This window comes from Microdochium trichocladiopsis, assembly GCF_020744255.1.
Source record: "Microdochium trichocladiopsis strain MPI-CAGE-CH-0230 chromosome Unknown B0I36scaffold_7, whole genome shotgun sequence".
NCBI lineage: Eukaryota > Fungi > Ascomycota > Sordariomycetes > Xylariales > Microdochiaceae > Microdochium > Microdochium trichocladiopsis.
This window is the reverse complement of record NW_025763550.1, coordinates 1,760,211-1,822,517: the sequence shown is the minus strand read 5'-3', so window position 1 is coordinate 1,822,517 and position 62,307 is coordinate 1,760,211. Positions and strand designations below refer to the sequence as shown.

At 56.5% G+C, this 62,307-nt stretch overlaps 19 protein-coding genes across 19 annotated transcripts; 10 read left to right on the top strand and 9 right to left on the bottom strand.

Annotated features, from left to right (window-relative positions):
• Window positions 1–1,927: 1,927 nt before the first annotated feature.
• On the bottom strand, window positions 1,928–3,876 carry B0I36DRAFT_247305 (uncharacterized protein; the record flags this gene model as incomplete). The annotated part of the gene is made up of 4 exons (XM_046150300.1): window positions 1,928–2,062; window positions 2,131–2,311; window positions 2,371–3,435; window positions 3,677–3,876. The coding sequence occupies 4 exons, from the start codon at window positions 3,874–3,876 to the stop codon at window positions 1,928–1,930; spliced, it is 1,581 nt and encodes a 526-aa protein (XP_046010538.1).
• Window positions 3,877–13,082: 9,206 nt separating this feature from the next.
• Window positions 13,083–13,428, top strand: B0I36DRAFT_327777 (uncharacterized protein). The gene has a single exon (XM_046154515.1). It carries the CDS (start codon window positions 13,149–13,151, stop codon window positions 13,413–13,415), a length of 267 nt encoding a protein of 88 aa, XP_046010537.1. The 5' UTR covers window positions 13,083–13,148; the 3' UTR covers window positions 13,416–13,428.
• A 1,643-nt stretch (window positions 13,429–15,071) lies between these two features.
• On the bottom strand, window positions 15,072–16,574 carry B0I36DRAFT_246651 (uncharacterized protein; the record flags this gene model as incomplete). The annotated part of the gene is made up of 1 exon (XM_046150243.1): window positions 15,072–16,574. One exon carries the CDS (start codon window positions 16,572–16,574, stop codon window positions 15,072–15,074), a length of 1,503 nt encoding a protein of 500 aa, XP_046010536.1.
• Window positions 16,575–18,192: 1,618 nt separating this feature from the next.
• On the top strand, window positions 18,193–20,847 carry B0I36DRAFT_292418 (tRNA-dihydrouridine(47) synthase [NAD(P)(+)]). The gene is made up of 3 exons (XM_046151772.1): window positions 18,193–18,498; window positions 18,565–20,442; window positions 20,522–20,847. The coding sequence occupies exons 1-3, from the start codon at window positions 18,290–18,292 to the stop codon at window positions 20,610–20,612; spliced, it is 2,178 nt and encodes a 725-aa protein (XP_046010535.1). The 5' UTR covers window positions 18,193–18,289; the 3' UTR covers window positions 20,613–20,847.
• A 195-nt stretch (window positions 20,848–21,042) lies between these two features.
• Window positions 21,043–22,926, top strand: B0I36DRAFT_327772 (B-cell receptor-associated protein 31-like-domain-containing protein). The gene is made up of 4 exons (XM_046154514.1): window positions 21,043–21,396; window positions 21,560–21,645; window positions 21,780–21,932; window positions 22,057–22,926. The coding sequence occupies exons 1-4, from the start codon at window positions 21,376–21,378 to the stop codon at window positions 22,430–22,432; spliced, it is 636 nt and encodes a 211-aa protein (XP_046010534.1). The 5' UTR covers window positions 21,043–21,375; the 3' UTR covers window positions 22,433–22,926.
• B0I36DRAFT_327769 (uncharacterized protein) lies at window positions 22,889–24,921 on the bottom strand. The gene is made up of 3 exons (XM_046154513.1): window positions 24,680–24,921; window positions 24,200–24,617; window positions 22,889–24,143 (listed from the first exon to the last, which is right to left on the bottom strand). The coding sequence occupies exons 1-3, from the start codon at window positions 24,726–24,728 to the stop codon at window positions 23,114–23,116; spliced, it is 1,497 nt and encodes a 498-aa protein (XP_046010533.1). The 5' UTR covers window positions 24,729–24,921; the 3' UTR covers window positions 22,889–23,113.
• Window positions 24,922–30,147: 5,226 nt separating this feature from the next.
• On the bottom strand, window positions 30,148–30,667 carry B0I36DRAFT_364896 (DNA-directed RNA polymerases n subunit superfamily; the record flags this gene model as incomplete). The annotated part of the gene is made up of 3 exons (XM_046159056.1): window positions 30,148–30,199; window positions 30,362–30,448; window positions 30,573–30,667. 3 exons carry the CDS (start codon window positions 30,665–30,667, stop codon window positions 30,148–30,150), a joined length of 234 nt encoding a protein of 77 aa, XP_046010532.1.
• A 644-nt stretch (window positions 30,668–31,311) lies between these two features.
• On the top strand, window positions 31,312–34,296 carry B0I36DRAFT_375454 (uncharacterized protein; the record flags this gene model as incomplete). The annotated part of the gene is made up of 3 exons (XM_046160369.1): window positions 31,312–31,610; window positions 31,680–32,479; window positions 32,546–34,296. The coding sequence occupies 3 exons, from the start codon at window positions 31,312–31,314 to the stop codon at window positions 34,294–34,296; spliced, it is 2,850 nt and encodes a 949-aa protein (XP_046010531.1).
• Window positions 34,297–34,779: 483 nt separating this feature from the next.
• Window positions 34,780–36,567, top strand: B0I36DRAFT_327760 (uncharacterized protein). Its single transcript, XM_046154512.1, has 3 exons — window positions 34,780–34,913; window positions 34,973–35,352; window positions 35,499–36,567. The coding sequence occupies exons 2-3, from the start codon at window positions 35,153–35,155 to the stop codon at window positions 36,511–36,513; spliced, it is 1,215 nt and encodes a 404-aa protein (XP_046010530.1). The 5' UTR covers window positions 34,780–34,913; window positions 34,973–35,152; the 3' UTR covers window positions 36,514–36,567.
• On the bottom strand, window positions 36,568–37,522 carry B0I36DRAFT_327757 (At2g23090 like protein). The gene is made up of 4 exons (XM_046154511.1): window positions 37,350–37,522; window positions 37,159–37,233; window positions 36,991–37,061; window positions 36,568–36,843 (listed from the first exon to the last, which is right to left on the bottom strand). The coding sequence occupies exons 1-4, from the start codon at window positions 37,356–37,358 to the stop codon at window positions 36,771–36,773; spliced, it is 228 nt and encodes a 75-aa protein (XP_046010529.1). The 5' UTR covers window positions 37,359–37,522; the 3' UTR covers window positions 36,568–36,770.
• A 237-nt stretch (window positions 37,523–37,759) lies between these two features.
• On the top strand, window positions 37,760–38,920 carry B0I36DRAFT_142486 (uncharacterized protein). The gene is made up of 3 exons (XM_046148394.1): window positions 37,760–38,003; window positions 38,063–38,195; window positions 38,299–38,920. The coding sequence occupies exons 1-3, from the start codon at window positions 37,898–37,900 to the stop codon at window positions 38,864–38,866; spliced, it is 807 nt and encodes a 268-aa protein (XP_046010528.1). The 5' UTR covers window positions 37,760–37,897; the 3' UTR covers window positions 38,867–38,920.
• A 54-nt stretch (window positions 38,921–38,974) lies between these two features.
• B0I36DRAFT_364891 (putative methyltransferase-domain-containing protein) lies at window positions 38,975–40,099 on the bottom strand (the record flags this gene model as incomplete). The annotated part of the gene is made up of 2 exons (XM_046159055.1): window positions 38,975–39,280; window positions 39,350–40,099. 2 exons carry the CDS (start codon window positions 40,097–40,099, stop codon window positions 38,975–38,977), a joined length of 1,056 nt encoding a protein of 351 aa, XP_046010527.1.
• Window positions 40,100–41,192: 1,093 nt separating this feature from the next.
• Window positions 41,193–41,712, bottom strand: B0I36DRAFT_142478 (uncharacterized protein). The gene has a single exon (XM_046148393.1). The coding sequence runs from the start codon at window positions 41,638–41,640 to the stop codon at window positions 41,335–41,337; it is 306 nt and encodes a 101-aa protein (XP_046010526.1). The 5' UTR covers window positions 41,641–41,712; the 3' UTR covers window positions 41,193–41,334.
• Window positions 41,713–45,228: 3,516 nt separating this feature from the next.
• Window positions 45,229–48,327, bottom strand: B0I36DRAFT_327746 (uncharacterized protein). Its single transcript, XM_046154510.1, has 3 exons — window positions 47,662–48,327; window positions 47,270–47,511; window positions 45,229–47,216 (listed from the first exon to the last, which is right to left on the bottom strand). The coding sequence occupies exons 1-3, from the start codon at window positions 47,833–47,835 to the stop codon at window positions 45,521–45,523; spliced, it is 2,112 nt and encodes a 703-aa protein (XP_046010525.1). The 5' UTR covers window positions 47,836–48,327; the 3' UTR covers window positions 45,229–45,520.
• Window positions 48,328–48,710: 383 nt separating this feature from the next.
• On the top strand, window positions 48,711–49,310 carry B0I36DRAFT_413219 (uncharacterized protein; the record flags this gene model as incomplete). The annotated part of the gene is made up of 1 exon (XM_046161992.1): window positions 48,711–49,310. A coding segment is annotated over one exon (456 nt), but the record flags the coding sequence as incomplete, so codon positions are not given.
• A 347-nt stretch (window positions 49,311–49,657) lies between these two features.
• Window positions 49,658–50,841, top strand: B0I36DRAFT_142459 (uncharacterized protein). The gene has a single exon (XM_046148392.1). The coding sequence runs from the start codon at window positions 49,838–49,840 to the stop codon at window positions 50,624–50,626; it is 789 nt and encodes a 262-aa protein (XP_046010523.1). The 5' UTR covers window positions 49,658–49,837; the 3' UTR covers window positions 50,627–50,841.
• Window positions 50,842–54,187: 3,346 nt separating this feature from the next.
• On the top strand, window positions 54,188–55,256 carry B0I36DRAFT_327741 (uncharacterized protein). The gene has a single exon (XM_046154509.1). It carries the CDS (start codon window positions 54,285–54,287, stop codon window positions 54,771–54,773), a length of 489 nt encoding a protein of 162 aa, XP_046010522.1. The 5' UTR covers window positions 54,188–54,284; the 3' UTR covers window positions 54,774–55,256.
• Window positions 55,257–56,601: 1,345 nt separating this feature from the next.
• On the bottom strand, window positions 56,602–58,123 carry B0I36DRAFT_327735 (dynein light chain). The gene is made up of 6 exons (XM_046154508.1): window positions 57,657–58,123; window positions 57,542–57,564; window positions 57,454–57,487; window positions 57,329–57,390; window positions 57,197–57,266; window positions 56,602–57,110 (listed from the first exon to the last, which is right to left on the bottom strand). Exons 1-6 carry the CDS (start codon window positions 57,709–57,711, stop codon window positions 57,046–57,048), a joined length of 309 nt encoding a protein of 102 aa, XP_046010521.1. The 5' UTR covers window positions 57,712–58,123; the 3' UTR covers window positions 56,602–57,045.
• A 267-nt stretch (window positions 58,124–58,390) lies between these two features.
• On the top strand, window positions 58,391–61,567 carry B0I36DRAFT_327733 (uncharacterized protein). Its single transcript, XM_046154507.1, has 3 exons — window positions 58,391–58,816; window positions 58,879–59,727; window positions 59,965–61,567. Exons 1-3 carry the CDS (start codon window positions 58,586–58,588, stop codon window positions 61,492–61,494), a joined length of 2,610 nt encoding a protein of 869 aa, XP_046010520.1. The 5' UTR covers window positions 58,391–58,585; the 3' UTR covers window positions 61,495–61,567.
• Window positions 61,568–62,307: the final 740 nt, after the last annotated feature.

Genomic DNA, 62,307 nt, shown 5'->3' with positions numbered 1-62,307 from the left:
CGCCGACAATTGATGATGCGCTGCCCACAAAACTCTGACGACATTCAACCCCCCCCCCCCTCATTCGCTCCTTCCTTCGTTCCAGCAGACCTCGAGGTACTCACTCGGTATGTAGAGGTACTTTGACATTCTAACGCGAGCCTGCACCGCATAGTACTGCACTACCACACCACATCCGACACTTTGCATTACAGGACGTCCATGGGTGGTGGCCCATCATCATTGTGACACGACAGCCTCTGCCTGGTTGCTGCTGCTGAGCTAATCTGCAATCCACGTCAGCAGACAAACACGATTACAAGAACCAAGAAACACAAGCCAGACGGCAACCCTGCGAAGCCGCAAATCCCGGGACCAAGAGACCCAGGCCAACTCCAATCCACCAGCCAAACACACAACACGCAAGGAAACCTCATCCCGAACACCAAAAAAATCACAAGACGAGACAAGAAACCGCCCATGCCGAGCTATGTCCGGCCCACCAAGCCCCATACGTGTGTGCGTGCGTGCGTGTGTGTGCTGTGTAAGACACCCCCCCGACCAGGCAAAGCGCGAGTGCCGGGCCAGGCCGCGCGAAATGCGGACATGCGACAATTGCGAATTACCCAGCCAGCTACAGGCCTCCCCCCCAAAATAATTCACTGTGCAGCATTTCCCACCCCGGTTCCGCCCGCCCGCCGCCCGCTCGCCCGCCAGGAGCATGCCCCAGGTGTGTCAATCTCCCTGTCTGTGAATATGGTAATCACCATACCATTCAAAGTAACGTAAAGTATGATATGGCCTTCCGGTCCCTCCCGCCACCGCCCCAGCCGCTTGGGTCACGCCCTTGCATGCCCGTTACCTGTTGCGTGTTGCGTGTTGCGCCGCCGCATGACTGCTGTTTTCTTCCTGGTTTCGGCGTCTGCTTTGGACGAGAAAACAAGACGACCCCCAGGGGTCCCCCGCTCCTCCCAAAAATATCAAAGCAGATCCCGAGAATGACAAAGACGAGGGAGAGAGATCTCCGGAGATAGAGGGGGGCACGTGCTCACTTTTTCCCCCAGCAGAGCATTCACTCTCTCTCTCTCTCTCTTCGCTCGGCCATGTAGAACGCGCTTCGGAGCAAAGCAAAGAAGAAGAAAGGAAAGGAAGAGCTTGGTCATAATTATGTTCCTCAAGCCCCCTTCCTACGGTTGGTTGGTACCTGCAGCCATTCAAGGTTGTCTTGAGGGGGCGTGCCTGTCTGGCAGCTGTACTACTATGGTAGAGGCAAAAGGGCAGGGAGTAGTTGCCTTACGTCAGTCTGAGCCGTCCAGGCCCACACCACCACCACCACCACCCGTGCAAAGCACCAACCATTGCCAAAACTTGGGACAGCAGTGCAACCACTGGTTCGTCGCAACTTCACGCGACAACTCGCTGGTGAACATTTGTCTTTTTTGAATCAACTGTACCTAAGGCCTCCCTCTGCTCTTTTGCTTTTCTTTCTGTCTCCTGCTTTCCCCCACTTCGTACCAGGCAAAGTCCGACATCCCCAGCAAAAATTCCTACATGCGCCAGTTGTATGGGCCCCTTCCTCCTCTATAGCAGAAGGGTATAAAGCAAGGCGATTCCTCCCGCCGCCTCATTATGCAATGCTCTCAAGAATAAAGACAAGACCAGACAACCAGCAACGCCGTCCTGAATGCAAGAATCCATATAATAAAAAAACCAAGCAAAGCTTTTGTTCGGGGATAGAGGGTTGAGTGTGGGTGCGTGGGTGGGTCTCCACAGGATCGGGTTGTGACTGTGGGGGAAAAGCCAGGCCTTTGTGTGAGATGATGATTTGTGTGTCGGAGAGTGACAAGGGGGTATCCAGTCTATGTGCAGTTGTCTATATCGTCGTCGAATAACCAGCAAGTGTATCAGCCGGCCGTAGGCATCGGGAGGCTTGCGCCTGTCACCCATCCTACATCTGCATCTCTTCGCCAATGCCCGGCAGCCCGGCACTGGGGCTGCTGAACGGCATTTGCCCTCCAGCCAGATTTTGCCGGATCGCGGCTGCCTGCGCAGCAATCTCGCAAGGGGTCGAATGTTGTTTGTGCTGCATGACCGTGTCAGCGGAGTGGCCATGCCAGCACAGACTGCCGCATCTGGGAGGAACGAACTTACGTATTTGAGACCGTTCAGGTTCTTGTACCGCTTGTTGCAGTACTCGCACTTATGAGGCTTCTCCTTCTCCATACCTGTCTCGCCAGGATAAGGTGCAGACGTCTCCGGGTTCACTATGGAGAAGGTGCCGTCACCGTTTTCGTGTAATTGTTGGTTCTGGTGGCCGTGTTGCTTGTGGTATCTGCTAAATGTTAGCAAGGCCATCTCACAAGCTGCAGGCTATGTATGGGCAAGACTCACTTCAGACCGTTCTGGTTCTTGTAGGCCTTTTCGCACCCAATCACGGGGCACTTGAAAGGCTTGTCCTCCTCGGGAGGAATCATGACGCCGTTGGGATTATGCAGGGCCTGGTAGATGGCAGTCAGGCGCGTTGCCTCGCTCATATTCGCAAACTGGTTCTGGTCGAGACCAAATTGGGCCATTTGCGTCGCGAGCGCTGCCCGTTGGCTCGCGGAATTGGCATTCGAGCTGTACAGGCTCTTGGCGGGGTCGTTGATGAAGTACTCGAGGCTCGTAGCGTCGAGATTCGAAAAGTCGCCGAGGTTCAGGCTTGCGTCCAGTCCAGCAAAGTCGTCCTCGCCGTTGGCGGGCTGGCCAAGGCCTTGCGTAGATAGAGTCGGGGTGTTGACAGAAGAGACCGTGGGGTTGTTCTGGAAGTTGAACCCACCGGCGCCAGGCGTGGACGGTTGTGAGGTGCGAAGACCCTGACCGAGAGCACCGCTGTTGAGCTGGAGCTGTGGCCGTGTTTGTTGCCCACCAAACATCTGCCGTGTCTGCTGCAGATTCCGCGAAGGGTCGTCCATCTCCATCATGCCGACAGTCTCGTCGAGCTCCATCTCGCCCACGGTCTCCATCTCGTCGTTGGTCTGCATATTCGTCAGGCCAGAGGCTTTCTGGCCATTACCCAGTGACTGCCCGCCAAGCTGCATGCCACCAAAGCCGCCAAGCCCGTTCGAGCCATTGCTGTTCATGCCGCGGTTTTGCTGGCCGAAACCGAGCTGGCTCGGGCTTTGGAAGCCTTGGTGGCTGGGCGTGCCACTTCCGAACCCTCCAGGAGTCAGCTGTTGCTTGCTGACGGAGAGGCGCTGGCCCATGGGCATGGCGGGCTTGTTATTGGGCTGTGCGTTGCTGCCAGTGTGCACAGTCTCGTAGTGACGCAGAAGATCGTGAAAGCTGTCGAGTCTCTGGTTGCAGCACAAGAAATCTCGAAGGTACTCGGCCTCCATCTTGGGGATGTACGAGTTGGAGTGGAAGGACGAGGACGGCTGCGCGCCCTGCCATGGTGATGTACCTGTCAACATGATCCTGGAAGCCAAGTGTTAGTCCTGGGAGGCTGACCTCATCACGAAGCTGATCACACGAGCGACTGCGACCTGACGGAAACAGCTGGTGGGTGTCGCCAGCGGCTACAGGCGCGGGGTGGCCGAACGGATGTGTAACACTTGCGCGACAGGCTTTCGCTCCTGCGGCTCGCGTCACAGGACAGGCGTGTGGGAGATGACTCTATGCAGCAAATGGAAGGAAAACAGGAAATGGTGGCACATACTCGTCGCGGACAAAGCTCCCGATGGAGACGCCTCCCCAGCTCATGCCGTTCATCATGCTGCCGGCCAAGCTCTCGCGCCGCCCGCGGCCATCGGCGCCACGGTTGGGATTTGTCATGGAGATGGGCTTTGGCCCTGCGCTGACAAAGGAGTCCTGGCGACTGCGGCTCAAGGCCGAGTCAAAGGTTGGGCCGGTCGTCATGTCGAAATCACCGTCCAGGTCGAGGCTGATGTCGACGTTGAGGCCAGTGTCGAGGGGATCGTGTACGGGGCGCTGGAATGGTTGGGGCTGCGACGGGTGTGACGACGACGACGACGACGACGAGGAGGGGATGTCGATGGCGGGCACAGAGGCAGTGGGTGAGGCTGATGAGGAAGAAGAGGAGGGGCGGTGCGCGGCGGCGGTAGCGGCGGTGGTGGCAGCCGCAGCAGGCGTGGGTGGTGACGGTACCTGAATGCGGAGAGGTGTGGTGGGTGAGGTCCTTGATGAGGATGACGGGGAGCTGGCGTTGTAGTCGGCAGGCAGCGGCTTGCCTGCACTGGAGGCAAAGTGGTAGCTGGGGCCGGCGATGTCGGCCTGTGAGTTCTCGGGGGTCGCGGGCTGTGGCGAAGGCGAGGGCGACGAGAGGGAATGTGAAGAAGTTGGCGTGGTCTGGTCGGAGGGGGAGGTACTGCAGGTGGTGGTGGGAGGCGCCGCCGCCCAGGAAGAAGAATTATTATGGGCGACAGTGCTTGGGGGGGCCTTAGCCGATGGGTGTGCAGCGGTACTGGTACATGTGCCGCTGGGCGGTGTCGTCGAGCCAAACCAGCGCCCTAGACCCTTCATGACTTCAAGCCGGGTGGGATGGATGCGCCTTGGGTGGAGACCTGGCGGCCGTGGGGCGGGCGGCGCGGGCGGTACTGGGACTTTTCCGCAGGACGGACGGGCAGAATGGATGGATGGCCTTCGTCCCCGTCGAAAGATGGGAGCAGGAGCAAGGCAGCAGATTGCGATCCAGGCAGGAGCTGGACTGGCTGTGTCTGCACTCGGGGGGTTGTTGCCAAGGCAGAGACAGGCAAGTACACAGAGAGGCGCCGTTCGCAGACAGCCGCTTTCGCCGTGAGCAAGGCTGGCTTCCGAGGGGGGCGGGTGTAAGCTGAGCGCGGCGGAGCAGATGTTCGTTGCACGTGTCTAGCTCGGCAGGACCCTGGAAAGCGAAGGGCTTCCCGAGAACGATGGAGATGAATGAAGTCGCGGAGATGGAGGACACTGAGCACGGGCAGAGTATTGGGGGGGAGACCTCGAGGGTGAAATGAAACAAGAGCAATGCTTAATGTTTAATACCATCTGCCGCGCGCGCACGCACGCACGTCGCCCTCCGGCATCTGCTTGGCCAGCCATGGCAGGCGTGTGGACGCCATGCGTCGTGGTGGTTCCGTCGTCGTGGTGGATGGGTCCCAACGCCGTCACTCAAGCCAAGGGGGCCCTAGCTAGCCTGCAGCCAATACAGAAAATGGACTGGCAGGGGTACGCAACAAGTCTAAGTCCCTGGCGGGCACGACCTTGATCATGCTCGTCCACCAAAGACGGATTCCCGCCGTGGTTTGTCCTGATCAACAGAGGAAGGATACATGGACCTGACCTGTGCCCTACATCTCCTTTCCCCGACAGCTACGGGCGCCTGCCCTTCACCCCGGACTCTGACGAGAGAATTTCTCAATCTACATTGCCGAGACTGCTGCAGAGGAGTTGTGCAGACCAGTCTCACCAACAGAGGCATGGGAATGCGGCAGGTCTCGGTGGGTGGTTGTGATTGGCATGACCTAGCTCCGCTCGACCTGGAGGAGGGATGACGCGCCTGGAGATATGACACGGGTATCCACGCACACTCGACAGCGGACGAGTCGCAGTTGCAGCAGATCTCTGGCCTCGGACTGATCGATCTCGTAGAGTAAATAAGCTCTGGTATGTGGACAGCCGCATGAGGGCGTGAGGTCGACAAAGGTGCGCAGGCATCGCGCTCAAGATAGCATGACAGTGATATCATGCCGATCATACCTGACACAACTGGCCATCACCTTGCCTAGCACAAGCGTGGGTGGTTGGCAGCTCAAAAGGTCGGGTACACTCTGCGACGTAGCAGAATTTCCGTACTAGAACGATGGCACTGGCAAGCACGAGATCAATCGTGACAACATTATCCAGGTACGAGGCCACGAAAGCCAGGAGCTTCGAGATGCCCATCTCGCCTGGACGCCTGCGGCGCAGTCGCTCCTCTTGGAGAGTCTGACAAGTCACGGCACGAGTCCAAGCGCTCTTGCCATCTTGATCATGGCTCCCCAGCCGACCTGAATCGGTGCTATCGCTCAAACAGGGCACAGAAAGGGAACGGCGTACTGGCAGGACGGGTCAAGACGATCTGGGATTGCGAGGTGCCGCGGGCTGAGCTGCCGACCTGGCGCCGGCGTCCAAACCCCGTTACCCAGGACTCCGCCGTTGCGTCACCTGGATCGCCGGGGACAGACTCATGGACATGGCAGAGGCCAGGTAGAGAGAGCATGGGTCGCATGGATCTGCGTGGATGCTGATCTAGCTGGCTGTGGCTGGCTGTCCAAGTCGGCAGCTCTCCAGCTTGGCTCAATTACGGTGCCTGCTGGACACGGCGGCTCATGACATTCAGCAATTGGTCTGCTCGTCCCTTTGCGAACATTGGGGTCTGCCGTGTTGGTGAGCGCGGCCCTGCAATTGACTTGCAAAATGACAACCTGGCGGCAGAATAACAAAGAAAAAAGTCGACCGCCCAAACTTTTTTGGCAATCGATTGGGGATGGCCCCTGTCTCACGGCCGCGAGAGCTCTCGATGTTGGGGGGGTTGTGGTGTGTTACACCGCGGCTGGACGAGCTGCAAACGGCGATGCGGAACGCGGCAGATTCGATGCGGTGAGCGCTCCAGCCAAAGGGAGTGCACGCCCACTTCACAAAGAGGTGTGTGGAGGGAAGGCACATGGCAATGATGGGCAACAGCCCGGCGAGTCAAGTTGGCGCCTCGGCGCCCCTCCCCAGCAGTACCACGAGAGCGCAGATGGGACTGGCAATCCGAGCTTACGGCCTCTGGGAGCAATCCTCTCGAACCCTGTGAGAGGATCGGACCCCGGCTCCGTCCCGCCTGTCAAAGAGCACGCACGCCCAATGCACCGCGATTGCTACCATAGTAGCCGACACTCGCCGACACACAGGTGTAATAGCTCACGCCTCCACCGCTAGCAAGGACGCCAAGTGCGACATCACATCATAGTGCCATCAAGCTTAGAGCATCGCCGTCGCCCAGCAGCCAGCAGTCGGGGCCAGACACGAACAGCTGCCCCAGCTCTGTCGCCCGATCGAAACTGCGCCAACCCTCGATTCGAAACATGGCTTGAAAGAGGGGGGTCCCCGGCACGTACGGGATTCTGCCCCAAATGTGACGTCTAGCCGATGGACTCTGTACAATCTCCCACACGAAGCACGAGCCGAGCTGGGAGGCCGAGAATCTGCTACAAAGCCCACGTCGCTTGCTCGTGTGAAGACTCCCAACAGAGAAGTGGCCCACGCCAATCACGAGAGGACCTTCCTCAACGAGAGATCTGTGCCGCAATCTCCAACATCTACTTTCTCAGACAATGGCCTTTTGATTTTCCTCCTCATCAAAGAGTACGCATGTTCTGAATGAAGTTAAAAGGATTCCTGCCTGATCAACAATGCTGATCCTACGGACCGAAAGCTCCTTTGCAACGCGGTGCTGCGATCCGGCCTGGGTTAGTCTCAACCAATGCAGAAAAGTACAACACAGTCACTAATTCCAACGACAAATGCTGCCGGCAAGTATCGGTATAGTTTGAAGGCGAATCAATGCACATAGGTTCAGTCCGGCATTGTGGTGCATCGATGCTGCCTAGTGGGAAGTACATGACTCACATGAAGTCCAGTGTGAGTACGGGAATCCTCCCTCACTGGTGGTTGATCATGCCCGGAGCCGCCGCCCGCAGAACGGAGTCAGCAAGCATCCACCACTACAAGTCTGGGAGGCATCCACAAGCCCAATCAACGATCATGATATGAGCCTGGCTTACACTTTGCCAGGGCCCTATAGCCGCAGGCTCTGTGATATACGCAGAGCCGTCAGGTATGATTGTAGCGGGGTTGAAAGAGCATTTGGACGAGCCCTGACCTCGACCTTTCCCAAGTCATCGTGTCCATTGCTGGTGTCAAGCTAGGAACGACATTTGCGCCACCTTTTACTGGTATGTGGAACCAGTGGCCCCGCTCAGGCCGTGATACTTGACTCGGTATCCCCCACTAGCTGGTGGGTTCCTGGGCAAATCGGCGAGACATGTTCCTGCTTGAAGGTGTGCGTGGAGAACATGCTGGTTGGGACCCTTGCGCACTTGACTAACGTCAACAAGTTAGCTCTCCTGCTCAGGTATCGCAACAGATGCCTCGCAACAGATGTCCTGCGCACTCCCCTTTCCTCCGCGGTCTTGTCCTTCATAGAAAATGAGATGCACGGTCTTGCATCAGAGTGCTTGAGACAAGCAGATAAAACCTCGAGTACGGGTTTCTCGTGGGGAGGGGCGCAAGAGCCAGGGAAGCACGTCGGAACCAGCGGGGTGTCACTGCCCTCCCCTCCACAGTACAGATCATTTTGAAGGCACGCGCGGCAGTTGCATGCCTGGCCCACTCGCCATGTGGTTCAGTCAAAATAATGCCGTGAGTGGGTTGGCAAGGACAAGAGTCGGACCTCAAACGATCCTTGAAGCAAGTCATTATTATGTCTTCGATCGTTGAGGGAAATCCATGGCTGCACTCATGCGCTTGAAACCCCCCCCCCCCCGGGCTGCATGTTTGACAGCACACCATATCGACTTACACGACACGGGTTTGCTGTACTTGGCTGGCTGGGCTCATCTGCCAGCCAGGAGGTCGTCAAAGACACATGCGCGCTTCGTCATCCTTCCTTGCCACCCCACATGTCATTGAGATCCTTCGTATTTGTGAAGCATCACCAACATAAACCCCAAAAACGTATCAGCAGCATCGTTACCTGGATGCTTTATGGCGGCGGGCACGCAGCAAACACGAGTCCCATCAGAGCCTCCCGACATGATACTCTATCCCAAAAGCTGCCGGCCTTTTCCAGGGGAGTGCACTCTCCATTTTCATGGGCCCAAATCCTGTCCAGCACATGCAAAGCACGGATGTCGAGCGATGCATAAACGGTCCGCCTAGCCTCGCGAGCTCGTTCGAATACCGAGCCTACCTGCTCAACCGACCCACTGCTCTCCGGCTCTTTACGTAAGGATTGGACCCTGAATCCGCAAGCTATACTACGCATCTCCACCTATGAGGTAACAATTTGGCCTGGTATGGCCTGGCCATGGCCAGCCTCCCGGTCAGGCTGCGATCGATCACGGCACCATGGTGAAGAAGAGCCACATTTTCAGTCTCGCCTGGCCCACTCATGCTTGCACCCGACCGAAGTTGACGCTGAGCAATCGACCCAGTCGGCAGGCAATGAGATGATGGAGTCTTCCAAACTTCGATGCCTGCTTGTTTTTGAGAGACGAGGGTACGGAACTAAAGGTCTGACGCACGGGCCCCCTTCCACACACATTCTGCGGGTCAAATGCCGCGCGCCATGGCTCAGACTGCTTGGCGCTTTGCATTGTGTGCAGATGTTGCTCGGTCCCTCGTCGGCCTGTAGCTGTCTGTGAGAGCCTGGAACGATCCTCGTCTACAAAGTCGAAGCGCCTGCCACGAGACGCTAGTCCCTGAATATGGATTCCGCATTTGGGCATTCTAATCAGAACTATTGGTGCTACCAACAGCCCAGTCTAGGTTCAAAAGGATAGCCCATGAGTCGAGCTGTTCTGAAACAGCCAGTTTCTCGGGTCGATTCTCATACCAGAGCGAATCGGTGGTGCTCCGAAAGCTCCTGTGGTATGAAGCAGTTACGAGCCCCTGTCAGTCTCGACCAGGGGCCGAGTTGTCACTTTGCTCCATTTCCCCGAACGTGGGACTGTTCGGCCTGGCTTTCCGCAAGCCTCGCACGGGGCATTCCGCGCTTCAGAGGTTCTACTGTTATAGTGCTATTGGCCTGATGTGCTGACCGCCTCACGCGCAATGCCTCGAGTATATTTTAGCAGCGCCTCACCGAGCTACTGATTCGGATTGGTACGCCACTGGTAGGCAGCATGAGGATACGCACGGATCGTCCGCCAGGCTAATCCGCCAGGGAAAGCTGTAACCTCCGATGCCGGCAAGGCAGAGCCCTGAAATGTCCTTTGTGCTACAACGATACATGCCGAGACACCGCCTGTGGCATCGACTCCTGATCTCATCCTTCGAGGACTACCGAACCAAGAGAAGTGGTCTGCAGCCAATGGAAGTTAGAACCTTACCGGACTTCGCTCCGTGGGGGATGTGTGCAGAGGTGGCGAAGACGGAAGCGAACCACAGCCGGGCGGAAGTGCGGCGCTTTGGATCTGACAAGATATTGCCAATACTTTGCAATACTGGAAAGTGGCGCATTTCTGTTGATGGATATTCCGATCCACCTACCACAATCTCGCTCCGGGGATGCCGCCAACGGCTTCTCTGTGACACGCTCCTCTCTACAAGTGCCGCACGTGGCTCGGGCATTTCTTCAAGGGTTTCTCGGCGGTTCCAGGTTGGCGAAGCTGCACGTGCAGTGGCAAGCAGCAGGTCCCCACATTCCACGAGGTGGATCTCGCTAGAAGCCGGCTTATTCCTTCTAGAAGCAGCCGATGCCGGCGCTAACCAAACTACTGCACAGACTGGCATGGCGTGCTCTGGCCCTATCTGCTATGGTGGTAGCGTACATACTTGGGCAGTCGGCAGTGCAAGGTCAGTGTCGAGTCGGGACGCGGACTTGGGATCTGCACGTGACTAATGAGGATGCTGGCGCAACAGGCGAGCGAGCTCCCAGGCTGATCCTAGGAATCCGCAGTCCGACTTTACGGACGTTGCCCGCGCCAATGCAACATGAGCAAGCCTGTCTGTTTGGTTTTTGCGTCAAGGTGTCGTGGTCTATCCCTGGGCTGCGGAAGGCCCCGTCGTGCTCAGTCGTGGTGGTTCCTCGGCCCTGCGAGATTGCACCACCTTGTCCATCGCAGGGAGGCTTGTCCACCGGCAGGACTTGCCTGTATCAGGATACTGATTCATCACGAAGATCCCAGCCACTGCATATTGCCAGCCTGTAGCACCACGGCCGCTGCCAGCCATCCTCACGCCCAGCCTAGTCTGCGCTTCGGACGCATATCGGAAGCGTACTGAGCGCCAATGACTCGCGGCCCCCTCCAGACGTGACGAGCCCATCCATCGCCCAAGGGAAAGTCTGCAAGTTGGAAGGCACGACGGAGCCCCATCACCTGCAGTTTTCCCCATTGTGATTCCAGGCAATCACGCACCGACCACAGTGCCACCTGCTTTCCGGGGTGGGATGCTGGGGATGCGGACTTGTCACGCGCCGCGAACAGGACTATTACTGATCCCTCGCGAGCATGACCTGCCGATCGCGTTTCTCCTTCCCTACTGTCCCCGCTTCGTCTGTCGAGAGCCCTGTGAAGCCAGCCCTGCTATGGGCCGGGGCCTCCCCACAGTCGCTATCAACGTGCTGTAGCTTCAACACACAGCAAGCCTCAATCTCGTCCGCAAATGGGGAATCGGTTCCGACCCACGTCTGAGAGATTCAGGAATCCCAAAGGGGCCTCCCCAGTCAAAGTTCAATAGCTCACACTCACTGCTACCATTCATGAGCTGAACAAAGTTAATGCTCTAATCCGCTGCAGGATCTGTGGGTTCATCCTGTCCATGCCCGCATAACGACAAAGCGCCAGGCGTGCTACCAATATGCGGTTTCCAAGGCTGGTGGGGCGGGTATGGCGTGCCTTTGAGACGACCACTGCCTTTCCCAGTGCCGGAGAGTTAGAGTTGGCAGCCGGCGTGGCTTTTCGTTGGCGGGGGAGACTGTGTACGTTTCTCACTTTCTGAACTCTCAACACTTAGACTTTGGAACGGCATGGGCAGTCGAGCCCCGCGGCTGGTCAGAATTGGCCAACGCTGCTGGAGCAAGACCAGCCACGAGCTGACTGGTCGTTCCCATCGGAATCACATCCGGCCAGTTGGGAGCAAACAATAACCAAAGCCACCTTACTAGAGCTGAACACTGGGTTGGGTAACGGGAGCCACCAGCAGATCCACTACGTCAGATCAGACGATCTACAGCAAGGAAGGTGGAGGATACTGCCATCTGTGGCATCTGCAGCGCATCTGAACTGCCTTCTCGACCATGATACCGGGTACCTGACCGATGAGCAGAGGTGGCAGAGACCAACACAAGTGTACAAGCTCCAAGGCCTCAACCGTTCTGAATGCCTATAACGTTTAGACAGCGTCGCCTGGAGCTCCGGGATATGTGGTTGATCACCCTAACGCGTCTCCCTAGCCAACACATCGGAGGCTATATGAACGACATGGCTCGAATTGAGTTTGGGTTTACTGCCCCCTATGGGCTTGTTCCCCAGCTGTCAGTGCTTCGTTCATATGAGCACACCTGGTCTCTCTGGCTCGGCTGAACCCCTTGCTCGGTAACCCAGCCTGCCTGTCTAGATGCCTGGACTGCCGATGGTCATTGCCTCGATTGCCACGAACATCGTCTTCAGCCGCCACCTCGCTCTTGATAGGATCGACTGGCCAATGCCGCGAGCATCAAGCTGACAGACCCCGCAAGTATGCACAGCATCGGGCATTTCCCCTTCCGGGCCCATGGAACAGATGTGCAAGCCTCAAAGGACGGGCGTCCTGGGTCTAGATCCCAGTGGAGCATTCTCAAGCCAGGACCTCATACATTATCGTATCTGTTGTCCCGCCGTTGTCAACTACGTCATCTATCTGGGGTGGCTATGATCCCACTTGGTTGGGGGCGGCGGCATCAGTGGCGTCGTGGCGTCGTCAGGTGGGCGTTGTTGTTCCCCGCAACGATGATAATCGCCCACGAGCATTAGCGTACCTGCAGCGCAGGTGAGCGCGCATCGAGCAGCTTCAGGGCACACCCAAGGCACACTCACCTTGCCTCTTTCTCTCGCTTAATCTCGCCGCTCCATTCCCTATCCGCTTGTTGTCGACATGCTTTGTGTGTGTGTGTGTGTGTGTGTGTGTGTGTGTGTGTGTTTCGAAGCCCAGCAAAGCTTGGATCGAACTACCGTAGCACCTGGTCTTGCATGGGGGCCAGTTGAAGCCACATCTACTAAACACGAATCAGCTGCAATTCCGCGAGCAACAGCTGCCAGGGATGCAGGGTTGTCTGCTAGTCATGCATCCCGATCTGCAAGTCTGTCTATCTGTCCGTCTACATTGTCTGCCTGCGTAACAATCCAGTGTCTTGACTATCTGCTGTTGTCGATCCCCGTGGCCACCGTTTATTCGTGGGGGCTTGAATGTCAGAGAGACAATCGTATACCAACCCCGGAGGGTGCAGTGCAGGGCTGCTGCTGCTTGCTGCTGCTACACTGATCTGCGAGATATCCACTTTCCCTTTAGGACGCGGGATGACGTCGGAGGTACACACGCGCGCCCGATATCTGGACGTCCTTTTCGAGATCCGGGACGCTATAGACAATGTGGAGGCTTGCTGTGCATCCATTGTGGTGGTGTTCGATGCTGATCCAATCGCAGGTGGGCTTGGGCTACAGACAAGACTATAGTGGTTGAAAAAACATTGGGATTCAGTTGTGGAAACAAGGTATGCCCTTTCCGCTAGCCAGCTGCGAGATAACGGTACCTGCGTGCATATGTAGTCATGACGGGATATCATGCCTCAGAGTTGGCCTTCCCCGTCAACAATGAACCTCTTGGTCCACCACCACCACCAACACTACCGCCACCACCACTAACAACGTGCGTGGCGCATTGTGTGTCTGCTGCTATTGCTACTACTACTGCTGCTTGATGTAGTCATGAATAAGGGGTTGGCATGCCCGTGAACACTGCGTCGTGGACTAGAAAGGACGGGGCCAGAGATCAAAGCAGAGCAGAATAGAGCAGAGCAGAGCAGAGCTGGACTGTTGCTGGCCCCCGCGACTGACTCGCCCCCACGATATGATAAGAATAGTCGTCGGTCTTTGTGCGAGATTCCTGCGAATTTGCCTGCCGACCGGTCCTCAGTATGATTTGGAGGAAGATAATAAAGATATACGCCCAGCTTTTCAGAGAGTATATATATATATATAAATATATATCCCGGTAAGCTACCGAAGAGGAACAGGTAAGGGCCAGGCAGGGTGGGGCACTTGCGCGGTGATTCTCCAAGACGAGGCAATCCGTTTCACACAAAACGAGGCATATCGAGGGCTAGGAAGAGCCGAGGACAAACGGCCATATCAAAAGGATTGAAATGAGAGAGCGGAGAAGGAAGGGGGGGCAGCAGAGAAGAAGAGAGGGACAGAGAGCACTGCAGAGCACTGTAACACATTGCCATTTGTTTTATTTCTGAAGCAAGCACAAAAAAAGGACGAGGAAACGACCCCAAAGAGCTTGTCTAACCTACAATAGAGTTGCAGTCTTCCCTTTCCTCCACACACCCGGGAAAGTGCCGCTGATGGGGATGCCTCAAGTGTGCTTTTGCATGGTGGGAAGTTTCTGTACCGCGACATCAAAAACATGGTCCCTTGCCGGCGTCTTCAGCATGATTGTTTTCCTGTCGACTAGCCCAACAGGCATCAGCATCTCTGCGTCGTCTCTGTGACCAGTCCATATACGTCAACTTTTCTAGGTCGGCATGCGACTATGGGTGAAAGAGCTTCGTCCACAGGGTGTTGTTGAATAAATGCCAAATGTAATTTACGCTCTAGCTCGCTCATGCAGTTCTGCAACGCTTTCTGCTGCCTCTATATATGGTTCCTGCTACCGACACTGCGCAGGAGATCCCCTTCCCCTAGCATTCAAAATATATACATAGACTCTACTGCATGTCCAGCACGGAACGTACGAAAATCAGTCCGCTTCGGTGAGACAACACTGCACAGTCGCATACCACGCAAACTGACAGGCGGCTGTCCGTCAGGCACTCCTTGGCGCGGTCGAGTTATGACTTAGACATGGAGGTCGAGATATAGGCAAAGCGCTAAGGCTCGAGGTCGTACGAGGTCCAGTGACTGTCCGGCTAGGCTAGTGCAGGCTGGTCGAGCCCGGTGCGTGCTTGATATCAAGCTGCGGAGACAACATCGGTAAGAAGTCAGGGCGCATGATACCAGCGCATGTCTCGCATCGACGCATGAGCGGCCTCGCCAGGGCATTTATAGCCACAACCCAATACGGGCACAGCCCAGTCTGCTTGCTAGTCGGCCTTCTATGCGACCAACCTAGACCTCAATGGTGAAATGGCTGATCTGTGAATAGTACGAGTGCACGGCTAATTCGAGGATCCAGACGTCGCCAAAGACTTCACTGCCGTCGAAGCCTCCAATCATGACCAGTCTACTGTCGTAGAGAACCGTGCCATGATATCCTCGCCCGCTCGGCGGGAGACCGTACGTCCGCCGCTTGTCCCATGTCATTGTGACGAGATTTAGTAAAAGCACGTCGTTGGAGTACTCGTTGCCGTCGTGACCACCAACGATGAAGAGGTACGACCCCACGATTGTACTTGTATGTGATAATCGCCGGAACGCCACAGGGATGGGCGCCATCTTCCATATCTGCGTGTCAACATCGTAAACCCAGACATCGTTGAAGCACTCGCCGCCGTCGCTACCGCCGAATATTATGAGCTTGCTCCCGACCATGTTGGCAGTGTGATAACCCCTCGGCTTAGGCCGATTCTCGGCAGTATTGCTCGTATGAGGTGAAATGAGCTTCCAGCTCATCTTGTGGGTGTCGGACACATCGAGGCGCCAGACATCGTTCAGCGCTCGCACGCCGTCGCCACCTCCAAAGATGTAGATACCATTCCTGTACAAACAGGCAGTATGCGCGCGTCTCGGGCTGGGTATCTTGCTGTCCGCCGGGAAAGTGGGCTTATGCCATCGGAAGTTGATGGTATCCAGCACGTACACATCGTTGTAATACGCTGGACCATCTCCTCCTCCAAAAACCACTAGTTTCCGTCCGACAGCTGTGCATGTCATGGCGCGCAGTGGTGATGGAATGTCGCCGACTACGTGCGGCCGACTCCAGTGGAAAGAATCCGCATCGAGGACAAACAACTCGTTGAAGCAGGTTCTAGAGTCACATCCGCCAAAGACGAAAACATTACTGCCCACAAGAGTGCTCGTGTGGGCTCGCACCGGCTTATGAGCAGCACCAGATACATGTGCCCTAGACCAGTACATCCCCGAGGCCGGTGCAGCCGGGACGTCTGGCGCCGTCTTTGGGTCTTGTAGCGGTGGGAATGCCACGTATGGTCCCAAAGGCGGCGGCGGGACGTGTGGCAGACGAGACACCGTTGGCGTTACGCTGGTTGGCTTGCTGACGATGGCTGACGTTGATCGCATAGGTATCGGCCGCCTCGCGGCCAAAGAATCTCGGCTCTCGGATGGGACTTCGCTTTTCGAGTCGACTGGTCGACTGTCGCCATTCGGCTTGAGGGCTGCTGATATTGAGGGTGTGGGCTGTGGGGGTGGCGCAGTGGGAAACGGTGTCTTTGCGACCACAGATTGTGATCGCTGTCGTGCCGCAGCATCTGACGTCTTACGGCGCCGCTCTGATGAGCCTCCATGGCTCTTGGAGGACAAGTGGCCAGGTGTGTGACTGCGACTCGGTGAAGGCCGATCTGGAACGTCGTCTGCGGGTAGGATCTTCTGGGAGCGGACCGTCTTGGACTTTGACGACGAGGATTGGGACGACCGACCTGCACTGTCGGCCATTGTCCCAAGCGGCGCAGGCTTGCAGGCGGGCAAGCCAGAGGAGAGTTCGATTGTGTCTCGGGTGTAATGACGTGGTCGCGGGTTGGGAGCTGAAGGCGACGAGGCGAGGCGGCTAGACCTGGCACGAGTCAGAAAGCGCAGAGTGTGGCTGGCACGGCATGGAGGTGTCGAGTAGTTGAGCGCGAGCTGCGAGCTGGATGTTTCGTGTGGCGGGACAGACGGAGAGAGCCTGGATGCTGATTCCGGAGGACCAAAGCCAGGAAGCGGTAGTTGTCTGGCGCAATGGTTGTCGTGTGTGGTCGAGACAGAAGGGAAACGAGCGACGGGGGTGAAGAGGGGCTCAGGGTGGTGTGGGAGTACTGGGGCTGGCTGGCCACTGCACGATGTTGATTGCCCTGGCGAGAATCAGCACAGCAGATACCACCCAAGCAGCGCAGGTGCCAGCAACAGCAACAGCAATGGCCAGCCATAGCAATAGTGCGCCGTTGCGGCCAAGACAGGCTGAGCTAACTGCTGGGAGCGGGACCTTGCAGGAGGTGGTGGGTCGACGCGAGCTGAGAGCGGCCTGTCTCTGCAGACACTCAGGGACCACGACGACGTGGCCAGGAGCATGCCGGCAGCGCCACAATGGTTCCAGGTCGGCGGATGCTCCAAACAGCAAGGGGTCTGCCTGTCTACAAACCACTGCCCGTCCCTCCTGCCCCCGCGCACCCCACGATCCCTGGTCCTTGCTGCATGAAATTAATCACACCTGTTCGTGGGACGACACCAGCTGTCTGAGTCGGTGCAGGTGTGTCCACGTCCCTTTGATCTCACAGCGGCTCCTTGCTCATTCTAGCCACCTGGTTCATGCTTGTTGCTTGATCTCTGTGTCGGCTCCGGAGCCGAGCCCATTCCTTGTGCCACATCCCGCACGTCTGACCATGCGCCAGGGCCCTGTCTGTGGGCGGACTTGGCAGGCGTAGGCCCAGTGTAGGATCTCAAGCTCCGCCGTGCCTGTTCTATTGCGCTGGCACACCCCTCGCGGCCAACTATGGCCGGGCTTACCTATGGTGAAGTACAAGCTGCCTCGGCTGCTCGCAGCAGAACATTCATTGTGGTAAAGAACACGCGACGAAGCTGGAGAAAGTATGCCCAGGATTCGGGGGCATAAAACGAACTTGCCAAAGCGCTTGGTGTCAAAGGCAACCCAACCGGGCATGTCTTGGACGGGCACATGCCATGGACGAAGGGGCCGCCTCGAAGGTTGTAAAAGATTGCCATGTCTTGCCGGTCCGCATCCACAGTACTATTCACACATCAGTGTCTCAGCAACCAATCACAGCACGCAGGACCCTGGGCTTTTACCAAAATAAGATCATGTCGACTTGTGCGAGATGTGTTCCGTAAGCGTATGCATCGCAACGCGCCTGCCAGGCGTGATGGTTCCAAGGACACCCCGAGGTCAAGCCCCCGGGCATCGACAGGTCCCTACGGCGAGATCGTGCCGCCAGCGGTCAAGCAATTGTCATGGTCGGTCCGTACCTTTTGCGGTTGGTTGCACCTTCCGCGCAGTCAGTCGTGGTGGTTGACGTAGTGAGGACTTGTGCCCCACTGTTTTTGTCCGAAAGAGCGTACGGAAAATTTCACCCACTCGACACTCTCAAGTCTCATGCTGTGACTTGGACACTCACAGTGCCAGCACCTTGCATAGACGACAGACACTGCAGGCCATCATGTCTGACGAGATGAATGTCGATCTTAAGCGTCCGTCCGAAGTGGATGGCGCCGCTGGCCAGGCCAACGGTCATGATGATTCGGGCACGACCGCCCCGGCAGCAAAGCGGGTAAAGGTCGACAACAACAATGACAATGCAGAGAATGCGCCCAAAGAGATCGATGCCAGAGACGACAGGGACCGGGGCATGGCCAAGATCAAACCCGAGTAAGATCTCCCTCATGCTTGATGGCATCCTAATCTACAGCACTTTCCACTGACCCGTCACTCAAGATTCCTGCTGGCATCTGCTGCGTCCAAGGCGCAAGTCGACGATGATGCTGCTGAAGCCTCTGGTGCAATTGACCACGCCGACGGCAAGGTTGATGCGCGCGACGGTGGCGGCAAGAAGAAGAAGAAGAAGCAGGGCGGCCAAAACCATAACCGGTCCTACGGACAGTTTGACGATGAACTGAGGCTTTGCAACAGCCGCACATACTCCAACGAGTTCTCCCCGAAGCCTTGCCGCTATGGCGACCGCTGCAACATGTGCCACGACCTCCGCAAGTATTTCTCAGAGGGCCGCCGTGGCGACCTGACGACCCTCGGTGGTAAATGCCCAATGTTTGCACAGTATCAGCGGTGTCCTGCGGGCTGGAAGTGCCGTTTCATCAAGAGCCACTCTGAAGAGGTGGAGCGCGAGGACGGCCGTAAGGAACTTGTCCTGCTGGGAGCACCGGACGCAGACGATGAGGAGCCGGACCGCAAACCGGGGGTGGTCAACGTTGTGCATGCCGATGTCAAGTACAACCTCTCGCGGAGGAAGGCAGACTTGTCCAAGTCCGAACGGTACACAAAGTGGGTGGAAAAGGAGACGGATCTGATGAGGAAGATCTACAACCGCAAGAAGCCCGATTGCGACGAGAGCGAAGACACGGAGCTGCATGAGCTCCGAGCTCAGTTTGTTGAGCCACCTTTCAAGGCTTCAGAGAAGCGCAAGATCTATTTCGGCCGTGAGACACCAACCCTCGCGCCGCTCACCACACAGGGCAACCTTCCGTTCAGGAGGCTTTGCGTGGAGCTTGGAGCGCAGGTCACCTACTCCGAGATGGCCTTGGGCATGCCTGTCGTTCAGGGTGGAAAGGGAGAATGGGCACTCATGAAGGCCCACGAATCCGAGATTTCTTCTCCTCGATACAGCCCGAGCCCGGATGACATTGTGCAGGGCTACGACAACAGCAAGGACATTAAATTCGGCGCTCAGATCACAGGAAACCAGCCTTGGGTCGTCATGAAGGCCACCGAAGCCCTGACTAACCATCTTCCGCACCTGCGAGTTGTAGATCTCAACTGTGGCTGTCCCATCGATCTCGTCTTTCAACAGGGCGCGGGCTCTGGCTTGCTCGATGCACCACCAAAGCTGGAGAAGATGATTAGAGGCATGAACGCCGTGTCTGGGGAGGTGCCCATCACGGCCAAACTGCGCATGGGCGTTCGGGATGGCAAACCGAATGCGACGAAGCTGATCGAGAGGCTTGCCTTTGGCAGCCCCGATTTCCGCGAGCGGTTGGGAGCGCCGGGCTGTGCTGCCGTCACCCTGCATGGACGTAGCCGGCAGCAGCGGTACACGAAGAGCGCAAACTGGACGTATATTGCCGAGTGCGCTGCGCTCATCAAGTCGTACAACCAGCAGAGAGACGAGCTCACCGACACCATTCGTGAAGCAGATGCGAGCACCCAAGCAAACACCACCGGTGGCAAGATGTACTTTCTCGGCAATGGAGACTGCTATTCGCACATAGACTACTTCGACCATGTGGATAACGCCAAGGTCGACACGGTCATGATTGCGCGAGGCGCGATGATCAAGCCTTGGATCTTTGAGGAGATCGAGAAGGGCCAATACCTCGACAAGTCGGCCACGGAGCGGCTTGCCTATGTCGAGAAGTTTGTGCGCTACGGCCTTGAGGCCTGGGGCTCGGATGAACTGGGGCTTGGCTTTACCAGACGCTTCCTGCTAGAGTGGCTCAGCTTCACGTGCCGATACATTCCGCTCGGAATTCTTGAGCATCTCCCTGCCAAGATCAACGACCGCCCGCCAGCATATCGCGGCCGCAACGATCTCGAGACTCTCCTGTCCAGCAATGACTACAGAGACTGGATCAAGATCAGGTAGGTTCTTTGTTTGAATCTGTGTTGTGACTTTGCGCAAGAGGAGAAAAGGAACCCCGGGGCTAACAGTTCGATGTAGTGAGATGTTCCTGGGCCCGGCACACCCGAGCTTCAATTTCCAGCCGAAGCACAAGTCCAGCAGCTATGACACGATTGAGGCTGAGGGTTAGGTTTCTAGAGAGGACGAAGTCTGGGGAATGTCTAGAATAGTAGCGTGCCCCAAATTGAGGATGTCCTGGCTGAGTAGTTTGTGCATAGATCCACCCACCACTGCTCCTTCTAGCGCGCGCACAGTACCATGACGGAATACACCCGCCCGCGAGGGGCATGTGAAGCGATCGTCATCTGCACGTTAATAGGTGCTGGGCCTGGGTTAGCTGTCCAAGAGGAGCAATTGGTCCTGTGCCTGCTGTGCACCAGCCACAGTGTGCCTTCCCAGAGCTGGTGTGGGCCCCCGTGATAAAGCCACATATGACGTTGTCGACTGCCCCTCGCGGCTTGACAGCCCCCGGCTTTGGCCAGGCTGCGATGACGAAAGCGTGTCTCTGCTGGCTGGAGCTCGGAGCTCTGCCAGAGGCAGCCTCTGCGTAGTCTAGGCAAGTCCCGGCGCAGAGCTGGCCAAGCTCGTTCACCATTACGTTGTCCTGTTGCTGCTGCTGCCCCAGTCCCTCGTTGCCCATCGTGTAAATACCTGTCGGCGCACCAAACTGCCTCTCCAATCCCTCCTCTCTTCCTCATCCCCTCGCATCTACAACCTCTGCGTCCCTGCAATCCCACCACCTTCGTCCCACCTCTACCGCAAGACGTTCCTCCGTCTTTGCTCGCGACCTCACCCGACAGCCCAATCTCACAAGACCGGGCCCTCAGCTTCGCACGAGCCTGAACGTCCACCACACCCACCACCAAACGTCACCACTAGCCGTAGCTGCAAACATGACGCTCTACTACACTCTCGTAAGCTCTCCCAGCTCGCGGTGCCCTCCCGTACCGCTCCTTGTGCACATGAATCATCTTGGCGCGCGAGCTTGCCGCAAACCCTTGGGCCGCCCGCATCTATTCGCAAGCCTCTATTTGAAGCCTGGTGTGTGCTAGCTAATACAAGTACCTTTGAATACAGGTCTTCTTGCTACTTGTAGCAGAGATGGCTCTTTTCATGCTGCTCGTCATTCCACTCCCCTTCTCCCTCCGCCGGAGAATCTTCACGTAAGTGGCCCAGAGTCCAGAGCCTGATCCGCAATCCGGAGCGGGACGGCGACGTCAAACTCCGCATGCTCGAATCGCCTGGCAAACAAAATCCGTAATTCTGGCTGACACAATGGCCTGATCCCGCAACACAGCTTCATCTCAGGAAACCCCCTCATAGCAAAACTGCAGTATGGGTTGAAGATCACCTTCATCTTCATCCTCATCCTCTTCATAGACAGCGTGAACCGCGTGTACAGGGTGCAGGTCGAGCTGGCTTCGGCCACCGACGGCTCCAAGGGAACCGCGTAAGTCAAAACCTTGCTTGCCCAGATACACCAATCCTTGGTTTTTGTTTTTTTTTCTCTTGGGGGGGGGGGGGGGATTGCAAGCTTTCAGGAACTGGACTAACTAACCCTTCCCTCCTGATAGTGCCGTCATGGGCCATGAACGTCTCGAGGTCCAGGCCCGCAAGTTCTACAGTCAGCGCAACATGTACCTGTGCGGCTTCACCCTGTTCCTCTCCCTCATCCTCAACCGCACCTACATCATGATCCTCGAGACCCTGCGCCTCGAGCAGAAGCTCAAGAAGTACGAGGGCACCGACGCCAACACCAAGCAGGCCGAGAAGCTCGCCCAGGCCGGCGAGGGCGGCGAGATCGCCGGCTACAAGCGCCAGCTCGAGAAGAAGGACAAGGAGATCGAGGCCCTCAAGAAGCAGGCCGAGGGCCTCTCCCGCGAGTACAACGACCTCTGCGAGAAGTACGGCGCCACCCAGCCCGCCGCCGGTACCCGCAAGGACAAATAAAGCGATCGTCGGGAAGAAGCCGTGCGGCTGGTCTCGCCTTCGGACGTCTACAGATAGTCAGAGGATATGCACAGGCTCAGCCGCCGACCTATTTTGTGGAACCCGTTCAACATGTGTCCGGCTGCTGCTCGCACCAGAGAAGGGATTGCTCAAGGGACTCGGAGAACAAAAAACACACCGGTATATGAAAGCTTGAGCTATGTCTCATGAAGCCCAACGTTATATGATAGCAGAGTGAAGATAGGAAGAGCAAGAATTTGATCTCTCCATGAAAAGTGTCAACAGTGGCAAATATGATTATTGTCAGATCACGTATGCCGCACCACATTCCAATGTGCATTCAAATGCAGAGTGGCACTAAGCGACTCACGTTTGGCAAATGGTTCCATGACGAGTCCAAACATCATCGTGGAGGCTTGAGACGGTCATACAGGCGCCAAGTCTCCGAAGGGGAGGTCGAGGAAGCAGTCAAAGGGTATATTCGTGCGTGTAACCAAAAAAAAAGCGAACAATAAGGAGCTAATCTATCCAACATAATTCGTACTCAGACAGCCTCAATATGCCGCCCACACAGTCTTGCTTGCTGCCATGTCTATGTCTTGTGGGAGAGGGGCACGGGGGTGCACACATGAGCCGCAGTGCTGCGGCGAGATGATATGAGCGTGTGGTGTAGGCCGTGCATTATACCGCGATGCTGACGTTCTTGCGCATCTCGGCCTCCTCGACATGAAAGCCAAAGACGAGCTTGAAAAGATCACGGAGAAATCCGTATTGAGTCGATCGATGTACCATCCAATTGACGCCTTTGGCCACATCATAGGCCAGTACACGCTTGCCCCGGTGCGGCAAAGACGATGTATGGCGGAACGAAGAATCGCTAAGAACCAGGCCCTTATAGCTCTGCAACAGCGTTGCGTGCGCTGGCAGGGAACCAAAAGTCCCTGTTGGTAGAGATTTGACGAATGTCTGTAGCGAGGCGGCGCTGCTGTGGCCCTCGCCGGCAGCATCTCGGGAATATCCAACGTTCATCGCAGCCTTGAGAATGAGCATCTTGACTCTCGTCACGTTGATGTCATCAGTGGTCGTCGCGGTCGTCGCGGTACTCGATGTGCGCTGGCTGCTCTGAGAATAACTCGACAGCTGGGAGGCATTGCTCGACCATCGTCCACCGCGGTTGCTTTCTGTACCAAACACCATGATGTTGGGTGCTTGCGGTGATTGACTCTCTGGCGAGACGGGAGTATCCTCAAACTCCGTGACCGGTGTCTCCGGGACCGGCAATGGTTTCCTGATCTTCTCGCCCTTGGTGCTTTCTCTCTTGGAGCGATTTGATGCCCTACTCGCCCTTCCATCTGGCTCGGCCTCTCGAATGTCCCGACCTGTGCCGAAAAAGTTCGTCTGACTTGGACGAGGCGTGCCACGGTCAGGACGTATCTGAGTCCAGCCTTCTCGGAAGATGTCACACAGCTCCCAGCAAGCTTGGACCGCCGATCCGAGAAGCTCCTCGTCAGGCGCCTTTCCATCCCTTCTGTTTTGTCTCAGGCTGAACAACATCTCCGCGAGCGTCCAGCATGCTCGTAGTAGAGAGTCTGTTTCGTCTGCGATTTCGCCTCTTTGCTTCATCAGGCGATGACACAGGGTGATATAGAAGTCTAATGTGCGCTCACGAAAGGCTTCTGGAAGCGCTCTGTTGTCCTGTGCGCTGTACAGACTACCGTATATGTTAGTAAAGACACGATAGTGCTGTGTGCAGCAACATGCACTTACTGGTTGTTAAGCTCAAAGCTGACTCGCAAGACAGAATCTCCAAGCTCATCTTTTCGTTGGCGTACGTCAAACAGGGACTGACAGAAGTCCCTGCATAGATCGAGGTTCTCTCGTACGTTGAAAGACTCGTTCGGCTCGTCCTGGTTATCATAGAGGCGCTGGCATAACTTCCAGCAGCACTTCCATGCTTGTTCGTGGCCATCTGGAGTTCCGGAGCGGCTGAACACCCGCTCGCGATGGTGAGTGCTGAGGTTTGCGAGTGTGTTGCATAAAGTCCAGCACTCTTGCAGTGCCGTTCGCAGAGACTTGATTTCTGGTTCCTCACCAACGCCGAGGCCAAATGCACCGTAATCATCTTCATCGTACGATTCGAGGTCTGGCTCCGCATCTGTCTCGGGCTCCCGGCTTTCCGGAATCACTATGAGAAGTGTTAGCCAGATTTGCGGATGACCAGAAATGGGAATACTTTCTGATACTCACACTCCAAACTACTCGCGCTACTGGATCGCAATCTTGCTGCTTCGGACATAAAACCCTGCACGTCCTGCAAGTTTTGAGCTCTTGGAGTTGCACTGTCAAGACTGAATCTCGCTGGTTTGATGTTTGTACTCAAAGGAGGCGGTGTCGGCAGACCTGGGGACCTCGTCTGTATCGTGTTAGCGCCCAACTTGGCGTGTTGATGCTTGGATGGAAGAATACCTGTGGAGGCCGGTCACTTTGCGGAGCGGACAAGCTATCTTCTTGCCGAGGTGATGCCCTTGGGGAGATCCTTTGTGCGGTGTCTGAAGTCTTCGTGGATACACTGTCGGATGCGGTCTTTCATATTGTCAGTGCTAGGTACGAGGTTGCAACGGTCACCCTTGATAAGAGTATTCACCCAGTTCTGAAAGCTTTCTGGTGCATGTATAACCGATACAGCTTCCTCACTTAAGGTCTGGCGCACTTGATCTGGTATATTTGTGCGCAGCATGAGGAGCTTCACACTATTAGCTGCTTTGGCCTCGAGATTCAGATCAGAGGAGCTGATGAGCCGCATACCTGAGGCTGTGGGTCCGTGTCTGCCGTCGACTGGGACCGAACCTCCTCCGACATATCGTCTTCGATCTCGGTGACCTCGGTGCCCACAGAGGTGACGGGCGAAGGGCCCACGATATCACTTGGACTCATCAGGCTGTTGCCGTTGAAAGAGCTGCTTGGATTGTTGATGGTCGAGGATGGGCGATTTGCGGCCGCAGAGTTTGGCCGCAGGTTGGTCGAGTCTATAGAAGTGGTAGACCTGTTTCCCAAGGTTAATCGCCAATTCGAACAGCTGGGACTGCGCACTGCTTACATTTTCTGGAAGGGGCCGCGAACAGCGGGTGAATCTGGGGACGACAACGAGAAATCCGTGTACGGCGAGAAGGGAGATATAACACTTCCTGTCGATGACCTCAGCGGAGCCTCGAGGGCCATGGCTAGGCAAGGAGCTTCTTTGTCGGTCGCAGAAGCGGGCCGGCTGTACAGGTGTGGTGTACCCAAGGGAGGCTGACACTAGGTCATATGCTGCGCTTGGCTTGAGGCTGGGATCGTGGATGCGCGATCGTCTCAATCGAGCGAGGCAGATTAGCGTGCCTGTGAGGCTGTATGCTCGTCTCGGGTCGATTGTCCTGGCTCTAGTGTTGAAGACTCGGTCTGAAAACTGGCCGGCCACCGGGAGGTCAAGAATGCCTCGCGGGCGCGAGAGAAGTATCTAAGTAGGAGCAAGAGCTGTCCACTAGCGTGCAGCTCAGCTATCAGTCTGCTGCCAAACGACCTGTCGATCTGTGTAGCGCGGGTGAAATGTGTTTCTTGACGAACCTGATGCTTTGTAGGGTCAGACTGCAAGAGAGGCAGACAAGGTGTACCGGAGAAATCGGGTCGAGTCGACGGGGACAGATTGACAGCTAAGAGTGCGGCCAAGGAGGTGAAAAATGATGGAGCTCTCAGAGCAGGAGTAAACTATCCCAACGCTCGCGGGGCCGAGGAGCTCGGCCAGATGTTAGAGCAGGTTGTGATTGGAAGAGGACGGGCACGACACAGCAGGCAGCTTCCGGCGCGGCCTGGGTTCAGCCAGAAATCCAACCGAGAGGTTCGAGGACAGGAAAGAGGAGCGGGAGCATGTTGGAGGTGCTGCGAGGCAGGCGCGTTGGATGAGGGGCTGCAGGCTGGGCGGCCAGCACCTGGGCAAGGGCAGGGCAGGACAGGGCAGGGCCGGCTGGCCCCGTTCAGGCTGCCAGGGTCCTCCTGTCCATCTGGAGCCAGGTCAGATCCACCTGCGCGCACGCCCTGCCTGGCCGCACATCTCGAGGCCGCATTCGCTTCTTCTTCCTCCTCTTTTCGACATCGCTCCCAGACGCATTCGTACGACATGGCTCAGCACTACTGCAGCAGCCACCTTTAGCGACCCTGTCGTTGTGCTCTGGCGGGCGGGCTGTCAATAGGATGCCCGAGACATGTGGCTGGCGGGTAGCGTATCCGCGCCCTCTATTCTAGCCCATCCCCCCTTAGCGCAATCACAGCATCACCGACCTCGCCGTGATTGGCACAGATGCCTTGAGCCTATTCTGTGTCTCAGCAGACCCTCCCGCGAACTCCTCACGCTGGCGATGGCCTGGAGAGCCTCAAGATGCCAACGTTCGGGTGGCATCATGTTTGTGAAGCTGGACCAGGGTCACAGGCGGCCGATGCGCAACGGCGGACGCGGAGGATGTGCAGGAATACGACTGCACCTCGCGACGAACGGGCACGAATGCGGCACGCACTAGACGACCAGGCACGGGCGGGGATGGCTGGCGGAAGAGCTCGAGGTGTGGTGGACCCCATGCACCCGACAGGGATCTGGGCGCTTAGGAGCAGACTGCTCGACTAAACCAGCGAGTCACACGAGTCTATTTCCACCACGACCCCCCTGCCCGCCTTGCAGGTGGGCTGGTGGAGCACAATGGCAGCAGCTGCTTACCTAGAGCGAGCCAGAGTGAGCAGACTTTCCTCCTCCTGCCCAGCTGCCCAGAAACGCCGCTCCAACCTCGCAGGTGCTCCTCCAGACGGGACTCAGCAATTCATCAAGCCTGGACTACGCCTATGTGGCTGGCACAGGCACTGGGCCACGGCAGAATATGCGCCTACTCGACTTCGCGTACGTGCAGATAGCTTCATTTACCACTGCAAGAACTGCCATGCCGGTAACGTCAGCCATTGCTGTACCAGACCCGGAGCCACTGCCTCCAAACCTGGAGGGACGACACAGAGTCTGCACGGCCGTGTGGCCGGCCGAAGCCAACCGAGCATGGCGAGCATGGATAGTTTCGAGCGTCTCCAAACCGGTCCACGCTAGCGATCCCGACGATCTGGTCCGCCGCTTCAATTGGCTTAGACCCTGACATCCGAAGTGGAGCCCCAAAAGCCGGGGCACATCAGTGCCCCAAGTCACCAGAAGCTTCGTCAGGATTAGCATTCTTGATGATTCCGACTAGCAGCCTTAAGTCGTCGCAGTCTTCTCGATCTCGTCACAGTTGAAGGCGTCATAGTTTGAGCGGAATCGCTGGTGTAGACTATACCAAGGCTTGACCGCACTCAAATAATGCTCACCAGACGCTCTGCCTTCATCTTCAGGTAATGGTGTGTGCAGGAGGTTGTGCAGTCAGCACAGCTGACTCGGCATAGAATTTGCAGGCCCAAGTCTCCTTCGCAAAGAACTGCTTTGGAAGGAGCCGCATGGGTCTGGCGCGGCTCTTGGCTCATGGATAGCTGTCCCACTGAGGGCATGATGAACGTAAGCTGTTACCACTGTCTGTCGGCCTCTCGAGGTCCATTGATCCGGGGTTGTACCCGCCCTGTCACCCGACAACCTGGACAGCTCGAGCAGTTCAGGGGCCAGCGCAAGGTCAGTCTAGTTCCAGTCTAGCAAAAGATAGCCGGGAATATGTCTTCAGCTCAGCTCGCACTTCACAGCAACATTCTGGCAGCCAATGCGGGTTAGAGCCTCGCCGGATTGATGTCCGGCAGCCGAACACCCAAAACCGGACATTATTCATGACCTACATTCAATCCGATCAAGTGTGACATACCCATCCAGCTATGGAAGGGTGAACCCTCCTGCAGCTGCCAATCTTGTATGGCGCCCTGTGATACTAGATCAAGTGAGACGACTTGGCCACAAGCTGGCAACGTGCTGTGTTGGCCGAAATCACCATTAGACCGTGACAGCTTTCGCTGGCCAATATTCTTGAGCCTGGTTGACACAAGGCTTCCCAGCCCGAAGATTTCCAGAGCACGACACAGCTTGTGCCAAGCTTGACGTATGGCGGTAAGATGTCTCCCCAATGCCCATCCACCCGCAGCTGATGACAAGACTTGTAAGCGCAGAGCTAACTTCCCAGGATGTTTGTCAGCCTCTCCGCTTCTGCATGTTGCATAGTTGCCGAAGCTGGCAAGGGCCCTTTGGCCCGGTCGTATATCCACCCATCTATCTCGACTCAGAAGACCCATTTGCGCATTCACAAGGCCAGGGGTCCCCAGGGCCGGTGCAGGATGTGAGCTGCAAGCAGAGCAGTGCAGGTATGCACGGCCAGCGTAGACCGCTGTCCTCGCAGCACCCTTGGCAGCCACGATCCGCGCGCTCGTTGCATCCACCACCTGGGCCTTCGCACTCATGCAGCCGCCTGGCCGCGCGCTTAGCACGCCCACTTTTTTATATATTGTCGGCTGGAAGGGACTCGCGCCTTTTGACGAGCAGCTCAATGCAAATGCCCCGGGAATTCGGTAGCGGGAACTTTTGAGCGGTGTCTCGAATTACGCAGAGCACGGTGGTGGCCCGTCGCCTGAAATCATGCTGTTGGCGGGAACACCAGGATGGCTATATGAGAGCACCAACATGGCTAGGATCGTGGCGCCTCCTATGATGATCTATAGTCGATAACAAAGAAGTAGTACGGCACAGCTATCACATGACAAGAAATGCATGCAAGCCACCAATACACAACCCAGGAAGCGCGTCTGAAGGACCCGGATCTACATGTGGAAGCAAGGGCATGAGCCAGGACAGAACGCGCCCCGTGGTGAATCTGGTCATTTTGTTGGGAACTGCTTGCTTCGTTGAGACCTCTAACTCGCGCCAACTACTTTAGGTCATGGACACAGAGAGTTTGCCGTGAAGGCCGGGTGTTGCACAAGCACCCGAGATGACGGGCCCTCAGCTTCCAAGCATACATACACGCGCCTGCTTCCGCGACTTAGCCGCGCCGGCGTTTCCGTGCGGTCTTCACCGCCGCCCCTTTCTTGACGCACTCTCCAGCTGGTGAACACGTGGTCAGGCGGCAAATGCCTCGACGAGACTCGCGCGGCGGCTCCCGCGAAGGGTGGGCTGCATATGTATGTCCCTTTGCTCTTCCAGCTGCAAGCCCAGCTAGCAGCCTGCGCCTCTTTTCCATCTAGCGCGGTCCCATGTGGCCGCCTGCCTGCGACCCATCGATCCAAGCTGCGTTCCGCATATGAGGAAGTATAATGTCAAGGTAGCTTGCCTAGCGACTGTTGCCCAGGCCGGGGACCTCTGTTGGCCCGAGGACGGAAAGACCCAGATATAGCAAGGCATACTTGCTAGACGCCGGTGGCTTGTCTTTTGGGCGCGGCTGCATGGCCGTGTTGTCACCCTCCCCGCAGTCTTGCCCAAGCATCCCTACCAGATATCCCGACATGGCCCGTTGCGAGTGAGAAAATTTTTGTTGAATTCGGTTTCCAGACTCCGCTTCGAAAAGTACAACTCTGAGTGTGTAAATGTGAAAAAGTTTCCCGTTGAACGCCTGATCCCGCGAATATGCCCCCTCCCTGCTGCTTTCCTCCCCTCATTCTTAATGTGAGTGATGCGCGTCCTTCCTTCTTTGACTCATGACGCATAGAGGGTGTGACCATGTTGGTCCCGTGGAGAGTCGAGTCTATCGCTGGCCGAGCTGGATCTTCTTCTCGTTGCGGCCGTCGGGGGTGTACCTACACAAACGAGCAAGTCAAGTCAGCAATCTGCTTATCCAGATGATCACGAGCCATCCCACATCCTGCTCTCCCCTTATACGAAGCGAAACTTCGCCTTGAACGGGGGAGCAAGCACGAGAGCCGCGCCGGGAGAGGTCAAGGGCGTAGCATATGACGTACTTGAGGAGCTTCTCGATCAGATCGACGTGCGTCATGACCATGCGGCGGCAGCAGTACCGCCTAAGACCGAGCTGGTCCATCGCGTCACTGTGGTTGTCCAAATGTAAATGTCAGCTCAGATACAGACGTTCTCCTCCTCCCCTCGTGTGCTCTTTCGGAGGTCTCCAAAGTGTACAAGGTCGAGGCGGACGGCGAGAGACAAGCTACTGACCCGTCGGGAATGCCCTGGTCGATGAGGACGAGATATCTCTCCCACAGGTCGCCGGTCACCTTGCCGCAAGAGAAGCAGCGGATGGGGATAATCATCTTGACTGTGTATGCTGTCGTAGATGCGGCACGCGTGGATCAATAGGTACGACTCTGACGAATGCCGGTGGCTTCGTGACCCAGACTCGTGATAGGTATCGCTTTGTGTGAGAAGTTGTGCGGCGTGGCTGCGTGTTCGTTGTTTGCGCTGAGCGTCGATGAGTCTTTCCTTGCGGTCACGGTTTGAACTCTCGCCATCCACGATTGCGACAGGCAGGCAGTGGGTCGCGCTCTGGCAAGCCCGGCCACCCGCTGCTGCACCCAAAAATTTAGCTGGGGTCCAGGTCGATTGCCCGCTGTGATAGGCTCGAATTGGGCTGCCGCGGGCGGGCCTAAAATTTGTTATCAGCGACTCTTATCGGGTCGCTGCATCTCGAAAAACTTCCCGCGCCCGGTGCATGCAGGCTGGAGCAGGCTGGCTGTTGATCGTAAAAAGTGGTGACAACTTTTTGGTCGTTGACAGAGACGAACCCTGAGAGACGGGGACAAGACTTCTGTGCCACTTCTCAAGGCCACATTCTGCAGCAGTAATGGCGCCACAAACAGATGCACAGGTACGGCTTGAATTGTTTGGCGCAGTGCAAGACATTGACGAGCGACGAGCACCAGCTAACACATACACACCTTGGCAGGAGTCCCAGGCGATGAAGCGGAAACGTGAACTCGACGAGCAAGGAAAGCGGAAACGAAGCAAGCAGGAAAAAGCCGCCAAGCGAGCGCTCTCCGACGCTGACAACGCCGGGCCCGAGGTCGTCAACGCGGCCAACGGACACACCGAGAAACATTCTCAGGACGGCGTCATCACCAAAGCCAAGCGGAACCCGCGACCCAAAAAGAAGGGCTTGGGTGCTCTCGACCAGTATGCCTCGTCGGCATGGAAGGTCTCGCAACCTATGGGCGGGAGGATCCTTAACATTGATCCCCTGCTCACGACAGACGAGAAGTGCGTCCCCTCGTTGTCACCAGTCCCTCGCGCCCTCTCTGCAACGGACTAACCAAGACCCTTTGACAGGCACCTGATCCTCGCATATAACACGTCGCTACAAGTTTACTCGGCAGCCGACTCGCTGCTCGTCCGAAAAATCCAACTGCCACTCGATCGTAGCGATGCATACTCTGAACAAATCATGGCAACCTGCCTCTCGCCAGTCTCCAAGGACCATCTATGGGTCGCATCATCCAGCGGTCGCCTGTGGAGGATAGACTGGACTAAGGGCAGCGGCGTCGAGCCCTTGTTCAACCTCGACTGCATGTTCCTTTCCGGGCTCGCGGTCGACCTCGTCCAGTTCGGCGAGAGCACGCAAGAGGTGCCATACGCCTGCATTGGTGATCAGCTCAGCTGGCGCATTGTCGCGTGCAATGTGCACAACGGCAACTTCAGGTCTAGCAAGACTTTGATGGAACACGATGCCGTCATTCAAAAGATCCAGGCAGTCAAGAATGGATTCGGGCTCGCCGCCTCGGCCGATTCCGACATCATCATTGGAAACCTTAGATCAACTAGTGTTTCGTCCTTCGAACAGCTATCTTACGAGTTCTTCGTTTTGGACTGCAGCGACGAGATCACGTGCCTTGACGTGCGAGCATCTGATCGCATACATCTTTCTAGAGCGTCGCAGGCGAAGACAGGAGACGAGCCTGTGATCGAAGTGGTGGTTGGCTGTGCTCGTGGTGCCATATTCTACTACAACGATCTCTTGCCGCAAATCCGGCACCTACAGACCTCGAGGAAGGGCAAAAGCTTGTCGCTGCAGCCACGGAAGCTTCATTGGCACCGGAGAGCTGTACATGCTGTCAAGTGGTCTCGTGATGGTAAGTCTCGCTCCAAGTTTGTCCATGGTACTACTCATAGGAGCTTATGCTAACTCAACACTACAGGCAACTACATCATTTCTGGTGGTTCCGAGTCAACCCTCGTCATGTGGCAGATCGATACTGGCAAGTCAGACTTCTTGCCACACTTGTCGGCAACAATCGAAAACATTGTTGTCTCTACCCGCGGTTCAGCTTATGTTCTCCACCTCGATGACAATTCTGCCATGGTTATCAATACTGCGGAGATGAAGCCCACAACATACATATCTGGCGTCCAAACTCATCTTGTTCCGCCACCTTTCTCCAAGGATGAGCTGGTGCATCGTGTTGGACAGAAGATTGCAGATCAAGTCGTGCGGATACCGTCAGCAGTCAACCCAACCAATACCTCACGGTTATTGATGTGCGTTGGCAACGGACAGCATAACCCTTCGACACCGATGATCCAAACAGTGGATCTCAGCACAATCCAAAGCGTCTCAAAGCAGGCCCTCACGCGGACGAATCCGACAGAAATCAACATCACCCCGAAGGGATTACCGATCGTCGAACCACACGTGACTGCCGTGGCATTTTCACATGATGGCAAGTGGCTCGCAACCACGGACGAGTGGGAGCCTCCGGCCCAGGACACGACCAACCAGGCCAAGGGTCCGTCTTCGTGCCCCGAGCAGCGAGAAGTCTATCTCAAGATATGGTCTGTTTCGGCAGAGGACAATTCTCTCGAGCTGCTCGCTCGTATCAACAACCCGCATTCCACAAGTCGTGCTGAGCCAGTGCTTGGCCTTGCGTCCGACTCCACATCGCACCGCTTTGCTACCATTGGCGGCGACGGGTTCGTAAGGACGTGGCGGCCAAGCATCAGACAGCGGGACGGAGTGCTCGTCAAGGGCAAGCAGGGGCGGCAGTTGCATAGTTGGACTTGCTCCCAGTCTGTGGCGATATTCGAAAATGACGGCGCTGATGGTCAAGATACCTCTACCAAGTCCACGGGTTCCGTCTGCTTCTCACAGGATGGGTCAATTCTGGTGACGGCATACTCCACGCCAGCAGGCTCAGCAATCCACATCATTGATGCGGAGACTGGAGAGGTGCGCAACGCCGTCTATCACCTCATCGAGGGCGGTGTGCAGGGCCTCGAGATCATCGGATCTCAGCTGATTGTGCTTTCCGATATCCTTGCGGTATATGACCTGGTTAGTGATGAGCTCAGCTACGGTATCCAGCTGCGCCGAGAGGAGCTGCACCTTGGTCCAGCTGTTTTGTCCCACCTCGCAGTTGACCAGGAGACATCGAGTTTCGCCATCGCTGTTTCGCGCCGCGATCTCAAGGCGACGTCAGTCCAGACGGAGCTCGCCATCTTCTCGCCCGAAAAGAGTGAGCCGGAGATGATTCAGCGATTCCCTCAGCCGATCGCTGCCGTCGTCCCCACCATCGGAGCAGGTGGATTCATATTGGTAGACGCTGCTGCACAACTATGGTCTGTCAGCCAGGGCCGGGACACGTCGTCGGCCTTTGCTCAGCCGCTGGCAGATCTCAGCCTTGACAACGAGTCCTTGTCGGCTGCGGCAGGCCAGTCCGCCGCCATCGTCATGGAGGCTGATGCTGACGATGTCAGCGAGGATGAGATGGACGTCGATGCTCCCGAGGATGATGGGGATGACGACGCACTCCACCCTGCCGTAGTTGCTCCTCAGAAGCTCGCAGAGCTATTCGACAGCGCCCCTGCATTTGCCATGCCTCCGATCGAGGACATGTTCTACCAGGTTACCAGGTTGTTCTCGGCGAAGAAGCCAGCTGCAGTGGCTGCGTAGAGCGTCATAATGGCAAAAGTTTGTATATAGGCGATGCTTTCTTTGGAGAGGATGGGAGCCTCCAAGGTTTGAAAATACAAAAATAATTGTGTAGACCATCTTGCATGACAAGACTGCCATCGTGCCGGGCCATGTTTTCATACTACGCAGAGGGGCGACAAGTCTGGACGTGCTTTTGTCTTCGTTGTTTTACTCCGAAGTACACAGAAGTTGAATATGGCTTCGTGCATGCCGTATCATTCAGCCTCTCTCTGTCTCTCATGTCCGTGGACTCCGACGCCCGAGGCTAAACTCGTGGCATTTACATGCACACAACCAAAAAGCCGTCGTGCTCTCGTCCATAAGAGCACCAGAGACAGCTCCGAGATCGCTCAATCCCCACACAGGGGACTCGGGGATGGACACGACCCGCGGGAAGAGTGTGGGGTAATTGGAGTGATGGCGCCATACTGGAGCTCACGCTCGCGACCAGATTACGGTAGCAATAAGATCCCGTCCATGTTGGAGAGATATACTGAAACCACACGCCTGGGATCGGTGTATCTTTGGATTAGGACTTACACAGTAGTAGGACAACTGAACCGATCGGCAGACTTTCTTTGCATGCGGAGGACGAGGTAAGCTATCCTACTCGGCCCGAGGACCTTCAAGAGCACTCGGCTGACCTCTTTGAAAGGCGACTTAGCGTGACACCGGCGTCGGCACTGGTAGAGAACACGCAGACAAGGAGCACGGACACGAGATCACGGCGACAGCTACAGATCAAAGCTACTTGATGTGGGAGTGGCGAGACTGCTGAACCTGCTTCAAAGACATCGCCGACTAGCACCACCAGAACAAGAGCAAACCCCTGACAATGTCGTTCACCACGGTCCCCGTGCTGGACATGGCGCTCGCCGACGACCCGGCGGCCAAGCCAAAGTTCCTGGCCGACCTGCGGCACGCGCTGATGGAAGTCGGCTTCTTGTATCTGAAGAACGTCGGCATCCCGGACGAGCTGTTTGAGAAAGTCATTGCCGAGGGGCGCGGGTTCTTTGACATCCCCAAGGAAGAGAAGTGAGTTTACATCCCTACTCCGCTCTGTGAGCTCTTCTCAGAGTCCTTTGCAACCTGCTCTCCGAGACTGTCGAGTGCGACTACTGCAAACGACAAGCTCTTATCGCCAACGTGGTTCACAGCTGACAGGGAGAAAACCCCGAAAGACTAAAGATCGAGATGAAGAACGCCCGCTCGTTCCTCGGCTACTCACAACTCTCCGCCGAGATCACCGCTGGCAAGATTGACCACCGGGAACAGATCGACCTCTCAACTGAGCACCCAGTCCCGCCGCCAACGGCTCCGCTCTACGAGAACCTCCTGGCGCCCAACCAGTGGCCGTCCACCGCCGTCCTCCCGCACTTCCGCCCTGTCTTCACAGAGTACATGACGCTCATGTCGGCCATGAGCATCCGCTTCATCGCGCTCGTGGCGGAGGCCATCGCGCTGCCGGCCGGCGCGTTCGACAAGTACTTTGACCCCGCGGGCCAGCAGCAGCACAAGCTCAAGGTCGTCAAGTACCCGGACGTCGCGGAGCTCGACCTGCCTGCCGGGACGGAGGCCCAGGGCGTGGGGCCGCACAAGGACAGCATGCTGACGAGCTACCTCCTGCAGGCGAGCCACCACCGGGGCCTGCAGGTGCAGAACATGGCGGGCCAGTGGATCGACTGCCCCCCGATCCGGGGAACCTTGGTCGTCGCGATCGGGCAGGGGCTCGAGGCGCTGACGCGGGGCGTGTGCTGCTCGACCACGCACCGCGTGGTGAGCCCGCCGGCTGGCGAGGGAGCCAGGTTCAGCATCCCCTTCTTCCAGGGCGTGCGGGGCGGGACGACCTTTAAGGATCTCGAGGAGGTCGGGATCGGGCATGCGATTCCCGAGAGCGTGGTCGAGCAGAGGAGGAAAGTGCTCGAGGCCAACGGCGGCAAGAGGCTGGACGACTGCGAGTTCACGTTCCGGAGCGGCGGCGTGGCGGCCACCCTGGGCGAGGCGACACTGCGCAACCGCGTCAAGAGTCATCCGGATGTAGGGGAGCGGTGGTATCCCGATATCCTGAGGGAGATTCGGGCCGAGCAGGCTGCGCTCGAGAAGCAGCAGGACGGTGCGGGTAATGGTGGTGGTGCTGCTGTGACGAACGAAGCGTCGGCAGATGCGACACAGACTCCGGTTGTGCGGGCGCACTGAAGACGACATGCACCTCGATAGATCCTGTCAAGGCCAGGAAAGCCTTCACGTAGCACGCTTTTGAACGCTTGTGCATTTTTCTCTTCTCTCTTTGCTCTGAATGATCATGTCGCTCGTATAACGTCGTGAGTCGTCAACGCCCTCCTTCCCCCCCTGCCACTCACAACAACTCCGAAAACATTGGTATAGGTTAATGCAAATATCTCCTTGCTTTCTATCACACTTGATTCGCCTCGGTCTCGCGTGTGCAGGTCGACCTACGCGGCGGCATAGGTAGGGAAGCAATCCGCAATGGTCTTGCTGTGCTTGTTGGCAGCGTGCTCAGTGAGCCTAGAATGGGAGAAGACGGGAGGTCAGTCACATGTGTTTCTTTGTTTCTGACAAAGCCTCGAAGTCGACCAGCGTAATGTCTTATGGGTAAAAGCTCCCCACAGAATGGCGGTATCGGCGCGGAGTCGGGAAAAGGCGGGAACATACTGAGGAGCACGAGTTGTCTTGAGGAAGGTCGACTTGCAGATCTGGCACTGGATGTCCATGGCCTTCTCGTTCTGTTTGCATGCAGAGAAAAAAACGTCAGCTTCAAGGGCCCTGTGGACCGTAGTCGGTGGACGCAGCCTGTTGCCGAGATGAAGAAGGAGGACGAACCGTCTTGAGCTGGGACTTGGCGGTGCCCTTTGCGTCCTTTGCGTTGCGATCACGCTTCTGCGCGGCTTTGGCTCCCTAGATGAACAGCAAGGCCGTGTCAGCAAGTGCGCCCTTTTGAGGTTTCACCCGCGATGGGCAAAAAGAAAGGCGGGTATGCCTGAGGGGAGAGATCGGCGGTGATGCCCACTCACGTTACCCATTTTGAAGGTGGAAGTTGGGGGACCTGGTGGAAAACGCGAGGGTGACTTGTTGTCGAGAAAAACTGGCGGTCGGAACTGTTGCAGCGTGCTGGCTGGCGGGGGAGAGAGAAGCGAGAGGGTGTCGTCGCGGGGATCGGGAGCAGATAACTAAGCGCCGTTGAGATGCGACGGGCTTTTTCTTCGAGAAAAATTGGCTGCCTCCGGCTTACACGTGCTGGAGCCCAGGCAGGCCCAAAGTCACGCCAGCGCAAGGGTCCTGCCTGCAGGCCTGGACTCGACTTTGGGGCCACTAAGCCCCTCCTGGGCAGGCGCTCCAAGGGCGATGATCAGGGATTGGTCCCCTAAAACTGCCCGCTTTTACTGGGCTAGGCACCGTACCAAGCAACCGCTATGTAGCGTATGTCTGACCTGCACGTCTCAAGTGCGTGATGAACCGAGCCACCGCATTGGAAACCACCTACAAATGAGAGCAAGGACGTTTCGACTCAGTCACTAGTCTTGGTCTCCCTGCGACCTCATCGCAACATACTCGTTGCAACATGTCACGTCCTGTCACCTCGCCCGATGACATCTCCAAGGAGCAGTTCTCCCAGCTCCTCGGCCAGTACGACAGTCTGATACAGACTCTGTCCGGTTCCACAACGTGTAACTTCACATGCCCGTCAAATGCGTCTCCTTAAATACATGTTAATACGTCCCAACAGCCAAGCCAGGAACCCGAACACTTCAGGAGTTGGATCAGTTTCGATACGAAGAGGCCGTGGCGGCCTTTAGCTCATCCAAGCCCACACGCCAGATGACACACGATGATGTGAAGACACTAGTCGAGTGGAAATTGTAAGTACTCTTTGTGTTTCCATGACCCAGAATATCTCGTCCTATCAATTTGGTCGTCTGTCTCGTCTACTGCTGCAATCCGTGGTGTCTAATCATGTCGCAGGCGGCATGGCAAGTTTCGTCCCACTCTAATGAGCCTCGTCTCATCAAATGCTTCGGCCAATGTCGCCAACACCATCCAGAGCGCCTTGGCACAATACTGGAAAACCAAGGACGCCGACGCTGCCCTGAAGACCATCTCCTCCCTAAAAGGTGTCGGCCCAGCAACAGCGGCTTTGCTGCTGTCTGTACACGACCCTGAAGATGTCATTTTCTTCTCCGACGAAGCCTTTTGGTGGCTGTGTTGTGGCGGCCAGAAGCGGCCGATCAAGTACAGCCCCAAGGAATACCAAGCGCTGAGGGGGGCCGCGCGTGTGCTGTCCAAGAGGCTCGAAGTAGGTGCGACAGATATCGAAAAGGTGGCATATGTCCTCTTCAAAGGGGAAGTTGCTCCCGAAAGCGGGCCGGTAGCGGACAAGAGACCGAAACCGAGCGCTGGGAAGACACAGCCGCGGGCGGCGACGAAGACCGCAGAGGCGGCACCGGAGACAGGGACAAAGCGGAAGCCGGCGAATGGGGGGGACGAACACGCTTCAACTGGGGTTCGTAGGTCGAAACGCGGAAAAACGTAGGCAAGGCGGCTCAGATTGATAACCTCGGGGCAATGTCTAATCATTTGAGTATATCTCGTTATCTTGACTTGTCGTTCTCAGTGAATCCTCTCGGAGGAGGATGACACCTCAGAGTCCGACAGGGTGCGTCTTCTGCCCAAAGACAGCCCACCAACACTTGACCTGCTGGGTATCGCGATCCTCATCCCAATCATCCTGGGCCTCGACAATATGTTCCTCGAGGCATACCAGGTGTAAGTGGCTTTTGGCAAGGGTCGAGCGAAGCCTATCCAACAAGACGCTTGTCAATGAGTCCCTCAATGGGCTCATGAGGACAACCCGTGCCTCAGGCTTGGTAGAGAGATGCTCGCATATGGCTGCAGCGAGCAGTTCGGGATGGTCATCATCATAGATCGCATCTGCGGCAAGTATGATCTGCGAGAGGCTTCATATGAGCGAATGTGACTTGATGATGCTGGCGAGTGTCTGTGCTAGTGAACCTACATCAAACTGATTTTTGTGGGCGAAACGTTCATCGTCTTTGCTCTCGTCATCGTCGTCAAGGGGACCGCCCCAGGTAAGAGCCGCTTGGTCCAGACTTCCACCTAATCTATCAATAGTGGACCGGTTCGCGTCCACATTGAACGATAAGTTCGATATGATGGTGGGAAGATCGCCGAGCAGCACGTTGGCCCGCCATTGCCCGGCGGCGGCCATTCCCAACAAGCCTGTACCGGAGCCAAGCTCAAGAATTTTAGGACGTGTATTGGGCTTGTCCAGCGCGAGCAGATGAGCTAGAGAGTCTTGGGCAATGCTTCCCAGAAGCTGAGCCAGAGCATAAGATGAAGCCCATGTCTTTAGACCCAGCGCATCCCCCGTAATTGGGGGCTCGCGGACGATGAGTTCGAACGAAGACTCCTCGGTCTCCCGCACAAACGGCCATCGGCGCACGAGCTCGCCCATCCCAGCCCTGCCGCATCGCTCTGATATCCGCCGACTAGCCTCATTCCACAAAACCTCCTGCTCCTCCTCGTCCGTGATCCAGGAGAAGCCGCTCTTGATCATGGACGACAGATAGCCTGCGACTTCGCGCTGGTACTGAGCAGACCGCTCATGTTTGCTGATCATATTCCGTCTTGAAGTGTCTGGACCCCATACTGGAGGTTCATATCTGAGAGAGTGGAAACATGCGAGCAACTCGTCGTATGATGGTCGCTGCCAGACCTGCGGGAAGTCGAGCACAGAAGTGGCCATTTTCCGACAATCTGAATTCCAAGACTGATTTTCCCCGTCAAGGCCTGGAGTTGAGCTGCGGCTCTACGGACGAACAGGGCACCTCTAGGCGAGAGCACGGCAAATGTTTCGGCGGCAGTCGTGAGTCAGTGGCCAGCGCGATATAAAGGCAAGACCTGGCTTTTGCGGGAAGCGCCTCAGTGTCCGCACCACTCTTCCGGGAACCAACACAGGCAAGAGAAATGCATCACGAGAACGTGTTGTGTGAGGTTCCTCCCGTGTCCCAGGCTTTCATCTGCCGATGGACGTAGTTGAAGCACGAAAAAAATGCACAATGGAGGAGCGGCCAGAGCCACATCGTGAAGTGGATCTCATGAGGGTCGCTGAATATCTAGGAGCACTTGAGCAGTGCAACAATGCAAGCACAATGTCTACAAGCGATACACGAGCAGTTGTCTACGATTTATCAACAGTCAGGCCTGTAAGATTCCGATGTTGCATACAAACAAGTACGAAACATTCAGCGGATGGTCGAAGTCGTACGCAACGTAAAGGTACCGCCACGCGACCAAATTGGTGGGGCCTATACAGTGAAGCTGCCTGAGGCTTTAATGGGGGTTGAACCTTCACCAGGCAGAAAGGCGCGCTCTCATTGGGCAATCTGACAACCCCCAATTTTTCGCCCGCTCTGTGACTCGAAATTGTCCAAGGCAGCACGGCACCGAGCTTGGCTTTCTTCCTTTCCTCTTCTTCTCCTCCCCAAGCACCATCCCCATCAACGCTGCGTTTCTATGCTACAAACAGAGCAGACTGCGTCCTGCGCAGTCTCTCGGCTCGTCTCTTGCTCCGTTCTCCGGAATCCTGCACCAGACAGTACAGCCACCTCCTCCAGCATATGAGAAATTCGGAGTAATCTTCAACCCACACCGCGAGTCGCCCGCCCTGCTGCGGGATCGACCGGTCTGCCCGTAAGGGTCTCGCGTGACTTCACGCCTGCAATTGGCATCAGAAAAGCAGGGCGCTGCCGGGCTGCCTCACGGTGGCTCCGAGCAGTTCTGCCCTATGGGAGAGCCGTTGCGAAGATTGTGTGCGAACACTTGAGTGCGATACGCAGCGTGCTGTTGCTGCCCAGAGGACTTCAAACCCCCGCTGGCGCAGTGCAGCACAATTCGATTCTGATTACTCTGGTGGGGATGGTGCTTCACCCCTTTTACCCCTTCAGGTACGCTGCCCGTGTCCTTCCTCTAACCTGAAGATCAAAGAATACTACTAACTATTCTGGCTTTGCCAATGCCTTGACCTCGATGGACGATGGCAGCGCTTGGCAGATGGGGACAAGCATAGTTGCCGCCACACATTTCCTGCAACCATGAAGATTTTCCGTTCGTGTAGAGTAGCCTCGCCTTGCAGTAACCACGCGTGACGGAGTGACTAGACTGGGAATACTTCCCGATCTTAATTTTGATCTTGATGAAGCCACGTGATCTTCGACCGGCATCATCGGCAAGCACCTCTGCAGGGACGATCAAGAGTGTTGTTACACCTACTTTTCCGATGAACATCCTACTGCACACCACGCAAGTTCGCACAATTCATCGCAATGAGTCTTGAGAGCAAATATCAATATCCTCGACCACGAATCTCGCCAACACTGCACGGCTACTTGGTCACTCGTTTCGCACAAACGCAAACGAGACTACGACGCTTGGCAGCGCCCCCAGACTCGTGCCTCATCTGAGATCATAAGTATTCATGGACCAAGTGTTCATGAACCAAGGCACTGTCCCAGGCTATGGGCGGTTGGTTACCGAGTGTGCACGAGCTGGTCCTTGCATTCCGACTCAGCATTTGCGAACACCATGCACCCACTTGATTCGATGGGCTCTCGGGACAAGAGGGCGAGCAGCAAGCATACTGTGGATGATGTCACTCATCACCGCAGCTTGCTCATGTCGTCACAGCTTCACCATGTCATCAGAAGGGAACAGAGCTTTGTTAGACTAGACGGGGCAAGGCTCCTCGAGCAAAGCACCTCCAGTGTCTTCCGCCAGAACCCTAGCTCAGCCATCATGATCGCCAAGGGGTAAGACAGCCCCGGCTGCTGTGTGGTGGCGTGTCGCTAGGGCAATTCGGGCATCTGAGGAGCTTTCTTGCACCACACAGTGAGCACATACCGCGAGTTCCGGCGTCTGAAAAGGGTACATGTCAAAGATTTCGACTGAAGTACTGCGCGAAGTACCCTTCTGCAGGGATTGTGGCGCCGTGCCGCTCTTTGCAAGGGTTGCGAACCACCAACATCATTAAACATCCTTGCCAACGGTCTGGCCGCAGCCAGAGCAGCCTGATGCGAACGCGGCAATGTAGATGCAAGAAAGGCGCACATGGGGAAACACAGCCACTCTTCAAGCACCCCCGTCGTATAGTGTGGAGATCTTATGAGGGCAGGGTGCCTTGCACGCTAGCTTGGGCGCTTAGCTGCTGCGAACGACGCGGCTGCTTAGCGGGAACTACGGATCATCCCGTCACTTGCATGACAGCAGCCGCCGGCGGGGCCGCGAGTCATTCGCTACGGCTTGACATGGTGCTGCCAGGGACCATGTACATCTCCAGTCCAACACAACTGGGAATGCCGACAACCCTGCACGTCGGTACGTACTGCCGTATGTCGGCCCCATTTTGCTGGCTAGCGAGTCGATTGCCCACCTCAAGCCAACGACCGCACCACCGGTTAATCAAGGGTTAGGGGAGTTGTTGCCCCTCAAGCCAAGCGATCCAGGGGTCTGGGCCGGCGCATGGGCTGTTCTGATAGGTGGGTTAGACGCGATATAGCTACATCCATGCAACGCCAGACCAGTTCTGGCAGCGAATGCTCTTCCAGCAAACTCACATGGCCCACGCGAGGATCTACTCCGTCGACAACTCTGCGCACTCCGTCTACACCTGGCGCAGACTTTCAGAGCCGTTGATCGGAGGCCAGCATCGTTGTTGTTGGCTCGTCGATCACTTGGCCGGAGCGACGAGGGTTCCTGTAGCCTCTTGAAGCCCTCCACTTTCGGCGACAAGCTCCTCGTCCGACATCACACTTTGCACACGCTAGACTCCGGGTTGAACCATGCGGCGCTTCTTATTACTGATCGCGGGGGTCGTCCCTCTGACGAACGCGGGTGCGCCGCTGCTGCCGATCTTTCCCGACGACGGTCTGAACGCAATGGGGGGAAACCCTTGGGCTGACATATGAACCCGAGCAGGACAAACCCACCAGGAATCTCCCACTGCCCGGCCCATGACCATCACGGAACTCATCTGGTCTGGCCCCTGCAGTGGTATGCATGCAGTCGGATCTATGTACCCGCCCTTTGCATCGCAAGGCTGCCAATCCTCGCTTTGGGACAGAGCGGAGCTGGCACCGCGTGCGCCCATGGAACACATGCAGCGGCAGGGCGACGAGCATGAACTACGGTTGTCCACATTGTGAAGAGCCGCTCCCGGAAAGTAGGCTGCAGCCGACACCCCGTTTCAATGTCACTTGACATGCAGGCGGCAGGGACACGGCCTCGCGGTGCAACAGGGATGCCTCCAAAGCCGTCCAGCCAACAACAGCATACCATTCTTCACGAGGCTGTGTACACCCCTCTGCTGAGAATGGCCAGTCGTCACATCGTGGTGCACTTGGAGACGGGCAAACCCAACTGAGAATCGTTCCAGTCTCGTTCGGACGAGATCCTCTATTGTGGGCTCTCTTCTCGCCTAAGCGAGCCAAAGTCGAAACAGGGATATGATGGACACCGCCACCATCACCAGTTGGCTCACAACGGGCTGCACACCATCGTCTTTGAACGGCACAAACTTCCGTGCTTCCCGCTCCACCACTGTTTCATGACAGGCTTCACGCGGATGCCAGGCTTCTGTTACATGATTCAAGAGCCGCGCCTGGTGGTTGACACCCTCATGGAAAGTGACACAGACCCTGTTTGTCTCGGCGGCGTCTGTCATACCCTGTGGTCCTCGCCATCGCCATCACCAACACCAACACCAAGCATCAAACTGCCCCCACCTCGGCCTTTCGGGGTCGCTCGCAAGGACTTCCTTCTACAAACTGTGATTCCTTCCCCCCCACCGTCTAGTACGAAATCGGATCTAGCAGCAACAGCACCTGGATGTTGGGATCGACAAAGGCAGCGTCCTGACTGACTCTACAGGGCAGCTGTAGTCACACCACCCCCTCGCCTGTTGCCATCCGTGATCACACTACCATGGGGGAGCACGGGCATGGTAGCCGAGCGCTAGCATGCGGTTGGCTGGTTCTTCCCACGTCTTTGATGGAAAACTAGTGAACTTCGCCCCCGTGACTTTTTCCAGGCGCCCCCCCCCCCCCAATCGTTGGTTGGTAAGACGGCTGGCTGGCCCTAATGACAGGCCTAGAGTCTGCCCCAACAAGCGCGATAACAGTGGCTGGGGGGAGGGGGGGTGCTATTGGTCATCATCATCATCATCATCATCAAGGACAAGGACGGGGATCGGCTGCTTAACTCGCAAAACCGCCGCGCTTAAGTCGCCGTGTGGTGGGAAAAGATTCCGATCAATTTTTTCCGCACTCTGACATTGGATGGGATGGCGCCCCCCTCCAGTGCCGACCTGTCCGCCCGCCAGGTTGGCATGGCAAATGGTCTGCTGGACTGCAGCCAGAAAGCATATTCTCAGGTGGGCTTCAGAGAGAATATATGCTCGTGTAATTTTGACGGAGCAAGCTCAGACTGCTGCCCGGCTGTCCACGATTTCGTTCATGTTTCAACTTTGAAATCCTGCACGGGCCATGCTACCTAGGGCTTTTGCGAAGGAAGACAGAAAAAAAAAACCGATCAGAATTACACGACAAGCACGCGAGCCACGAGAAGCCAAAACCTTTTCTGTACTGCTGCTCTGCGGACAGAAAGTGTACAAAAGACACCCGCCGAATCATCGAAGTGCCCAAGGTCAATAACTACGTAGAGACGGCATTTTGCACAATGGGAGTGCCGCGGGCAGGCCTGCTAACCCTTTCATCGGTGCACTCCTGCTTCACGGAAACAATCCAGACGTCACAAGCTGCATCGTTGAATGTCAAAGATACACAGGTTGGTCAAGTCAAGTGGCACGCGTTGCTGTGATGGTTGATGGGATATAAATGTCAATTCATTTCGTCATGTACATAATCGCAAATGCTTGTTATTCTAGGTTGGGTCCGTTTCCCAAAATGCAAGGCAAAATCATGCAGCCAAGATGATGCGGCTGTCTGTTCCATGTCTCCCAACTCCGTTGCTCGTCTGATGATTGAATAAAGCAGAATGCAGGTAATCAGGCATGCGATGGATCCGCCGCCCACATCCAAATCACTTTTGGGTAGCCTCTCCTTGTACCATATGCGAATATTAGGTCTAGACAGGCGTCGGCGTATAGCACAACTCATGCTGACGCCGCCACCTCGCGAGAGATCTCTGTTTTCCACGCGACAAGCCGCCGTCGCATGGCAAGCAGGTCTTGGAGCTTGTCCTGAGGAGGCTCCTCGAGCTGCACAATCTCTCGGTGAAGCGCCTCATATCGTTCGTAGCACCGTGTGAACAAATTGGCTCTTTTGAGCACGTCTTTGCTTACTCGCGAGTTCTTGCCCGAGACAGATTCCTGATCAGAGTCGAGCTCCTTGCGCTTCTTGACGATGCCAGCAGACGAGCTGCCATAGGTGCCATTGATGCTGCTGACGCCATTCCGGGCACGTCCGTAGCCCTGGCTTTGGCTGCTGCGGTCGTCAAAGTCAGAAGCATTTGTCGGGGGCGAAGAGGCGAGCGGTGAAGACTTTGTCGGAGATGTGTTCTTGTTCTTTGCAAGTGTTGAAGACGAGACATTGGCAGCCCCGTTGCTCCGCACCTTTTGACTCGAGTCGACGTTTTTCCGTTGGCTGGGCTCAGAGGATCTTTGGTTGACGACAGGCGCCCGCGCCACGGGTGGCTTGACAGGCTCTTTGGGCTTGAGACGCTTGCTCAGTGGTGCACCAGAACTCGAGCTACTGTCGTCGTCATCACGCGCTCGTTTTTGCGGAGCTGGGGACGGCACTGCTCGTACAGGTGGTCGAGGGGCCCGAACGACTGGTTTCGGCTTCGCTGGCAATGTTGAGGGAGTAACGTGTTCCCGTTCTCGTGCCCGCTCGACAGGCTTCTCCACAGGTCTGTCCCGCGGCTTTTCGGCAATTTTTGGCTTCGCAGCTGAGGTTGATGATGACAGCGGGACTTCATCCTGGCTGCTGGAAGAATCATACACAAATTCATCTGACAGAGGCACTTTTCTGCCCTTGTCCTCCACAGCTTTGACCTTTGCCAGAGGCTTCTTTGGTAGCACAGGCTTCTTTGTGACGGAAGACAACACCTTCTTCGGGGGCACCTCCCGCTCTGCCACCTTCTTGATCTTTGTGCTGCCCGCTTGCGAGCCACTCCGTGCCAGCGGTTCGCCACCCTTGGACAATCTGGAAGAGTCTGCTTCGCTCTTGTCCCCATCGTCGGGCTTTTGCACAGACACTTTCGGCACCGGTGTGATGTTGCCCTTCGCAAGTGTCGCTTGTAACTTGCTCAAAGTCTTGCCCTTGCCACGCTCTTCAGGCGCCAAGAGCCTCTCCCATTCTGGCGATGTTGTGCCGATGCGCTGCTTGTCGTACTGACGGACAGCACTGTCGATTGCTGCTTGACGATCGCCGGGCTCGTTGTATGTGTAGTTCCATACGTCCAGCTCTTTCCAATACAGCTTCTTCAGGCTCCAGCTATTGCTAGGCTGGTCAAAGCTTGCCACCTTCTCGAGCGTGGGTCTCAGGTCCTTGACATCGCCAAGCCACTTCTTCTCCAAGTAGTCATACGTCCTGTCCCGCGCTGCAAGTTCGTGCACAAGAATACTTCGTTGTTCCTTGTTCTTCTCGAGGAGCTGTTGAGACGCAGATATGGCAGGATTCGGCGATGAAACGCCGTTGAGAGCCGGGCTCGCAGGGAGTGACCGTGGTGTCGAGCCGGACATTGCTGCGGCCATGGCGGACCTTCCAGGGGCAAGGAGCTTCGAAGACGGACGGGCGGTCTTGCCCTTCTGCTTGATGTCGCTCGACAGACCATTGGTAAGGCGAGTACTGTAGGTTGCATTAGCACCACCCAGAACGTCTGGGCCACTTTGTGACCATACCTGTTGCCACTCTTCTCAGACTCCGGCCCTGACGAGGATGATGAGCGGCTCATGGCTCTACCAGATCTCTCGCCTTGCAGGGCCAGGTCTTGCTTCGTCGGCTTCTTCCAAAGGGACTGCGCAGGATGTGGTAATCGTTGAGCGAGCGTGGAATTTTCGTCGGGGTTCGTGAGGAATAAGTCATAATCATGTGAGTCGGGTATCGGTTCGACAATGTGGGATCTCCCTCCATATTCGAAGCACTGTTGAGCGGGATACAGGTCAGCCTTCTAGGAAACGCCAATTGGAGCCGACGGCGCCAGGGGGCTGTCACCTAAGGACAGAGGGAGGGTGATGATGCAGGGAGCAAGCCTCGTGAAGCAGGCGAGCTCAATCGCCAAGGTCATACTCACCGGTTCGCTTCCGAGCACCAGCTCTATCTCTTCTCCATCTTGCACACATCTGATCATGTCTTCAATCATGCTGTCGCTCAGCGTGATCCCAAACGCCTGACGTGGTAGAGCACCAGCCGCCTTGGCCGAGCTCTCCAGGTGGAGGCCAGCATCGGGGATTGTGAGAGTAGTCATCCTGGCCAGCAGTGCGTTCTACCAAGCGTCGAAGGGCTGTCGTGTAGAGGGATTGCCTCGAGAGGTCTCTACAGGGGACCTGGTTGTACAGCCACCCAGCAAGGGGAAACTGCCAGCCGCAGTCCTGCGCGTAGCAGGACCGTGAGTAGTCCGAGGGCGAAAGTCGAAGGTCCTCGTCAAGAGCTCGTCACATGGCGAGTGAGGCAGGGTGAGCTGGTGTTTATCGAGGATGAGCTGCAAGATGGGACCTGCAGATGGAGCCGACGATGGCAGAGGTGGATCGGCGTGGGATAGTCTCTCTCGGGAGCGGCGAGCTGACGTCGATCTACGGATCGAGGTGTCGGGAGGACTCTGCTGGGTCAAGCGGGTGGCTTCAAAGGCAGGCAGGCAGGTGGAATTAGACGAAACCACCAGGACAATGGGCAGGCCAGCAAGGAGGAGGCAAAACGAGGGTCGTGGTCTGGTCGGTTGAAGAAGAGAGGGCGTAGGAGGTGCAGGCAGAGGCAGAGGAGAGACACACGCAGGCACGGCTTGGGCGAGTAGCACGCAGAGCAGGAGGTACGGTGCGACGGCACGGTGCCGGGGTGCGAGCTGCTGAGCAGCAAGGGAACATGACTGAATGGGGCCATGGGTGGGCTGGGCTGGGGACGCAGGAAGGCAGCTGCTCCTGCACATGCAGCGGCGCGGCTTGGACGGGGCGCCCTGCCCGGGTGCCAATGGCAGACTCGCCGTGGGTGGGGGAGCCCTGGCATGGCATGGCCCTTGGCAGCCCTGGGCCCTCCATTGTCGCCCTCCCCGTCCGTCCGCCCGCCTGCATCACCACTTCCAGAACACCCGCTCGTCCTTTGTGCGACGCCATGGATGTCGACCATGCATGTCCCACGCGCTGCTGCAGAAGAGCAGGTGCTGCGTCCTTCTCGTCCTCGTCCTCGTCCTGCTCAACCCTTTGTGCCACTGGCCGTGCCCAGAAACAACTCTCACGCCTCTTCAAACAAGGCCCTTCTCGTTGTCAGGGACCGCCGTCCGTGCTTCTACAGCAGGCTCGTGCCCATCCAGCCACTGCCAGTCCAGCAGTCCACGCCGATATGACTCCCCCGCTACAGGACCCGACAACAGGGCCGGCACCGTCCTCCATGGTGACTGGTGGAGCTGGATGCCAGGTCAACCACCCACCGTACCCGGCCGTGGCTGTTCAGCAGTGGTCGCCAACTCAGCAGCAAGCCACCACGGCCCTTGGCCCTCGCCCAAAATGGTCGTCCGGGTGGTACCCCCGGCAAGGGTCGTCGCTCCACCCTCGTTGGGATGTCCTGCCTGTCCACTGTAAACTTTGACATCTGCGACCCATTCAAGTGGTGCAGTCAAGCTGCGGAAGCTCGGAAACAATGGCGAGCTTGCTTTGCCCGCGTCCAAGCAGAGACGTGCTGTGCTCGACAGCGGCGATTGCCCGCCTCTAGTCTGTCTGACTGACTGTCTGTTTGCCGGTGAGGCCTGTTGTTGCTGCATGGTTGAAACCACGGAGTCCAGTCGCAGCACCACTCCGCCCCAGACGATCCACTTCCGAAACTTTGCCTCGTTTACGAGGTGCTGCCAATGTCAAAGACAAAGAGACCGCCATTGACGGACGCTGCTGGCAATCGCCCATTGCCAACGACTCTGCTCTGCCAGCCCGCCCATACAGTATGGGGCTCTGGAAGGAACCAGTCGCCTGCTTGACCAGGATCTCCCCCCCTTTGGGCTCTCTCGCCTGTTTTGCCTCAAAGCTCCCAATGGGATGGCCGGGACGAACGAGCAATTCGGGAGACCCACCGTCATCTGCACAGCTCAAAGCCAGCGCGACGTCCGGCTCCCGTGGTGGCTCCACCTCATCATTGTCTGTGCCTGCCACCCTCGGCAATGGTCAAACAGACTCACGATGCTCGTGCCCCCAGGTACGAGCATCGCAGATGGGCCGGAAGAATGAAACACAAGCAATGCCGACATTGTGACCAACACAAAGGGGGGCATGTGGCAAGGCACTCCAAATACGCTACGGAAGCACCAGGCCTCGACACAGCGTTTCCTGGAATCGGATTACATCATTCCGACCTCCCTTGGTACAAGACCCACCACTAGTAAGCCACGCTTTTCATGGCTCGTCCGAAAGCCAATGCTCGCGCCATTTCGAAAGCAGCAACCTTGGACAATAATGGTTCTCCGTATCGGATGGTCCTGCTTCAGAGACAAACTCAACACGAAAGAACAATGGGGGGTCCATGGAAGCAATCGTACGATGTGCTCTTGCCCTTCTACGATACAGCAAGATTCTCATCTCACGAGGCGCCGGCCTGCTAGCGCGCCGACGTCGACTCCTGACGTGCTGATGGGGGCTGGGGCCGACATCCGCCGCAAGGAAAGCCAAGCACTGATGTACGCCTCGCTGTGCACAAACTGCGACTATACTGTAGATACGACTTTGTCTCAACGGGACGGTTGGCACGATCCACGACCCTACGCCACGGCTCAACTGTGGGCCACTCGCCTTCTCCAAACGAAGGCCGAGCGTGATCCACGGAATGCGTGCAATTTCACCATGTGTACGACGTATATGCTGCACATCCCTCCCAGCTCATGCCATGCGCCTTGCAAGACGATCAGAAACCGACAGCAAATCTGCATGTTAATTGCGGTGTTACATCCTGCGACGCGTGGGAGTGACCCACGTCCGCTCTCAACCTCTGCCACAACATATAACGCTAGGGTTTGTCTCTGCGCGGCAGGACGCAAGTGCGCATCGCTCCGGCGCTGGTGTTGAGCTTCACCACATGACTGCTACACAGTGGATTTGGTGGTCATATTTACCGAACCCGTGCGATGCCGATGCGTGGTGGTTCACCTCCACGAGGACAAGTTGTACAAGCTTCCTAGTGGCAGATTACTCGCGCTTTGTTCATCCCAAGAGCTACGGGGCACCTAGCACCAAGAGGAATCACGAACCATTTGCGGGCTCGGTAAGCAAATACCAACTATTCCCAAGACTGCTTGTATTGTAACCGCCATTCCTTTCGTGCACCGCCATGCATGAGGCGATGCTCAATCGCAAAGATCGGCAACGATGTAGGCAAGACGAAACCCTGTCGCAGATCGACGATTGTGTTCAGAACTTGTGCAGCGTTTCACATTCTAAAGCGATGGTGTTTAGGCGCACAGAGGACGCCCCCCCCGACGCAAGAAGACGTGCAGGCTAATTGGCTGGAACCCTAATAACAGAGCGGTGTCTCTTGGACACAATACGGAATGACTCTGCCAGCAACAGAAGCGGGCTGGAGCTAAATTGCAGGGCGACTTGCATGTTGTACAAAGACGTCACAGGGTCAAGATGCATTTGTGCTCCTCTAGGATGGCTCCAAGCACACGTTGTATCGGGCGGGCCCTTGCGTGAGGACTGGCGACAGTCGCAATGCACAGCTCCGTGGAATCGCTCGTTTTGAAGGGTGGGGGCCGGCGCTACATGGCAACCAGTCCTGGAGGCTGCTGCCGGGAGCTGCCAGCCCCCACGGAAGCGGGAGCGGGCCAAGGATGGCTTGTTCTTCAGCATCCCCAGAAACATGCGGCAATAATGATAATTCAACCCACGCCACGGCTTGGCCGTGCGGGCGAGCCATCGATCTCCCAGAAATCTCACCACCGAGGCACGCCTGGAATACTGCCTGCAGGCGCAAGCAGAGAGCCACTTTCGAGGGCAACTTGTTCATCCATGTCGTCATGGCGTCAGCTCAGCAGGCGCAGACACGGCATGCCCCAGTGAGACTTGTCCGTGGCAAGCTGTCTGTCGGTCACACACACACACCCCAGCCCTGCCAGCTTGTGTCTGACACTTGTGCTCGCCGAGCGAACCAGCAGCTGCTCATTCGGCCAAATGCGGCTGTGGAATCGAATTGGATTGGTAAGAGCCGGCTTGAGACGGGACTTCCGGCATCTGTTTGTGTGGGCAGTGCAGTCAGGACGACGTGATGTGACCCCGGCGAGCTGCTTACCTGCCGATCCCTCTTCGGTCAAACGTTGCAGGCAGTCCAGCATTCGTGTGGGCGCACATCGATTCATCTCATGTAAGCCATGAGGGGTCCGAGTCAGCAGCTGAGGCCATCCATAGCCTACGCTGGCTGCTGCTCCATGGCGCACCGTCTTTGGTGTTCGCATGCAACACGACGACCGCATCGGTCTGCTGCCATGGCCTTTTGGCCTCTCTACGTGGACAGCGTTCCCAACATGGCGATATGCCGTGACTAGCTCGACGAGCAGCTAGCTGTACTGAACGATGCTGGCCGGCTTTGCTGCTGTGTCTCCCGACTGCCGCTATCAGAGACCCCCGGTTGGCCGAGAACCGGTGCAGTTGCACTTGTAGCATTTACTGGCATGTGCAAGAACCGAAATCAGACAGTTGAGGGCCAGGTCATGCTATGTCGTCCCGGGCGGTCCGGATTCTTGCTCCGCATCGCCATTGCACCTATGTCGATTCAAAGCCAAGCACACAAGCAGGCAGGCAGGCAGGCAGGCGAGACAGGTTCGCTGCACAGGCGTGCCTCCCAGGCACGAGTGATGCACTCCGTCCAACCTCGCGGTACAAATAGTACGACTATTCTCGAGCTTAGGTAAGAATGAACTGGCGGACCAAACTCTGTCCCTGGGCGCGAGCACCAGTAGAACCCCACTGGGCACGAGACAGGGCCTTCCTGCTTCCTCCTCGGAGACTAACGGGAGGCTTTGTGCATCCGGCCTAGTCTTTCCGGATTGGCTTCCCTCCTCGCGAGTGCTCCCGCGCGGCAGACGCTGTCCTGCCATGCCAGACATGCTTGGGCTCGGACGGACACCAGGTCAGACACGAGCGATTGATGCCCAGCTGAGAAGACTGTATACACCTCGATGCTCTTTGGGGTGTGCAAGATGGCCCTCCTTCAGTCTTAGGGCCAGGAGTGTCAGGCGACACCACTATGTACTGTATGGGCAATCTCGCCAGGGCGGGATGCGAAACTTGTCCCCCGACGGAAAGCCTCCCCTCGGTCCTGTCGTTGACTTTTGCTTGCTAGTCCCGGGCGGCGGGCCCATTTGGAGTGGTTCCTTACCCGAAGAGAATGACCGTTGGTGACTAAAACAGGCGTCAAACTGACAACAGGCTTACAAGCAGGCAACGGGGTTCACCGAGGCCGCGGAAGCGAAAAAGCAAAGCACAGTATCACGCGACAACCGCAGCTGGGCATTGTTCGTCAATCACGACAGTGAAGAACTCGGAGGCAGGGGGCAACACTAACCACCTTGACACCATCCAACGACCGCTCGGGCCCACGTTAGACACTGCATCTGACCATGTTCGCACACAGCGAGCGACTCAGCCGCTCCGAGGAGGAGGATGTGTCTCGCGTAAAGAACGAAAAGGGAATCTGGGGTTGGGCAGCGATCCCAGAGTGTCTCCTGCCAGGGCTAGTGTTGGCGGGAAGAGCGGGCTGGACCCCGAAGCGTTATGCCACTTCGAGCCAAGCACCAGGCGAGCAATGGACTCGGCCGGCGCCAAGTGGGAAGCGCTGCAGCGCCCGCTAAGCCTAGCGCAAGCTCTAGACTCGCGGGTTTGTTATCGGTGTCGGCGGCGGGCGAGGCCTATCAACTCTGTGTAAATGTACCGCAATCGTCTGGCAACGACGACCAGAGGTGTGGGCTTGGCGGATAACTATTGTTCTCGCGCGCGCGAGACGGGGCCGGTCTAGGTTTTTAAGATTTCTAGAGCAACAGCCGGCGCCGTCGATGGAGCCTACCTAAGCCAGTCAACCTGTTCTGGGCTGCTGTACATACGCTACGTGCTGACAGTGGTTGACGCTGGCGGCGACTCTCGGACCAGGCTACGAACCATGAACCCATCTTTCTGGCGGGGTGGCTGCGCTAATCGCAGCAGCCGAAGAATATCTCGCCAAATACTACCACAAAGGCCTCGCCAACAACAACCAAGGGCCTGCTCTCTAAACACGACGGCTTCCCGCATCATGCTACACGCTGCTTCAGCGATGCCACGATGCCCCCTGTGACGGCAACAAGGAAGGTGGATGACGAATCAGTGATGGCTTCCTCCCCCTTCCTCGTGCAAACCTGGTCCGATCAGATCGACAGCCAGGGGTGTCTTGGGTTGTGGTGTGGTGGGTGGGTGACCCTCTCTCATGGAACATGCTTTTGGGGCCCGGGCCACCTGAACAAGGGGGCGACCTGCCGTTCCTGGCGATCATCGTTCAAGGGCGCCTGCATCTCGAAGACACGACTACGACGACGATGAGAAGGAGGAGAAAAGAGGAGGAGGGAGAGGAGGAGGGAGAGGAGGGAGGGATATCGACCTCCAAGCTTGCTTTACAAGAGATATGACCCATACCAGATTTTGACTTTGAACGGGTTTTCGGGCAGTGAACAGGGGTCCTACTGACGTATTGCCGGATATGAGGTACATATTCCTTTGCGGGCTTCATGTTTTCCTGCAGAGCTCCTCTGGACCGACGAGACATACTCTCCAAAAAATCGCCACGGAAAAGCCCGACAGGGGGGGCAGGGAAAACCGCTCAGGCTCTCTCTTTTCTATGGTTGCTGTTTCCCAGCGAGAAGATATTCCCAGCAGAACAATCAGTGTGCGCGCCGCCCACGAACCCGCCTGCCGTATTCAGACCACAAACCTCACCTCCCACCACGTACGTACTCGTTATATTCCTTACCCAAAGGCTAGGGATCCTCGTGTCGCGCGCGTGTGCGTATGCAACACACACATGTTACAAATGCTAGGAAGCCCCGTCCTTTACCCGTCAGTCCCGTTCCCCCCAAATCATATAATCCATTCCCGTTGCAGAAACTACGGAAAGGGCCATTCCATTGGGGCGCGGGGAGGAGAGCGGGAAGCCATTGCAGGGGGGGAAGAGAGGAGGAGGGGGGCCTGAATAACAGGCCGCATGCCTAAAGTACCTACTCTACTCCGTAACCGCGAGTGGCCTGATTCGGCAGGACGTACTCTGTATTTACGTGCAAAATGAATGCATGAGATCTTGGCCTGGGTTGGGTTTTCCCTCGGCAATAATTTGACACCAACCACCAACCACCACCAAAACCCTCGCCCTTGATCTATGGATAAGAAATGTTAGTTGGATTGTATCCGACGGGTGACGAGGCAACGCCCGGCGGAGCAATTTTAGGTTCGGTGGCGTGCGTTCTATATACATTATCGGCATGTCGTCGAAATTGCATTTTTGAGTGCCCGAGTATGGAAGCAGGTACACGAGTTGAGTCGAGGAAAGAGAGGTAATTTTTTTTTTTGGCAATGACACCACGCCCGCTTCGTCCCAACTTGACTGTTTGGAGCAGCTCAATGGGGAACGGGGCGGGGGGTGGTATGCAGCATTATGAGCCGGAAACCCATGGGGGTGGTGGTGAATTGCTTTCCGCTGCTTCAAGGAGCCACGACATGTTTTGGAGAGGCGCCGGGGTATACGTAGCCCCCCCCCCCCCATTTATCCTGGACGTCAGGACGTGAAAAATGACACTTCTGGGGCGTCCTTTGAGAAAGCAAGGGGAAATGATGCCGCTCCAGCGAATGTGGCATACAGGATTATTATTGCTCTATAGATGGGTCATTTCGCCAACTTGCAGACCATTATATTGTTTGTTGTGTCGTCTGGTTTGTGTCCTATGGTGGCCTGGAAACATACGGGTTGGTCGTGAAAGAGCCCGTGGGGGCCCTTGTTTAATTCCTGGGCATCCCGCTTTGTTCTTGTGCCTTGGACTTTACTCTGTTTCTCAGCCATCAAAGTGATACACCATAGCTTTTTTTTAGGGTGTGTAAGCGGACAATTAGACTTGACGACATTGGATGGTTGATCTGACTTTGCTCGGTTGCCGACATGCTGCCATATTCTTCTCCCGTGTCATGTCAAGTGCTGTTGCCCTAAGTTCCGTTACAGCCTTGGTAACGCGATCGTGTGTGTGTGTGTGTGTGTGTGTGTCCAAATTCTCGTGCCCCAGGATTTTGTGCCGCCGGGGCTGACGAGCTTGGGCCTTAATGCCCGGCGGGCGCGCGCGCGCGCGCGCGGATGCCGGATCCGCGGCCAACGTTTTGTTGTTGGTCCCGAAGGCGGTTTGCGGGTCGATGGAGATCACGTTGGCGGGACTTTGCTTGGCGGACCTGTGATGTTCTTACTCGCGTTGGTTTATCGGCCGGGTGGCCGGCTTGAGATGGCAGTCGACGTCTTTTCATGCTGTCAGTTATGGTACTTTGTCCCTGCTTGGCTTTCGCGAAAGAGTAAACCGCAGCGTATGTATGTCGTCAAGGATTATTAGCCGTACTCGTGTTCAGTTCTCCAACAAAGAAGGTCGTCTCCTTGTGTAAGTGTAAAGAGATAGGCAGGCCCTGCAGACCCTGCAAGCAGTAAAACCTGAGCTGTCCCATCAGGACGGATAGGACAAGTTGATGACGTTGGCCGCCATTCTCGGCACCAGAGTCTATGATAGACACAGACGTCTCGCAAATGATCGGTATAACTGGGAACTTTTACCCCGAGGGGATTGCGTAGCGCATTTTTTGTGTGAAGTCTTGCCGAATCAAGAGGCAATTGGTACCATATTTCGAAATGAGGATGCCCAAGGGAGACACATAGTGGCTATGAGTTGTAACTTTTTGGGGGCTTCTGACCATGCAGCAATGGACATTTGACGGTCGTTCAGCGGTTGACTGCGTGATCACTCATCGTTCACCTCCTACATGGCGGTCATGAATTGCGAGATTCTCGGTTTGGAATTGTGTCAGAGACTTTACTAGCTGACTTCTAACCTGAGTGGAGTATGCGGTCGAAAAACGAATTCAAGAATTGCTTGGGAACTTGTCTGATGCAATTAAGAAACAAGAGGATCGGCAGCCATGAGGTTCTTGCTAACATTGAGCATTATCCTGCGGTTCTTTCTGCGTACCAGTAATACATATTGACGACAGACGTTGCTCATTTGTTGAATATCATACTATCAGAACACATGGTCCATTATTGCGAAAAGCGTCGAACCCGCCCTCGAGCCGCTCGATCCATACGAAGGACAGTGGTCACTTCCGCCTCCTTTTTGTTTCTAAGTGCCGTGGCATCACCCCAGCAGGCTCATACCCAACAGTGACATCACTCCCTGCGGTCGAAGCGAACACCGCATGGTGGTGCGACTCCTGCTGCCGACTTACTGGGTCTTGAACAGCAGGATCGCGCAGTGGCCAAGGTAGAAGTAGATGAAGTGTTTCGTCTCTATTGAATAGAGATGGGTCAGTAATAAAGCCTCGCAATAAATGAAGAGACAGACAAATCGCCCAGAGGAAAAGACAAGGGCATACCGTGGGTCACGAAGCTGCCGAAATTCCGGCCAACAATGCAGTGCCATGTTGGTCCCTTGCGCTCATCGAACTGTGATCCTCTTAGTCAATGCGCTCCATGCCCGAGTTTCGCATCGCGGATGTTTGACGTACGGTCCTCTTGATGTGCTGAGCGATATCCTTTTCGATGGTGAACTTCTGCATGGCTTCCTGGGCTGTACAAACATATCCCATTAGCCGGAGAATCCCTGGGATCTATATGTCGCAATGACACCTACCAACTTCAATCGACTCGGCTTGCATGTCGTCCGTCTGATAGGGAGTCAGTGTGGTGATCGTCTAGCAAGCACTCGGGGGAGAGCGAACCATATCGGCAGACTTGATCTGAGCTAGGTATTTGTGATGAGATATCAGCGAAGCTCGAATAGGGTGGGTAGCCGCTGGGGATCGCTGGCTGCGCGACCGCACTTCAAACACTCACCCTCGAGTCTCTCGCGAGCCCCCGTGCTGGGAGGGGCAGCCTGCTTGTCCGCCATTGTTGAGTTCTGAAGAGTGGTGCCCGTTGTCCAAGGACGCGTCTATGAGAGATGCAGGTTAGCTCCTGCACGACTACACGAATCGAATTGCGGCGCCACGACAGCAGGTCGGTTCGCGTTGGGTTGGCCATGCGCTCCGAAGCCAGGCGCAATGCACTGGATATGACCGATGCTCGGTGTTTATGTCGGCCTCACCTCGAGTGGTTGCGTATCAGGTGGCCGTTGAAGCGAACGACCAGGCGGGGCGCGATGGGCTGATACAGGGGGGTGGTTGTGGCGATCGAGTGGACTTGTCAAGATGTCGTCTTGGTCGAAGGTTGTTGGGTCGCAGCAGTGTGAGGAGGAAAGCAGTGTGGTGTGAGGTTGTCGTGGAAATACTTACCGCTGGCGCTTGCTTGGGACTGACCGGCGCCCTGCAGCAGAGACACGGGGGGGATCACCGGGTCGGGGTCCCTCCAATTGGCCACTAAGCCGTGCTCCTGCCTGAACGTCTCTGCCGTCGCAATTGCCCATCACCCGCACGCGCCTTATCGCTGCTCTTATCGCAGCTCTAGTCTGCAGTTGCCCGCCGCTTATGTAAGGTCCCGCTTGCAGGTGGAGCAGTTGTCGGCTGGTCTAATCTAGCGGGAAAAAAAGTTGGATCTCCGTTGCAAGGTGCAATGACCTTTTTTTTTTTTCCTTTCCCTTTCATCACTTGCCTCGCTGCAAAGCACTCTGAACCCTCGCTCTTGCCGGGTTCACCTTTCTACGCCGAAACCATGCATTGAACAGTCTTCTCGCTGGGCACGCGAAGACTTACCTTGCAGCCCGCTTACAAGACCGAAATCACACCCCGTGTGCACTTTCACAGACAGGCCTCAGCACGTCACCAAGCATGGAGTCGTCTCGCGTGTTCGTTCGGGGCTTGCCCCCGACCCTCGACGAGGCAGGCTTCCGCAAGCATTTCCAGTTCTCGAGCGGTACCATCACCGATGTCAAGCTCATGTCCTCGCGACGCATCGGCTATGTCGGCTACAAGACTCCCGAGGAGGCCAGGCGGGCCGTGAAGCACTTCAATCGTTCTTTTATTAGAATGTCCAAGATTGCGGTCGAGCTTGCTAAGCCAGTATGTCCTTCCAGCTCTTCTCAACTGTCTCCAAACTCTTAAGCTGACTGGCGCCCCTTCAGATTGCCGACCCATCGCTCGCCAGCATGCGCGGACCCCGGAGTTCAACGGTACCATCGTCGAGGTCGACTGTGCCATCTGCACAAATGAGCCGCGATGCGAAGGCCGAGGCTGACTCCGCCGAGAATAACAAGAAGAGGAAGCGCGAGGCTGTGGACGAGTCTGATCCCAAGCTTAAAGAATTCCTCAATGTCATGCAAGCGTCCGGGCGCTCCATCCATGACATCGTTCCCGAGACACTCGACGAGAGGCCGGCTAAGGTCAAGGCGGTCACTGTCCCGGAAAATGATTCAGATGACGAGTACGAGAACGTCCCAACCAAATTTAAGCCGGTCGCTTCCCGCGCTCGTGCGGAAGCAGGAGCCACACCACTTGCTGCAAAGCCACCAGCTGAGGAGTCCAAAGCCCACGCGGAGGCAGACGAGGCAGCCGGTCCAGCGGCTGCCGAAGATGTTGACGCGGAGATGCCTGAGGCGCCTGAAAAGGCACCTGCGGCGGCTGCCACAGATGACGACTGGCTGCGATCCAGGACAAATCGCCTTCTGGATCTCGTCGACGAGGACGATGAAATTCCCCTCAGACCAACGGAGCCTGCACAAAGCGCTATGCCTAAAGTGTCGGCTGCACAGTCATTGGATGCAGCTGAGGCAGATGCCACAGAAGCTCCTGACGCCACCAATGAGGTTTCGCCCAGTGAAGAAATGGGTACGGAGGACATTGCCCCCGTCTCCAAGGACGACGCCATGGAAACAGTCCACAAGACAGCGCGTCTGTTCATACGGAATTTGCCATACACGGCTACCCCGGAAGATCTGCGCACCCACTTCGAGCAATGGGGCACGATTGAAGAGGTAAGTTTACCACGCAACTTTCTATACTTCTGCAGACAGGCAATCACGCTTGCCGGCTTCCCACCTTTTTATTATTATGATGAATCCCAGATAGGGACAGCTTATACCAAATGGTATTTGATGAGACGTCCTGGGCTCGTGTTTTAGTAGATGCTGAGTTTCTGAAATAATTCCTCCCTTGTTCCGTTTTTCACTATTGCCACCATCATCTTGCATTCCTTACTAAGATGACAATAGGTTCACATGCCAATGGACAAGACTGGCAGCAACAACCGGGGTTTCGCCTTTGTTTTGTTTGTTGATGCAGACGCCGCTGTCAACGCATTCCAGAATGCCGCCGCATTCTTTCAAGGACGCTTGCTTCACGTGCTACCTTCGTCCGCGAAGCGGGACCACAATCTTGACGAGTACGAGCTGTCCAAACTTCCGCTCAAGCAGCAGAACCTCATCAAGAAGAAGGCAAAGGCTGCGACTGACAGATTCAACTGGAACTCACTGTTCATGAATCAAGATGCCGTTGTCGCCTCCGTGAGTGCGAGGTTGGGCATCACCAAGTCGGAACTGTTGGACCCTCATTCTAGTGATGCCGCTGTGAAGCAAGCGATTGCAGAGACCTCCACCATCCAGGACACCAAGGCTTATTTCTCTGCCAACGGTGTAGATCTCAATGCTTTCAAGTCCGGTGCGCGTGGCGACACGTCGATCCTGGTCAAGAACTTTCCCTATGGTACATCTGTCTCAGAGCTTAGGACACTGTTTGAAGAGCACGGCCAGGTTCTGAAGGTTCTTATGCCTCCTGCGGGCACAATCGCCATTGTGCATTTCGCTCAGGCACCCCAAGCCAAGTCAGCCTTCAGCAAGTTGGCATACAGGCGGTTCAAAAACTCCATCCTGTTTCTTGAGAAGGGACCAAAGAACTTGTTCGTGGGCGAAGGCGAAGAAGGCTCCCAGGAACCGGCACCTGCTCCTGCAAGTGCTAGTGATGCTCCTGGCTCGGCAGGGGGCTCCAAGCTCTCTGTCTCAGAACTCCTGGGCAGAGAAACGGACGAGGTCAAGGCTGAGACAGGCACTTTGTTTGTGAAGAATCTGTCTTTCCAGACCACCACAGAGCAGCTTGCTGCCTCGTGCCGGCACCTTGAAGGCTTCAAATCAGCAAGGGTGAAGACAAAGACGGATCCTAAGAAGCCCGGCCAGATCCTCAGCATGGGCTTTGGCTTTGTCGAGTTTAGCAGAAAGGATCTAGCCGAGGCTGCGTTGGCTGTACTCAATGGCCATGTGCTGCAGGGCCACAAGCTCGAAGTAAAAGCCTCGCATCGGGGCCACGATGCGGCCGAGGAGCGCCGACAGGAAGACCAGGCCCGGAAGGCTGCGGGGCATCGAACCAAGATTGTCATCAAGAATCTGCCGTTTGAGGCGAACAAGAAGGATATCCGGACCCTGTTTGGCACCTACGGACAGCTGCGGAGCGTGCGGATCCCCAAGAAGTTCAACCACGCATCGACCCGGGGCTTTGCGTTTGCCGAATTTACCACACCGCGGGAAGCGGAGAATGCATTCAACTCGTTGCAAGACACGCATTTGCTTGGGCGCAAGCTTGTGCTCCAGTTTGCTGAGGCGGAGGCAGTCGACGCCGAGGAGGAGATCGCCAAGATGCAAAAGAAGGTCGGCCGCCAAGCCAACAAGGTGGCACTTCAGCAGCTCACTGGAGGGGGCCGAAAGAAGGTCACGATCGGGGGCGATGGCGACGAGGACGAGGGGGACATGTGAAGACCAGGATACCCAAATACAAGCACGAGAGCTCTTCTCTGCTCTGATTCCCCTAACACACACCATGACATGGCCTGCTGTGCTGCTGACCTTGACCGTGACCGTGACCATGGTGATGACAATTGACGACGATGCTTGCATCCGTGCCGTGTCAAGCGCGGTGTTGGTCACAGGCGCCAGCAAGCGACAGGCAGGGTCGAGACCAAGGGTAAGGTAAGCGAGCGAGCGGGGTGACGCAAGTACAGGCCATGGGCAGGAGATCATGGAAAGCTTACTGTGCGGCAGGCGTTGCATGCTCCTTGGGATGCTGCTGTGGAAGATGAAGTGCGTGCAGTACCGGATGACTGTGCAGGCGGCGAGTACCAGGCAGGGGGATGGCAGGTACCACACATTTGGCAGTGGGGAAGGCACCTGCAGGTGCCTGGTTAGGACTGGACAGGGGGCGGGAAGTGCCCAGCGTGGGGGCCTATTGCTCGCGGCACTCCCTCGACAAGGAAGAGAAAGGCTCCGCTCTCCCGCATCGCCCTCCGCCCTCCGCCCTCCGGCAGACTCCCTTGTCGCCGCTGGTACTTAGACGCCGACATCCTGGTAGGCCGTCATGGCGAGCCCGCGCGGTACCTCGCCGTCTGTCTCCTGCCATGTCTTGTGTGTACTGCGCCTGCTACAGCTCGCCCTTGGTGCCCCTGCAGGCAGTGCCAGGCAGCACGCGACGCTCCCCTCTGTCCCAGACCTCAGCAGCGCCATCGAGACCTACTCAATCTCTGTCACATTCCCCCGGCGGCTCGTCCCCCCCTTGGGAGGGGCTGTTGGCTC

Bases quoted from the DNA above. Each gene is read 5' to 3' on its own strand.
- B0I36DRAFT_327769 (XM_046154513.1), bottom strand. From the start codon at position 24,728: ATGTCCGAAGCAGCAAGATTGCGATCCAGTAGCGCGAGTAGTTTGGAG. The intron at 24,618-24,679 runs GTGAGTATCAGA...CACTTCTCATAG, and splicing joins TAGCGCGAGTAGTTTGGAGT to TGATTCCGGAAAGCCGGGAG. The intron at 24,144-24,199 runs GTAAGTGCATGT...CATATACGGTAG, and splicing joins AGCTTTGAGCTTAACAACCA to TCTGTACAGCGCACAGGACA.
- B0I36DRAFT_327772 (XM_046154514.1), top strand. From the start codon at position 21,376: ATGACGCTCTACTACACTCTC. The intron at 21,397-21,559 runs GTAAGCTCTCCC...CTTTGAATACAG, and splicing joins TGACGCTCTACTACACTCTC to GTCTTCTTGCTACTTGTAGC. The intron at 21,933-22,056 runs GTAAGTCAAAAC...CCCTCCTGATAG, and splicing joins GACGGCTCCAAGGGAACCGC to TGCCGTCATGGGCCATGAAC.
- B0I36DRAFT_292418 (XM_046151772.1), top strand. From the start codon at position 18,290: ATGTCTGACGAGATGAATGTCGATCTTAAGCGTCCGTCCGAAGTGGAT. The intron at 18,499-18,564 runs GTAAGATCTCCC...CCGTCACTCAAG, and splicing joins ATGGCCAAGATCAAACCCGA to ATTCCTGCTGGCATCTGCTG. The intron at 20,443-20,521 runs GTAGGTTCTTTG...AGTTCGATGTAG, and splicing joins AGAGACTGGATCAAGATCAG to TGAGATGTTCCTGGGCCCGG.
- B0I36DRAFT_142486 (XM_046148394.1), top strand. From the start codon at position 37,898: ATGTCACGTCCTGTCACCTCGCCCGATGACATCTCCAAGGAGCAGTTC. The intron at 38,004-38,062 runs GTAACTTCACAT...ACGTCCCAACAG, and splicing joins TCTGTCCGGTTCCACAACGT to CCAAGCCAGGAACCCGAACA. The intron at 38,196-38,298 runs GTAAGTACTCTT...ATCATGTCGCAG, and splicing joins ACACTAGTCGAGTGGAAATT to GCGGCATGGCAAGTTTCGTC.
- B0I36DRAFT_142478 (XM_046148393.1), bottom strand. From the start codon at position 41,640: ATGTTCATCGGAAAAGTAGGTGTAACAACACTCTTGATCGTCCCTGCA.
- B0I36DRAFT_327735 (XM_046154508.1), bottom strand. From the start codon at position 57,711: ATGGCGGACAAGCAGGCTGCCCCTCCCAGCACGGGGGCTCGCGAGAGA. The intron at 57,565-57,656 runs GTGAGTGTTTGA...ACAAATACCTAG, and splicing joins GGCTCGCGAGAGACTCGAGG to CTCAGATCAAGTCTGCCGAT. The intron at 57,267-57,328 runs GTACGTCAAACA...AGAGGATCACAG, and splicing joins CTCAGCACATCAAGAGGACC to TTCGATGAGCGCAAGGGACC.
- B0I36DRAFT_142459 (XM_046148392.1), top strand. From the start codon at position 49,838: ATGTGGCAAGGCACTCCAAATACGCTACGGAAGCACCAGGCCTCGACA.
- B0I36DRAFT_327733 (XM_046154507.1), top strand. From the start codon at position 58,586: ATGGAGTCGTCTCGCGTGTTCGTTCGGGGCTTGCCCCCGACCCTCGAC. The intron at 58,817-58,878 runs GTATGTCCTTCC...GCGCCCCTTCAG, and splicing joins CGGTCGAGCTTGCTAAGCCA to ATTGCCGACCCATCGCTCGC. The intron at 59,728-59,964 runs GTAAGTTTACCA...AGATGACAATAG, and splicing joins AATGGGGCACGATTGAAGAG to GTTCACATGCCAATGGACAA.
- B0I36DRAFT_327746 (XM_046154510.1), bottom strand. From the start codon at position 47,835: ATGACTACTCTCACAATCCCCGATGCTGGCCTCCACCTGGAGAGCTCG. The intron at 47,512-47,661 runs GTGAGTATGACC...CCCGCTCAACAG, and splicing joins TGGTGCTCGGAAGCGAACCG to TGCTTCGAATATGGAGGGAG. The intron at 47,217-47,269 runs GTATGGTCACAA...TGCAACCTACAG, and splicing joins TCTGAGAAGAGTGGCAACAG to TACTCGCCTTACCAATGGTC.
- B0I36DRAFT_327741 (XM_046154509.1), top strand. From the start codon at position 54,285: ATGAGGTACATATTCCTTTGCGGGCTTCATGTTTTCCTGCAGAGCTCC.
- B0I36DRAFT_327757 (XM_046154511.1), bottom strand. The intron at 37,062-37,158 runs GTTCGTCCTCCT...GCATGCAAACAG, and splicing joins CCAAGTCCCAGCTCAAGACG to AACGAGAAGGCCATGGACAT. The intron at 36,844-36,990 runs GTATGTTCCCGC...CTCCCATTCTAG, and splicing joins AAGACAACTCGTGCTCCTCA to GCTCACTGAGCACGCTGCCA.
- B0I36DRAFT_327777 (XM_046154515.1), top strand. From the start codon at position 13,149: ATGTCAGAGAGACAATCGTATACCAACCCCGGAGGGTGCAGTGCAGGG.
- B0I36DRAFT_327760 (XM_046154512.1), top strand. From the start codon at position 35,153: ATGTCGTTCACCACGGTCCCCGTGCTGGACATGGCGCTCGCCGACGAC. The intron at 35,353-35,498 runs GTGAGTTTACAT...AAACCCCGAAAG, and splicing joins GACATCCCCAAGGAAGAGAA to ACTAAAGATCGAGATGAAGA.